We start from the raw sequence: 72,089 nt of genomic DNA on the forward strand, positions 1-72,089 counted from the left end.
TTGGTAGTGTATAAGGCCAATAGGATATACTAAGCTCAACTGTTTTTGCACCTAAGAAGCTTTCATCTTCTAAATGACTTCTGCTTTTAAAGCTGTTAACCTCTTGTAGACCTTACCAACTGTCTTAGGAAAAGATTGCTCACTTGTTGCCTCTGATTAGTGAGGCAATCTTAGGTTATAACTCCCTTACGTGCTCCATTTATTAATTAAACTCTCATGCTCCATCCTCCACATTTCTTTTAAATGTATTTTAGTTTGCTCTGAAGCTAACCAATGATTTCAACTCTGTGGCTGTTCCATGAGTATTATTTTTGTTTTCCTCTGTTACAAAATTTACAACCCAAACTCCTTATGACCCCTTCCTTCATATATTCTACATATATTCTGTGCCACTCAACCACAGCCCATAAGGCATAACAATGAACCCAACACTTTAGTCATAGGTGTCTCTATAGTCAGGCACACTGATATTCCACTCACCAGGCTAAACAAGGAGAAGGTTACTGTCAGCTGCCTGTCAGGTGCCAGGATCCAGCACGTAATGCACACACTCAGGTCACTTCACAAGTACAAATATGACTCTGTCATTATCTATGTTGGTGTGAATGACCTGAGATGTACCTCCCTGGACTACATGAAAAGAGACAGGGAGGAGCTCTCCGATCTTGTATCCCAGGCAGGTATGACCCTAACCCTGAGTAGCATCCTGCCATCACCCAGAATTATACCACAGTACAAGGACAAAATGATTGACTTCAACAATTGGCTAAGCTTCTGGTGTCATTCTAAGGAGATCCAGTATTTGTCTGCCTGGGATGACATGATCGACAGACCACGATGCTTTGCCAGAGATGGCCTGCACCTGTTGCCCTTAGGATTCTGGATATTGGCTAAGGCTCTTGCCACCCCTATAGTGCCTTTTTTAGGCAAGGTTCAAATGATGAATTCACCACCATAACAGGTACAAGCAAGCAAAATCTGAGGGTAATGATACTCAATGCTAGAAGTCTAAACCTCAAAATGCACTCACTCGAGGCACTCCTTAAAATAGAGAACATTGACATCTGTGCAGTGACAGAGACCTGGTTCAAAGCTACAGAGAGCATCCCTGCATTAGCAGGCTACAATTCATAACACACTTTTTGGCCACCTAACCCAGAACGAAGCACTAAAGGCGGACGTGTGTCCATATTCATTAAGGATATCCACACCTCCAGGCTAGTTGCATAGCATAATGCATCCAAGATTATCCAAGTGCAACTAAATCTGGGCAAGACCGCAATCCAAATTGTAGCTTGCTACAAACCTCCCACCATGCCCCAGGATTCCCACTCCTCATTTCTTGATACACTAGAAAGTATTAGGGTACAACCCAACACCCTAATAATGGGTGATTTCAACTATCCCACCATTAACTGGGAAAACTACTCATGTACCAATTCTTTTGCTCAACGTTTTCTAGAATTCATAAATTCCAACGCCTTGGATCAACTTATTCACACCCCCACCAGGGGCAGCAATATCCTAGACCTGGTCATTACCAACATGGGAAACCGGTGTTCCACACCAGAGGTCAATTCCTTGTTGGTCAGATCCGACCACAAGCTAATCAGCCTAGACATCCACATCCCACCCCCACCCCCAATTAGGGAAACCATCGTAAATAACTTCTCCAAAGGCCAACTTCACACTTCTTAAGACAGAAGTGGCAAACTTCATGACACCCATGCAGACGGACAATAGAGGTATGACTGCTGAATCCTACACAGATGCACTTTATAAGCACTTACACGAGTGCATGGATCATGCTATCCCTAATAGAACCAAGATGTTATCCTCCAAAAAAAGGAAGCCAATCTGGTGGTCCTCTGCCATAAACAAACTCTACAACAGAAGAAAGAAACTGTTGCAAAAAAGAGTAAAATCCCATTACTGGAGGAACTCCCTGGTCAACCTCAGTAAGAAGCTGAGATCCCTCATAAAATCCTCCAAAGCTAGTTACGAAAACAAAATTGCCACTGACTCTAAAGACAACCACAAAGCATTCTATAGCTATGTCAAGAATCTCAATGGGAACACTCAGATCTGCTCTGAGTTACAGCACAATGGCACTACATATACAGAACTAACTGATATTGCCAACATCCTAGCAGATAGGTTCAGTGCTAACTTTACCACCCTCTCACCCCCTAGAGGGCCCATCTCTATACCGGAAGAATGCAAAGTTCATATAATCACGGTTGCACAGGTAAAAATCACACTCTCCAAAGCCAAGAACACAGCATCCATGGGACCTGACAATATCCCAGGCTGCGTTCTACATGAACTACAGAATGAACTGGCACCCTACCTAAGTACCATGTTCAATCATAGCCTCACCTCAGGCTTTGTACCCACTGAATGGCGCACCATGATGGTTATCCCACTCCACAAAGGGGGAGCCACGACGGACCCCGGGAACTACTGCCCCATTAGCCTGATGAGCCTGGTCTGCAAGGCCATGGAACGTATCATTGTGGAACTCATAAACAAAGACATTGGTGATCTCCAAACTCTGGACCCTACCCAGTTTGGATTTGTAAAAGGCAGATCATGTCTCCTAAACCTGACTGAAGCAGTCACCAAAGCCATAGATGAGGGTAAAATGGTTCACACAGCTTATCTAGATCTCACCAAGGCTTTCGACACCATCCCCCACTCTGGAATTATAGATAAGATCACTAAACTAGGTATAAATCCCTATGTCACAAGATGGGTTGCCAACTGGCTCATGGACAGAACCCACACTGTGAAAGTAGCGGATTCCAAATCCGACTTCAGACCAGTGACAAGTGGAGTACCACAAGGTTCAGTCCTGGGTCCTCTTCTGTTTGGTATCTACTTCTCTGAAGTGCAGGCTAACACAGAAGGTCTTTAGCTAACAAAGTTTGCAGATGACTGCAAACTAGGAGCCATAATCGAAACTCCTAACGATGTGGACAAACTACAAAAGGGCCTCACTGAGACAGAAACCTGGTGTCAAAGCCATGGCCTGAAGCTCAATGCCAAAAAATGTATTGTCATCCCTTTTGGTAAAAACTCTGTACTCATGAACTACCACATAGCTGGTAGTCTACTTAATGCCGAAAATGTGATAAGAGACCTTGGGACACAGGTGGACAGTAGTTTCTACTTTGATAATCACATCGCATCAGTGGTCCGGAAATCCTTCTACATGGCTCATCTCATCACAAAAGGATTCTCATCCAGAAAAAAAGAGGTCATTGTTCCCCTCTACTCATCACTCATTAGACCCATTATAGAGTACAACGCCCCTTTTGGTATGTACCTCACAAGACATCTACAACAACTGGAAAGACCACAGAAATACCTCACAAAGAGGATTACTGGCCTCAAACAGATGCCCTACGCAGACTGTCTCAAAAAACTACAGCTTTACTCCGTCGCATATCGCCTACTCAGGGGCGATCTCTGCCTAACATACAAAGCTATGTCAAACCCAGAGCTGTTGGACATGCTCTACTTAAAGAAATCTCAATCCCTCCGAGCTACACGCTCTAGGGACCTAAACCTTGTCACCACAATAAACAGAACATGTTGGAGGGACAGATTCCGGTCCCAGAGACTTCCCATACTCTGCAACAGACTACCTGTCTATGTCAAACAGAGCTCCTCATTAGCACTCTTCAAGAAAAATCGATGATTGGATGGGAAATGGGAAATTCACCCCGGGGATCACTTCTGTGGTTCTGCGTGACAGGGGCACAGGAAAATAATTTTCTTGGGTGGCGAAAGCCAGGGTACATTTTTTGAGCTAGGCTTATATAGGCCCTAGGGCCAATAGCCTAGTACCTACCTATGAACCTAAGTAATAAATATCCATCAGCCTTGAATATTACTCGCTGTTAAATCGCATAACGCTTGATTAAGAATATACGGTAGTAATACTACTGAGATACTCTATACAAGTCTTCAGAATTCCGAACCGAAAAAAGTGAAGGTTTTCTTCCTCACATATTTGGACATTTGATTTAAAAATAGGCTCTTAAATTAAACTTTTTCATAGTACAGTTGAGGATCAGGGTCTCCAGGTTCTCCAGTTTCTCTCACCCTAGAACCAGTTTGTCACACAATGTCCTCAGTTTGGCTTCATCCCATACAAATTCCATTGCTGTTTTCTTAACATATTTCAAGGGCCATTTGTTTGCTCTATTGAAAAAGACTAAAAGACATACGATAGGTGTAGCAGGTAAAATTCAGAGCCCGAGCACACTGATGCAGTTCTAACATGATTACGTTCAACATTCTGTCCACTCCAACTATCCTTCCCCTTCTCTCCAGGCTAACCTCTATAATCTCTCTGATCCTTCTCTAACCTTTCTTAAAATACCAAACTATTACCAACTAAAGCATCTTTACTCTTTATGCTTAAGCTACCCAGGCATACCCCCTACCCTCCTTCACCTCTTCTAAAATACTAATTGCATAAGCTTCTAACATTAAAGTTCTGAATGTCCTTCCTTCTTTTTGCCTTTTCTCTGTCTCTTTATTTAATAAGCCAATTTTGCCAAATTGAAATTGTCAATAATTTTTGCTAACTTTGCTAATTTAGCAATCTGATATTGTTTTTGTAGACTACTTTCTAGCCACCTGTTAACTTGTAATGTTCTTCTGTGTCTTAACTCTTTCTTAATTAAAAAATTGTTGTTTATGTGGAGCTTTTCTCCCCGGGCCTCCACTGAAAACGGGCCCCCAAGCCCAGTGGACTTCCCTGGTAATCAAACTGAAATAAATAAATCAATAAATAAATGTTTGATTAGAGCCAACAATTCTTCATAAATATTATTGGCTGGTAGTATTTTTTCCCTTCTTAAAAGGCAAAGGTGTTAAACATCTTCAATAATGTTTTCCCTGAAACACATAGAAATATAAAAGAGTACACCATTTCACATTTCTGAGCAATTCCACTTGCAGTGAGCACAAATTAAATGTTTTGGATCTGCAGCTGCCATTTTATGTTTTACTAAGTTGTTTGACAGGAAAAGAATTCTTGTTGGTTTCATCTGTAGCAGTTTCACAAAAGTAACAGAGGAAAACAAAAACAATACTCATTTAAATACTCTTAGGGTTTCACAGGTTTCAGTGAAAAATGAAATTGTGACATTACTTTTGATAAATGAATTATAAATTGTGAATTATTCTTTCAAATTCTGCCTGCTGAAAAATAAATAAATAAATAAATATTCCACTTTTTTGCAAGTCTCTGTAGGTTCATTTCTCTATGCTCTAGAAATGTCTCTGCGTTAAGCAATACAAACAAATAGGCTTGCCTACTTTTGACATCATATAGTATACATTGGATGTTTACCCATGATGTTTTTGTCCTGACTTCCCAATGAATAATGTGATACACATTCTCTGAAAAGTACCCTTTTCGTAAAGACATTTTACTATATACATGTAAAAATTTCCACTGTGTGATTCCTTACACATTAAAACAACAAGTAAAAAGGTCACACAGAAAAGCCAGTCTGAAACATGCATGTTCACAGCTAGTGGAATTTGGCTTTATTGACCTATGTCCATTAATAGACAAAAAGAAAAAAAAGTCATGGACATTCAGAATTGACATAGAGCTGAAACACCTGATGTCCTTAAAGGGTCATTTACATATATCCCATGTTGCCTCTAATACAAGAGGTATAAGAAATCACACAGTGGAAAGTCTAGTCTTGCTAGATTTTTCTTTTGGGTTTTATATACATGTAAAAACTCAACATGAAGGAAAGATACATTCAGGTGTCTGTAAGTAATGCACTGTAAAATATTTCTAAATAGCCCCCGCTGTACATCAGTAGAATAATCCCACACAAATATTATAAAATTTCATAACAGTATAGGTGGGCTTTGAATAAATACAGTTACATTTGGCTTGGTATATGCTACAGAAACAATCAGGTTACAAAAAAAAAAAAAAAAAAAAAAAACAAGTTCCGTGCAAGTATAGTCACCAGGTGCTCAGTCTTAATATGATATCCATCAACCAACAATTAAAGACAGCACTCCTTCTTCCTTGAAATAATTTTATTTGTGTTCACAATTTACATACCGTTTCAGATGCATAAGCCTTCGTCAGTGTAAAGAGCCATTGTAACATCAAACCATTAAATACTTTCTACTTACACCCCATTGGTTAATCACAATTATTTAGACCTGGTGGAAACAGACTCCCCCCAACCTAATAATCCACCTATTTTTTTTTTTATCATGGATATATTTAACACGACTGGCAGTTAAAACATTAACTTTAAATACTTTCATCAGGATTAATCATTATTTGGAGATATAGTTTGGTTTGGCCTTCATCTGTTGTTTTTTTGTGAGTGGTACATACCATTGCATCTGAAAATGTTTGGAGAAGACAGCGCTGGCTTTTACAAGCAAGAGGATTTATTTTTTAAAAGTTTATTTGTCTGCAGTTGATCATAATGACCAAAATGGATTTATTTCAACTACTGGATGGTTTAACATTGGACAAAGAGTATACAGATGTCTCCTTGAGGCCAGGTTCTAAGCCTGAAGAAGCAGGTACTGTTAAACATTTATTTCTTGCAATGACTTGTTTGGACAAATTTATGATAAAATGAAAGAACTACGCACAAATGTGTGGCATTTATGCCTTTTCAAAGCATATACCCCGAGAGGACTTAGGGTTCGTCTGCAACCATTTGTAAAGGGGACTAATGATGAGTTACTGCAAGGGTGGCAGGAGGCTCAACAACAGGCCTTAACGACTTTTGTGAAACCGTAAAAGATCTTTATGGCAGGAAAACTGATGCTTTTGCAAATTGTTTGAAAGTATTATTTTTGGAGGTTAAACATTTGAACATAATGTTTAATATAATAAACAAATGGAGATTTATTTATTTATTTTTATTTTTTTATTTTACATTTGTTGACCAGGCTAGTCTAACTGAATACATGTCCATTTTCAGTTGAGACCCAGGGAGATAAGCTCCGTGCAAAACAAAAAAAATAACAAAAACATTTATATTTACAATAACGTTACAGGTTAACACAGAATTATCAAAGAGGTCTGAATACCTCACATTGCAAAATGCAGGTACAATACAAAATGCAGGTACAATACATACTATAACCTGGGGAGATAAGCTCTGAGGATAAAAAAAAAAAAAAGAAATAAAAACATTTATATTTACAATGAACATTACAGATTAACACAGAAATTATCAAAGAGGGCAGAATACTTCACAGTGCAAAAAGCAGGTACAATGCAAATTACAAAGAGGGCAAAATATTTCACAGTGCAAAATGCAGGTACAATGCAAATTACAGGTAGAATACAGAATATAACAAAAAAGGCAGCTTATTGTATAATTATATTAATAAAGAGTTGTCACACTATAAGTAAGCACAGAGGATGAAAAAAGGTTAGGTATAGGAAATGGTATTGTGGTTAATAAGGAAAGTAGAACTTGCTATTGAGAAGTAAAGGGTAGGCAGTGCCTAGTTTGAAGAGAAAGATGATTAGTCAGGTTTAGTACAGGGGCATAACCTGTGTGCTCTCCGGAAACGTTTCAGTCTGTTTTTGAAAAGTGATGTAGACGAAACTGAGGAAAGTTCACTGGGGAGAAGGTTCCAGGATTTTCCAACAGTATTAGTGAAAAGAGAATCCCCAGCCCTGTTATTAGATTTAGAGGTATTTACAAGACGTTTATGTGATGAGAGCAAGGATTTCAGATTGTTATAGGGGATGATGAGGGTAGATAGTATAGGAGTACTGGAAGGTTGGTAAAGAGACTTATGGGCAATGATTAGTTGGCGGAATTTAAGCAGATTCTGAAGTTCAAGCCATTCTAGCTGCTTAAGATTATAACAATGGTGGGTTCTAAATGGGTTGCCTGTAGCAAATCTGGCAGTGTTATTGTAGGATATTTCCAGTTTGGTGAGGTTATTTTTAGATAGATTAGTATATATGGGTGAGGCATAGAGGAGTGTAGAGATTAGATGAGTGTGACCAATAGTTGTTCTGGCTGTTGGTGAAAGGAAGGGTTTGATCCTGTAGAGAGAGCCGAGTTTTTTGTTAATGGTTTTTATAGTATTGTTGATATGGATGTTAAAGTTAAGATTGTTGTCTATGGTGATACCAAGTAGTTTGTTAGTTGGGTCTGGTGATATAAGAATACCATTAGTGGCTGTAACTTAGAAATCTATTGGGTGGACTTATGAGTAGGATTAAAAAGGAGGAGTTTAGTTTTTTGGGGATTCAAGAGGAGGCAATGTTGTGTAAACCATTGTTCTACTGTATTAAATACCTTTTGGGTAAGGGAGTGAAGTTTGGAAGTGGATGTGGCTGTGCATATAAGTGTGGAATTGTCTGTGTATTGTATGCATGTAGCTTGGGGGATTGCTATATGAAGGTCATTGATAAATATGGAGAAAAGAAGGGGTCCTAATATGGACCCTTGAGGGACGCCAAGGTTAACGGGCAGGTGGGTAGATAGAATGTTGTGCCAAAGCACCGCTATTGACTGTTATCTAAATAGGACTGGAACCATTTTATAGTGCATCTAGTGACAGGGATTTGAGGATATCTATAAGTATTTGGTGATTAACCATATCAAATGCCTTGGACAGATCGATAAATTGTGCAAGGAAAGCATATTGGAATTACGGTTTCTGTTAATACAGTCAGTAAAGGAAAGGATGGCAGTAATAGTGCTGTGGGAAGGTCTGAAACCATGCTGACAGCTGGAAAGGAAGTTATTTTGGATTAGGTGGTCTAGCAATTGCCTATGTATGCATTTTTCCATAGGTTTTGCCAAAGGTGAAAGTAGGGCTATGGGACGGTAATTGGAGAATTCAGTGGAGTTTCTGCCTTTATGAAGGGGGATAATATGGGAGACTTTCCAGATGCTAGGGATGTGTCCTTCACTGATGGTTCTATTATTCAGAATGGAAATGGGATAGGCAATGGATTTGGCTGATTTCTGAAGATATTCAGCAGGTAGTTGGTCTGCTGAAGGAGAGCACGGTTTCAGTTTTTGGATAAGGGTAAGAATATATGTTGTAGGGACTGGTTGGAAGAGAAATGGAGGGAGTGGGGTTGTGTTAGAGGTGGGTAAAGTAAAGTTATTAGGTGATAGCTGACTGGCAAGTGTTTGAATGGCCTCAGTGAAAAAGGTATTGAAGGCATTGGCAGTATGCTTGGGATTCTCCTGGTCTGTGCCTTGGGCGTTAGGTGTAATGGATTGACCTGGGTGTAGTAGTTGGTTAATACTTGCCCAGAATTTTTGTGAGTTATCATGTTTAGTTTGCTGGAACTGTAGGCAGTAATTTTTTTTATCAGACAGTATAGCTTTCTTAGTGTCATTTCTCAGCTTTCTGAAGTTTTGTCGGTCTACAGGGTTTTAGTCATTCGCCATTTGGCCCAGTATTTATTTCTGAGGTGGATTTTTTGTTTGGTTTCTTTTGAAAGCCATGGGGCAGATTTAGTTCTAATTCTAATAGAGTGGTTTGGTGCATGGTCATCTAGAATGGCTAGGAATTTGGAATTAAAGTATTTAACAGCTTCCTCCAATGGGAGGTATTTTAAGGGAGACCAGTTGCATGCTCTTAGTTCACTTTGAAAGAGAACAGGGTTAAAGTTTTTCTTGGATCTAATATTCCTGAAAGTGGTTGAAATGGAAACATTGGTCTTATGCCTGATGATGTAGGTAAGTGAGTGGTCACTTACATCATCAGGGAGGATTCCAGATTCATATATATGGAGATGGTTATTTATGAGAATCCAATCCAAGGTACTTTCTTTCCTATTAGGCTTGTTTATCCTGGTAGGGGAGGTAATGGTTTGAGAAAAACCAAATAGGTTAATGTGGATGGCTGCTACTACAGCAATTCCAATCAATGTTAAAATCACCTAGGATTATGGTTTCCTGGGGCAAGTTTTGAGATAGCCAGCAGAGGATATCTTCTATGGTGGCATTGTTATTGCCAGGAGGTAGATAGATACTGATAATATAGATGGATTTGAAAGTGTTGAGCTGAAGTTTGGAAATAAGAATTTCTGCAGTAGAATCTTCAGGTGGTTTAAAGTCATATGTGGTAATCTGTAACCCTGATTTAAATAGGATAGCTATTCCCCACCCTTCTTGGCTGCACAGTTAAGTCTAAATATATTATATCTGGGTGGGATGATTTCATTGTCTTTAGTTACAGGCTTTAACAAGGTTTCTGTTAAACAAAGACTGTCAAAGGAGTAGACTTACAAGAGAGCATGGAGTTGTGAGACTTTGTTATTAATGCTATGTATATTGAGGTGAGCTATAAAGAGTGAGTTTGGTGGTTGAGTAAGGGAATGAATGTTGGATTGATTGGGATTATGGAGTTGTATGGTAGGAACTGTTGTTGGGCCTGAATTTGGGCAAATGTCTCCGTCTTTTAATGAGAGGAGTTGTATTAGAAAGGTTGGATTTGGGAATCTGCTGTATAGATGTGGAGATTTTCTGGGATTGAGAGTGTTATAGCTAATGTGGAGTATTCTGTGAAATTTTGCCAGTAGATAGCTGGGTGTAGATGTTATGTTTACATGGTTAGAGAGGATTGGTAGGGAAGAAGAGGTAGTTAGTTTATTGGGGGTAATGAAGGTGTGGATATGAGTGTTCATAGGAGGTAAGTATGTAGGCTAAAGTTAAAGGTGGTAGAATAAGTAGTAGAAGTAACAGCTGTAAGTGTAAGTGTGTTTGGGTGGATAGTTTATACATTTGGATGGATTAGTAGCTTGGTGTCTTGTTATAGGTATGGGAGTAAAGTAGGTGTGGATAGGGAGAATTGGAGGGTGTGGTTGGAGAGATAGGGAGTGGTTAGAGAAGGATGAATAGGAGTATGAGGGCCAATGGTAAGGTTCCCTGAGAGTGATGGGAAGGGGAAAGGGTGTGGTTAAGTAGTATAAGAGTAGGACCCCTGGGGTGGTTGGGAATTGGGGGTAGGGTAGGGGAGTGGACTGTGCCCGCAGAGCGAATGGAGCTGGTTGATACAGGTAGTGAAGCAGCTAGAGAAGAAACAATCAGCAAAGCTTTATACTGAAGGTAAGTTAGGTAAGTCAGGAGTGGGTAAGAGCAGAGATAAGTAAGGAGTCTATGATGTAATAGGTAGGTGTAGACAGTTGTAGTAAAGGGTGAAGAGAGAGAATTAAGAGCAGGTCTGGGACTTCAGAAATGTTAAGGTAATTAAACAAGAAAACAGAGGGTATGCAGGAGGTAGAGACTGGGATAAGGGTGCCACCTAGTGGCCAGGTCTTTTATTGCAGGTAAGTTTGAGAGGGAGCTAGCTGGTTTAGAACTGGGGAAGGGGTGACTGCAAGTAAAAGGGGTTACTACGAAGGATAGGAGGTAAGTGGGTAATAAGGTAGATAAGAGAGGGGGTAGAGGCTACTGGCTGTCCTGGCTCAGAGCGTGCTTTTGAACCCCTAAAGCAATAGTACAATGGTTTACAATTTTACTGGCAGGAATTAGACAACAACAACAACATACTTTCTTGTTTCCTTGAGAGAGGGTGCAGGGAATTAAGGCTGTGTGATGAAACTTCAGGGATTTGGATAGGGTCCTTTTCCACCAGATAGGTAGGTTCCTAGAGACTAGTGCAGGAATAGCACAAGGAGAGCAGGGTATTTATTGTTTCCTTGAGAGAAGGTGCAGGAAATTAAGGCTGTGAGATGAAACTGCAGGGATCTGGATAGGGTCCTTTTCCACCAGATAGGTAGGTTCCTAGAGACTAGTGCAGGAATAGCACAAGGAGAGCAGGGTATTTATTGTTTCCTTGAGAGAGGGTACAGGGAATTAAGGCTGTGAGATGAAACTGCAGGGATTTGGATAGGGTCCTTTTCCACCAGATAGGTAGGTTCCTAGAGACTAGTGCAGGAATAGCACAAGAAGAGCAGGATACTAAGGCAAAAGATGCTGGGACAGGAGCGGACTGCAGCCAGGGCTTTTCCAAGATATTAAATGCTTGTAGATATGCTAGCTACAGTTGAAAAAGAGCTTAAAATGCATATGATTAAAAAATTTGAAAGAGATCCGACTGATTATAAAAATGGTAAACAGTTTGATAGTAGTAAAAAGACAGTGAAGTTTATGCTTAATAAAGAACACTCGTCTTCGTCTAAACATAAGATTCTTTGTCTAAACATAAGAGGGGTAAATCTATTTAAAAAAAAAATACTCCATCTGATGTATCAGCCAGGTAATTTTCCTCAGCTAATCATACTGATGGTGAAGTATTGGTGTCTCCTGTAGCTAAAAGGAAGTCTGGTATTACCCCTTTAGGAGAGTTAGTAGGGGAGGTAGGAAACACAGACACAGGCACAGTCAATTTAGAGACAATTTTACAGCTGATGTTGACCAAATAAACAAGAACAGCAATGTACGTAATATTTCTTCTGCTGTGTTGTCACCTTCTGAAATTGAGTTGCTTAATAAAGGTTTGGGCTTTATTCCTGGTTACTTTGTATTGGAAGATGTTTTTGCAAAAGATGTGGTTGATTTTTGCTGTTTATTAAATCTTACGTTGTTCTTTGACAAACAGGAAGGAAGTGGTCAAGATACCCAGAAATTTAGATTCAGCCCATCTAAATTTACACCCCTATGAGCAACTATATGGCCAGTTTTCAGCAGAAATTTTTAAAGGCTTTGTATTTTCAGTACAGGGAATTTAAGAAAACCCCTTGTTCAAATTTGAATAAAATGTAGTGGTTAGCACTTAAAAAGTTAGCTGATAATAAGCAAACTCTGATAAATAAGACTGATAAGGGGTGGCCAGGTGGTTGTTTGGGATTTGGCCTTGTATTTTGCCGAAGCTAATGCCTAATTATCTGACCAGCAATTTTATCAAAAGATGTACTTGGACCCAACCCCCATGTTTAAGGTTGAGATTGATAATTTCTTGATAGACCCCTTTAAGGAAGGGATTATTTAAAAAGATGTTATGTATCAACTGACAGTGCAGGATCCTATTAGGTAGTATTTTATATGCTACCCAAGATCCATAAAAATGTTAGGAACCCACCAGGTAGACCAATTATAGCAGGTAATGGTTCCCTTACAGAGCCATTATCAAACTTTTTGTCATATTATCTAAAACCATTATTGAGCTATGTGAGATCTAGAATTCAAGATACAACTCAGTTTTTGTCAATTATAGAAAATATGCAGTTGGATTCAGGTTGGTTTCTTTGCATGTTGGATGTGAAAGCATTGTACACAAGCATTCCACATTGGGCAGGATTAATGGCCATAGAGTACTGGCTAAATAGAGCATCTATATAATGTGCAGGGTTCAATACTTTTATGTTATGTTTAACAGAACATGTATTAATGAAAAACATTTTATTTCAAGAAAGAATGCTATTTACAGCTTAATGGTACTGCTATGGGGGCATCCTTTGCACCTATCTATGCTGACTTCTTTATGGGGTATATGGAGGAGCAAAGTATTTATGATAATTCACATAATATATATTTGGAATCAATGGACATCTAGAGAAGGTATTTGGATGACTGCTGGTTGGTCTGGAGGTCAGATTCTAGTTATTTACTAGAATTTGTGCAGTACCTCAATGAGAATAAATGGTGTATACAATTTACTGAGCATCATGACTTGAGAAAATTTGCCTTCTTAGATGTAGAGATACGGGCGGAATTAGATGGGGCACTCACTAGCTGAGTGTTCAGGAAATTCCCAGAGGTAAATACTCTATTGCAGGCCAACAGCTGTCATCTTCGACACATGGTCAAGAATATATCGAAGGCAGAGTTCCTTAGGATAAAAATTATTTGTTCTTCAGAGACAGAATATGTTCAAGAGGCTGATGATCTGGTTCGGAGATTTGTGGAAAGGGGTATAACAGTACAGATGTCCATAAAATATTATGTTCCATCCAAAATATAGATAGAAAGCAGCTTTTAAAATATAAATCTAAAAAAGGTGGCAAGGGGGCCTCTAAGGTTAGTTACAAACTTTGTAAATAATACAAAATCGTTCATGGATCTTGTGTGAAAATATATATATATATATATATATATATATATATATATATATATATATTGCTTTTGAATGAGAATTTAAGTAATATTTTGCCAGCTGAGTGTTTATTCACATTTAAGTATGGAAAGACTTTAAGGGGTTGGGTCAATCATTATAAAAATAATACTGAGGTAGGTTCAACCATGGGTCAATTGTCTCTTGGATGGCATCCAATTAAAGGACGCCAGGCTTGTGGACATTGTAGCAGTTGTAAATATGTCAGTAAAACTAAGAAATTTTCACCTGCTAATACTTCACAGGTTTTTGATTTTTGAATGTTTGGCAACTGCAATACAGACTGGGTGATATACTTAGCTACATGTAACTGTTCAGCCTTCTATATAGGTCAGACTTCCCGACCCCTAAGCTTTAGGATAACAGAAGATATGAGTGATATCAGATGCAAAAAAACAGCTAATGCTTTACATAAACACACTTTGCAACATACTGTAGTACTGCTAAATTTATTTTACAGTTATTGAGAAAATTGGTTAGAAGAGGAATAACAAAGGTGGGTGTCATAAGCTACTGGATCAAAAAAGAAAAAAGGTGATTATTAGGTTGGGTGGGTCTGTTTCTACCAGGTCTAAATGATTGTCTGTGACTGACCAATGGGGTATAAGTAGAAAGTATTTAATGATTTGATGTTACAATGGCTCTTTACACTGATGAAGGCTTATGCAGCCGAAACTGATATGTGAATTGTGAACACAAATAAAATTATTTGAAGGAAGAAGGAGTGCTGTCTTGAATTGTTGGTTGTTGGACAAAACAAATCAGCCCACATAGCTAGCAGTACCAAGTGATTAAACGTTACTTTATGGCAGCTCATTATATAATTTTAAAGATATCTGTAGGTGCTTGTCTCTTGAAGGATATTAAATTCCACCTACTAATAAAGAATTGCAGGGTCTGGTTATCATAACGAGCTATGGCTAAACTATAGCTAGTCTGATTACGTGAACCCATTAAGTTCAGAAAATAAACTTTTAAATGAAAGTGTAACAGAAGTCTCAGAAGTAAAATTATGGAAATATTGTTATGCACTACAGCACAGATAATATCAATCTGATATTATTCAATGATCATAGGTGAAAATAAGCCTTCTTTGTGTGTGTTGAACAACAATTGGAAGTTGCAGTAATGCAGCAATGCATGAAAGTGGTGCTTTAGCCAGTTTCCTGGAAGTATGTGCACTTAACATTCTGGTATTGGAAGTCCATCAGTGTTTTCTGGAATGATTACAAAAAATGAATGTGGAATAGTCCAAAGCGCAATCCAAAACACTTTATTCACCGCAGTACAAAAAAAACCTGTTGGTTAAGCGCTTTCATCACAAAATGACATCATCAGAACAATGTTTTGGATTGCTCTTTGGTCTCTTCCATGTATGTTTTTATTTTACTTACAGTTTGCGTTCATTACCTTTTCCTGTGTATTTTGGTATATTTTTTTGGAATGATGGTAGAGTTTTATTGTTTTTAATTTCATTTGATAGGTTGTTCCAGAGGGCTGGGCCTAATCTGGAGAAAACTTTTTCTCTGATGGCAAGTTTAAACCAAGATCTAGCTAGAGTGAGGCTATACTCTTCACTGCCTCTCAAGAAGTAGTTTTGCTCAATGCATGGTAATTTTATTTTTAAAAAACAAGTAATCTCCGTGGTATCCCCAAAGTCTCAAAAAACCAATAAACAAGTATAGTGGGTCCAAAAACAAAACAGTGTAAGAAACGTCTCTGTGTGGAAGATTTTCAATCCATATATATCTAGTAAAATCTTCCACACAGAGAACTTTTTTACACTGTTTTGTAATTTTATTTTCAGGGATGGGCAGTAATCCATATGAAGTATTTTAAATAATGGGGTGCCTAGGAGCAGTGTGGCTCTGCCTGTCATAGGGAGCCAGTGGAATTTATGAAATATGTCACAGTGATGACAACTGATACCTTTCGGCAGAGCAAATTTACATTTTTTAACTCAGTAGTTTAGGGCTTTTAGATGTTTTGGGCAGATTGAAGTCCAATCAGTGGTAGGGCATCTTCAGCTTTAGGAATTAAAATATTTCCATGGAGAAGGGGAGAAGAGGTGAGAGATCTAATAGCATAATTTTAGTTGAGAGAGTACATTGGGCTTCATGTTCTTTGTATGTGTTATAAAGAGTCCAAGATGACTTCCCTGCTCACTTTAGCAAAAGCATATCGGTGTCAAGCTGGAATAGAAATCAAACCAGAAACAGGTAAAAATCAGGCAGCAACCGAATGTACCAAAAAAAAAAAACAAATGAATAGAAGGAGACTGTAAAAAATGTGGAAAAGTCATAAATATAGTTGCAAATACAGAATACTGCTGGAACAACCTGATGATGATCAGGACCTGAAACAGGAATGTTTAAGGAGAGGCAAATTTAAGCCAAAAGATGAATGGTTAATATTGGCGTTCCTGATAGTGGAATACACACATGTTGGTTTCCAAAGTCCATTGAACATGTGGTAGAAACAGACAAATGCAGGTTTTGTAAAACAGAACTAGAAACAGTCACACATCTTGTTGCTGGTTGTAACGTACTAATGTCAGGACTTTATACCAAAAGACATAATAATGTGGCGAGACCGTTGCACTGGGGATTGTGCAAACATTACAATACTGAAGTAGCTAAGAAGCAGTGGAAACATAATTCACAAAGCATTATAGAGAATGATGAAGCTTATGTCACATGGGGTCACCTCCTGCCAACAGTTCAAAAATTGATGGGAAAGAAACAGATATAGTAGTCCATGAAATGAAGACAAAGGTATAGCATTGAGCATTAAAACTGCTACACCCAGTGTTTATAGTGTCTTACATACAGAGAGACATAAAGTTATAAAATACCAGGATTTTCAGGCAGAAATGAGAGTGATGTGGAAGGAGAATACCAAAATAGTTCTAATGGTAGAAGGAGCAACGGGTATTAAAAAATACAGTTATATTTCGATATGCTACTGATACATGTAGCTCCATATGAATTACAGAAGGACTCATTACTGGGCACATTGTGGGTGCTATGACGAGCACTACTGGCTAACATCAAAGATTGAAACAATACTAATTTCATGAACTTTAATCATACTTTGACGTAGGAATGGCGTCCATTCCTGGGATTGTACTAGAGACTCAAAGGACTTGGAGAAATTAATAAGCAAGAAACAATGACTGTACATTTTGCCCACATAATAGCTACAATGCCTTATTGAACTATAATGGGGGAAACAGAAAGGAACATTATGATGTGGCTTAACAGAAAAAAAAAATCATATCAGTTAGGTGTTGACACGCCACCATTTCCCATGACATCCATAATTAATCATTGTGTCAGGTGATCGTATCTTATCTTTTTATTGCTGTTGGCATTAGCAGTTAGCACTACACTCTAGAGTCGAGACCTGGGTTTTGGAATCCCACAGGGCTAGTCTTAGGGATTTATTTATTTACATATTATTTATTTAATTTTGTTTAGTGGGGAACAGCACTGATCCATGTAGACTAATTTTCGTTTCAGCCTCGAAAAGTAAAGAAGCGTGACAACAAAATACAAATATTGGAATATGAGGCAGAGGATAAAGTTCTGCACTAAGTTACACTGTAGAAAATAACTGAAAAGCAGAGGAATTATTTAAAAGCTACGATGTCGATACTCATGTATTGTAGTATGGGTGCAGAGAATGTCATTGTGGTTTATAGAATAGTTTGTTTTTTCACTATATACAAAACCTAGAGCTATTTATATTTTTTACATGCGAGAATGAGTTAATTGTTTTTTTATAGTTGGAAAGTAGTCTTGAAGTTAGGTTTGATTAGTGGGTATATTTATTATGTAATGCCAGCTGAACTGAAGCATTTATACCAAGCCTTTTAAATGTCGTTACTGAAGGTTAACCTTATTCAAGGGTGGGGGTTTGAAGTAGGGCTGTTTCATGTAATGGACTGAAGTAGGGCTGTTTCATGTAACAGACTTCTGAAGAAGGAAATGCTGTGGGTTAGTCTGCTAGCAAAATATAGGAGAACGTTTTCTAGTTTTGGAAGTCTGAAAAAACAGACATCCCAGGAGAAGATACACTCTTTGTGCGACTGACAATCATTTTGCATTTTATAGAATGGTATGATGGTTTTCTGTTTCTGGGGCAAGTGTGATGAATCTACACATTTCATTGGGAAAACTTCCTGGGACCTTGTTTTTATTTGCTACATATGTAAATAACCTTATTTATTTTGTTTGTTTATATACATTAATGTAAATAATTTTATTTATTTCATTTGTTTATATACATTAATGTAAATAATTTTATTTTTCTGTAAATTGGAGCTTTTCACCTCCAGTGTCCACTGAAAGCATGCCATATAGGCTCAGTTCAACTAATCCAGTTAACAAATGTCAAATAAAATACTAAATAAAGAGGCAAGCCAGATTCAAATTGAGCATGTAGACCACCTTTGCCAATTGCAGTTCTAGTTTCTGAAGATAGAAAATGAGACATTTCTATGCCCAGAAGTATGAGGTGTTTATTTTGGCTCTGCTCCTTCAGTATATTACAAGAAGTTTAGACTTTGATTGAATCAAATGTCTAGATATTTAAAATAAGTTGTTGTCTCCATTATTTGATTATAGCCTTTGATCTGCCATGAGGGAGATAGTGAGATTAACGTCTGAGTGGTACTACACATCGCTGTAGTTTTTTGAGTTTTAAGAAGCAACTCATATCCATCAGATATTGGTTGAGCAAGTCAAGATCAGTTTCTCTTTGCGATTTGATATGTGAGTGGGGGTGAATGGGCCAATAAGTGACCATGTCATCTGCATATAGAAAAAGTGGGTACTGTGATAGGCCGCCGAGGTGCATATTAATGAATATGCAAAAGTGAACATGGGCTTAAATGAAAGTCAGTGGGAATCTTTGGTTAGTGGAAAGGAATTAGAAAGTAAGGAATCAAATTTAAGTTTGAATGACCTGTTAGAAAGATAATTCATGTACAGTGCCATCTGGATGTAGTGGGGTTACTGCTTATTGCTAAAAGGCGGTTATACAGTAAATGGTGATCTACAAGGTTAAAGGGTTACACCAATATCAAAACTGCAAAAAAAATGTTACAACTTACAATTTCACATTTTTGCAGGAGGGCTGCAGCCCCCACCCCCTACTACTTAAATATACCACTTCCAAGATCAGACTACATTGAAGAGAATGGTAAACTTCCTGTTCCTCACTATAAGTGATCTCCATTGACAAGTTTCGATATTTCAAAACCTCGAGCCTCTGGGCTTCAGTAATCAGAGGTTCGATGTTTTGAAATTTCGAAATTTGGTAGTGGACCCATACATACATACATATATATATATATATATATATATATATATATATATATATATATATATATATATATATATATATATATATATATATATATATATATATATATATATATATATATATATATATATATATATAGTCTATATTATGTGAGCGAATGCATAGCTTGTCGAACACCTAAATGTCGACAGCTAAAGAGCGAAAGTGTAAAGCTACAAACGGCCACTTCAGCGAATTTTTTTTCAGGAAAAAAATTAGCTTGGCCGTTATCAGGAAGTTGGCCTTTTCCGAAATGTAGGTCGATCTCGGAGTTGGTATATTTAGTTAGGGGGTGGGTGAAGCCCTCCACTTAATTAGAGTTTAAGGTTTGTTTAAGTTTCCGATGGCCAAGCAAATTTTTTTCCTAAGAAAAAATCTGCGGTACTGACCATTCACGATTTTAAGGTTTTAATGTTTAGCTGTTCGACAAGATAAACATTTGATTTTGTAATATAGACCCATATATATATATATATATATATATATATATATATATATATATATATATATATATATTTTTTTTTTTTTTTTTTCTTCAATTATCCTTTGAATGCTTCTCAAATTGTATTAATTAAATCCAAATAAATAAACATATCTGAATTTCAAGACAAATACATAACTATATTTTATGCAGTAGTAGACCCGTGCACAATATCAGGATAAACAAGTGACGTCTACTTTATGGAATGTCTTTCAATATTATGGAGTAAATGCCTCCTTATAGTCAGAGCAGGACATCATAACTAATCTTGACATGGCTGTATATTGCTTGTACTAATGAATTTTTTGAATGACAGACGGCCGAATACAAATGCCTGGAACTTTATTTCATCAAGACTGATTTGTCTAAAACACAGTTTTATTGGCACTATGACAGTTTCAAATATTATTTATTAATTTGCTTTTGTTTACCGGGAAAGTTCGATGCTGAATTTGACTGAAATACTGTTGTGTTGGTGGTATGACATTTTGAAATATTATTTATTCATTTGCTTTTGTTTACTGGGAAAAATTGTCTGGCTATAATCCACATTTTCAGCAGAAGTACAAAGAGAGAGAGAGAAAAGGTACAAGAAATAGTAGATGTACAATATAATGAAGTCTAAACAAGCTCTAAAGAAAAGTGTACAAAATACCAAAATTCATTAACATTGAATAAACAGGAAACATCATACAAAGATATGGAGCTGTAAATTCTAATAAGTGATATTGGCGAGCATTACAAAACACCAACAAAGCAGGAAATTAGCAGGATACATGTAATCACGTCACTATTCTAAAATTTGAGAGCTAAAGTAATGTGATGTGGATACATTTTCAAATTTATTTATAAGCTGACTAAAAAAAACAGTGCCTATTTTTCTCAAAGAGAGCAATGAAGTCTTGAGTATTTCTGTATTTTCATCTTGCAGATTCAGAACATTTGCAAATTCTAGTATGATTTAGGTAAAATCTGAGGATGATCTTCAAAGCCAGGAGGTTATTATTTGTCTGACTGTGAAGGTACTGCTGTTCCATAGTTTAGCTATGCTTACTGAATATAAGGAGTCCCCATGAGTTTTTGGATTTTTGGGATTCTGTTAGGTGTTGGTCCTTCCACTAAAGGTTCTTTTTGGCTTTGTACCATTTTATTGTGTCACAAAAGGAAATACTGCCAGCCAAGCTATCTGGAATTTTGTAAATAATTATGTCATTTGTGAATATTAATATGATTTGTATAGAAGTGTGATACATGGATTCACTTCAGAAGACTGAAAACCCACAATCTTGAATCTCATAAGACTAACACTCAAAATCCTGAAAATTCAAAATTCTGAATCCCAAAACACTGAAAACACACAGGATACAAATACTGACTATATTCCAGTACAAGAACACAGAGAAACAAAGACAAGAAAAAGCATATTACTTTCCACCAAGTATGAGCAGAGAGGCAAGCCCTCCTGCACCCCTCATGTGGGGGGCTGCACCCCCACACCCCCTGCTACTTAAATATATCAACTCCGAGATTGCACTTCACTACACTAACATGAGTTATGTTGTAGTATAGCAAGTAAGACTAAGGTTACAACAGAAAATCATGAAACATATAATGGTATGTTCACCATTTTTTTCTGTGTAGTGTGATCTCAGAGGTGATATATTTAAGTAGTAGGGGGTGTGGGTGGCACAACCCCCCCCCCCACATGAGGAGTGCATGGGTGCTTGCCCCCCTGCTAATATTTGGCAGAAAGTTGGAAAGTAATATGCTTTGTCTTGTCTATAGTCAGTGTTTGTATTCTGTGTGTTTTCAGTCCTTTGGGATTCAGGATTTTGAGTTTTCAGGATTTTGGGTGTCAGTCTTATGGGATTCGAGATTATGGGTTTTCAGTCTTCTGAAGTGAATCCGACACAAGGAGATACTGTCAGCACAGCTATCTGGAATTTTGTAAATAGTTATGTGTCATTTGTGAATATCAACATGATTCATATGCCTGTCTTACAAATGTATTAGAACTGTATGTTATATGTATGGTAAACTGCTGGTACAGAAGTGTGTTGAACAGAGTTTGTACAGTCCTGAGCCTAGGTGTGTGATCATAACATACCCTGCTGGATTAGAACAGAAATGTATATAAACTACTGTAGCTGTGTGTGTGAATGTATATATTTTTAACAATGGAAAATGGAACATAGAAGGTTAACTTGCAAAACTTTAGGAAAATAGTTGAAATTAAATTGTTTTATAAGCACATAATAAAATAGATCATTTCAATGCAGCAAGGAGACAAGATGTCTAAAACTAAGGAGCCTTCTGCATTGTTTTGTAAGTGTTTTATTGTTTTATGTCTTCCAGCAGTTGCAAACAACTGAAGATATGTATTTTTCACAGGGAGATGCTAAAATGCTGGCAGTTTTCAACAATGGGGGTTTTCACCAGGGATAGTCAGATGACAAAAGTGATGTCATGTTGCAAGTATTCCAGTAGGCATGAATATAGTAAAATATAGCTTAGGTGTTTTCTTTATTTATTTGAGACTGCCCTGCAATGTTGTTTTAAATATTTCCTGTGATTTTGAACTCTGGTGTAACTGATTACTATCGGAGTCTTGTCTTGTTCTTTAATTATTTATTATTAAATATATTTAAACCTATCATTATGGCTGATATCTGTGAGACATATTTTAGCTCTTAAAGTACTTGCATATCTATTTTTGACACTGTATAGGCCACTCCTAATTGCATGGCTCTTGGTCAACCTACTATTTGGATTAAAAGTAACATTACACAGTAGGATTGAACACCCTTTGTTAAGGGCCTTAAAGCAGCTGATAAGGGGTTCTGGTGGCAGTGATAACTACCTTATAGTCTGGACGGAAGGGGCATAGCTAGTAAACCTGTGCCAGCCTTTCCCATGTGTGTATGTGTGTAAAACAACTCTCCAATAGTGTGTGTGTTAGATACCTGGGCAGGAACACGAAGCACTGGCTGGACAGAGAGAGTGTTGGAGGGCCTGGCTTGGAACCCTGGCTAAGGACTCAACTCTATAGCTGTGCCAGTGGGCACTCTTACTGGGGATCTGGAGAAAGAGGGAAAAAACAGTCCCTGACTGACTTTGGTCTCTGTGTGCTCTTAAGGGGAAATTGCATTTTACTGTGTGTGTACTTGTCATCCTCCCAGTGTGTACATTCCCCACTGCTGCCAGTGGAGAGGACTGAGGCTCTTGATTACTGGGCCAGTATTGGGGCATCACATATTGTATTACTGATGGCTGGAGTATTTGAGGGAGGTGCATTTTATGTGCCATTATGAACTGTATATATATTATGTGGTCCGGTAGTTCTAACCATTTCAGGTTCTGCAGTAGAAGACAGTGTTGGGCTCAGTTTAGTAGGATTGGATGCAAATTTACTCATTTTATTATAACACTGTTCAAGCATCTTCATTACTGTAGCTTGAAAAGAACTGGAAATTGTAAATGCATACAGCAGGCTAGGAAGTAAGAGTGATGTTGCAGTTCCTTTCCTGCTGTGGTCAGTGAGATATTGCCTGGCTTTGTAAAGTAGACATAACTGGTAATTATATCACAGATATATAGAACAAATTAGTGTGGATAAAAGTTTAAGTATTTTTGCTGGTGGTCTATTTCTGGTTTGCTTTCTAGTACGAGGGGCTGCATCTTCAAATCCCTGCTTACTATATTTACTAAATCTAAGGATTCAATACTTAGCTAAAGGGAGTATTTGTTATTTCAACTTAATTACAGTTTGCCCACTCCTCCGAAGTAGTATGACTTTAGTCGTAGTATACAGAGAGTTGGGGAGTTATGAGGGCAGAGGATGCACATTTGGTGGTTTGTCTTCTGCAAAAATGTTGTTTAAAAATACTGTGAACTTTATAATACTTCAAGCAAATGTACAGTTGATGAAATATGTATCAACCCTATGTATTCAATTATTTATTTATTTATTTATTCCAGTTTGATGACCGGGGAGGTCCACTGGGCCTGGGGAGCCCATTTTCAGTGGAGGCCCGGGGAGAAAAGCTCCATAAAAGTTACAAAAATACAATAATACAATAATAATTAATAAGTAAATTAAGGATTACAAAAGGTAGCATTCAAAAGTAGAAAATAGAAAATAGAAACCATATTTACAATTCAGTACACTGGGCTAAGTGAGCCTACATTCTGTGGAGGCTTGGGGAGAAAATAACATAGTACAAAGTTTAATTACATGAATACATTTGGAGAGAGCTTGGGCAGTCGAGCTCCGTATTTAAAGTTTAAATAGCATGCTTAATAATATAGGAAGTTAGGAATGCAAGCAACAGGAGGCATTTGCAGGAGTGAGAAACAAATAACTGTAAAGGTTCAGGAGTAGACAGGAGTATAGTATCCTGGCAGGATTTTGTAGAATGGTTACAATAAAAAATTGAAGTGAGGCTAGGAAGGTATAGAGGTTAATCAGGGGAGAAAGGAGAGGAGAGCTTGAGAGGAATGGGGGGAAGAGTACAATTGCATTTCCTGTTAAGATAAAGATAGGAATGAAGTTGAGTTTTGAAATTTTTAAGGTTGACACAGGTCCTCAGTGTGGAGGGAAGAGCATTCCATTTTTTAGCTAGGGAATAAGATAGCAGAAGCTGGCCTTATCTATCTATTATCTATCTTTCAACAAAATACCATTAGTGTACATGACATCAAACCATTAGATACTTGTATGAAAATAGAACATATTAACTTGAATTTATAGAAATACAAATTCTTGCAGGCCAGATGGCTAAAAAGTTGATAAATGTAGCTATGAACCTATAATAATTGGATGGCATGTGATATATGAAAACTTTGCTTGATGGAGTTTAGCCTTAAGATGCACACATTCCAAGCTGTTCCAGGCTTGGTGACTGCCCATCTTACAATCCGTATTCACCTGTTGTCATGGTGAACCCCATTTCACCAAAAGCACTCGTATCCTGCCTACAGACTCCTGGATTATCCTCAGACCCTGTCATCATGGCAGGAAGAAAACAGGCGTTCTCCCATCATTCATGTCCAACTGTCATTGGTTCCTTAAGTACTCTGAGTAGCTAATCAAACCCTGGTCATTTGAATCACAATCAGAGTTGCATTTGTATGTGCCATGATGCTGACCAGACAGAAAACATATGTGCAGTACTGTCCAGCCCATCTCACATGCAGTTTGTTAAACTGCATTAGTTTGTAAATAACTCAGTGTTACAACATATAAACTAAATGAGCATGCAGCAGACCGTACACCCATGCGAGAAAATGTGGCAGAGCCACAGCAAGTAAACATTGCTCTATAAAGTAAGCACCTCTGCTTCAAATGTAAATAAAAATATTAAATATGCCATTTTATCCATAATATACCAGAAATAAAATAGAAAGTGTAGATTTTCAATGAAAACAGGTTCTTAAAACAAATCTCCATCTTATTTCCTTATTTCTCCACAATGCAGCATAATATATAAAATTATGAAAAGACGACTGCCAGTAACTTACAGCTTATTTATTTTATTTTTCATTTAACATTTATTAACCAGGAAAGTCCGACTTGGAAGGAGTCCGATTTTTAGTAGAGGCACGGAGAAAAACGATCTAGCTGCATGTCTTTGTATCATGGAAGGAAACCAAAGCAAACCCACAAGAATGCAGGAAGGGCACACTGACTCTGCACAGAAAGCACTCCAGCCAAGAATCAAACTGGATAACGTCTTGCTATTGCGAGGCAGCAACGCTACCACTGCACCATCCAACAGTTCTTGTACTAATATGTGTGCAAATAATTACATCCACCTGAACTTTACCGTCAATGTATTACTTATTTGTACACACCTTCTGAAGTATAATTTCCTGATAAACATTTTTATACTAGGTAAGATGCTTTATATAAAAAGAGTTTTTGTGGTTATTAGAAATTCAGTGAGAACACTAAAATGATAGAATCTAACTCTTTTTCTGAGTGAACCTAAGTCAAAGTACTTTGCATGGTCAGTACTTCTGGGCCCTAGTCTGGATTTAGACAGTTGTAACTAACAGTGTTACAAAGTGATTCTCAATAATTCAAGATGGCTATGATTAATAGACTAAAATATATTAAAGGTTTGTGGAGACTGGAACTCCGACAAATAATCTGATTTTCCACGATATGAAATTGTACATTTTCTGTGGGAGAATTGGAACAACAGTATGGCTGATGTATTCAGTCACAAATCTGGGCATTTAGAAGTTGATCTTCCACAGTTTACTTGCTTGGTTTATTGCTGATGTGAATGCCATTTGATTAGACTGCACAAACCCATTGACTTGCTAAGCAAGCTATTGCTAAAATGATGTGCATGGCATTTTTGGAAGCATAATGAAATATACAAAAAAAGATACATGTGTGAAAATAACACTCAGAATTCTGGTGACAGACTCTTAATTGTGTTTTGAATAAAAATAATGGACTTAATACTAAACCAGAAAACTGCACTGTTTTAACCCTGCATTCACTTTATGTGCTCGTATACTAATGTGCCACTAGATGTCAGCATAGCACAAGAAACACAAGAGTATGACACCCGCTATGAGATTCATCTTAGAATGTGATATACAGAAGTTAACAATTCCAGTTTTCCCTTGCAGCTGCTTGAAATTTCCTGGTTATCCATCACTGTGTGCATGACGGGTCATATACCCTCCTCCCTTATACACACACAACCTTTCTCCTCTTCATTTTTAAAAGTACATTCTTGCTGTTTAACTCCTGATATTTTGTTTTCTGGTGCATAGCAGTGATCTCCATGGACCCTCAGCCCGGTGGTGGTGGTGTCTGGTTAAGTGAATGGCTCAGAGTCACACAGTTAGACAATGCAGGCTGAGGGAATCAAACCTTGCACAACTGGAAACAGCTCCATAACCCTCTAAGCCAACTGCCAGTCTCTTAACTTTGTACTGTGCCATATATTAGCAAGCAGCTAAAAAATAAAACTCTGAGCAATCAAGTTTATTCTAAGGAATAGTGTAGTAGATAAACAACACTGTATCAGACTTTTCCTTTTGGCTTGTGGACTATTGCGTTAGGAATGCAGAGCTTTCTTTGTATTAATGCACTAACTATTGAGATAAATGATTCCGGCAGAAGTTTCCCCTCTAGGAAAAGTGAAACATAATACCACATTATAGTTAATGTAGTTGTACTGTACACTGGAAACAAGTGGTAAAGCATGTATTAATATAAAATACAGTAGAGCATTCAATTGGGCAGGTGAAGATATTAATGCAATGAAGTGTACAGTCCTGGTTTAAATTCTACTGATGTTATCATCAGGTCAATCACGCCCATTTCTCTGTACGCGTATCTAACATGATCAGACATACTGTGCTTCATCTAGCAAGGCTGCTCTGAGCTCTTCCTTATTTGCAGTGGTGATGGAAAGGTTGAAAGATGGGATCAGCAGGAGGCCCCATAGACTATGATGTTTGCAGATGACATTGTGATCTGTAGTGAGAGTAGGGACCAGGTTGAGGAGACCCTGGAGAGGTGGAGATATGCTCTAGAGAGGAGAGGAATGAAGGTCAGCAGGACTAAGACAGAATATATGTGTGTGAATGACAGGCAGGATAGAGGAATGGTGAGGATGCAGGGAGTAGAGTTGGTAAATGTGGATGAGTTTAAGCACATGGGATCAACAGTTAGAGTAATGGTGAGTGTGGAAGGGAGGTGAAGAAGAGAGTACAGGCAGGGTGGAGAAGAATGTCAGTAGTGATTTGTGACAGACAGGTACCAGTAAGAGTGAAAGGGAAGGTCTGCAAGAGGGTAGTGAGACCAGCTATGTTATATGGGTTGGAGACGGTGGCATTGACAAGAAGGCAGGAGTCAGAGCTGGATGTGGCAGAGTTAAAGATGTTAAGATTTGCACTGGGCGTGACGAGGATGGACAGGATTAGGAATCGGTATATTAGAGGGTCAGCTCAGGTTAGACAGTTTGGAGACAAAATCAGAGAGGCGAGATTGCATTGGTTTGGACATGTGCAGAGGAGGGATGCTGGGTATATTGAGAAAAGGACACTAAGGATGGAGCTGCCAGGTAAGAGGAAAAGAAGAAGGCCTAAGATAAGGTTTATGGATGTGGTGAGAGAGGACATGCAGGTGGTTGGTGTGACAGAGTAGATGCAAAGGACAGGAAGAAAAGGAAACAGATGATCCTTCAAGGCGACCCCTAATGGGAACAACCAAAAAAGAAGATCTAGCAGGGCTGCAGTAGTTTAGCAACCTTGAGTTAATATCAACAATGAAAAAACGTATAATTTTAATAATTGTTTGCCTTGGTGTCATATCCCTTTATACACATGCACTCCTATACAGAGCACACTGAATATGGAAGGCAGGAAAGGCTCCTCTGTGTGTCATATCCATTTATACACATGCACTCCTATACAGAGCACACTGGATATGGAAGCCAGGAAAGGCACCTCTATGACAGTCATATCCCTTTATACACATGCACTCCTATACAGAACTCATATCCCTTTATACACATGCACTCCTATACAGAGCACACTGAATATGGAAGGCAGGAAAGGCTCCTCTGTGAGAGTCATATCCCTTTATACACATGCAATCCTACACAGAGTGCACTGAATATGGAAGGCAGGAGAGGCTCCTCTGTGAAAGTCATATCCCTTTATACACATGCACTCCTATACAGAGCACACTGAATATGGAAGGCAGGAAAGGCTCCTCTGAGAGAGTCATATCCCTTTAAACACCTGCACTCCTATACAGAGCACACTGAATATGGAAGGCAGGAAAGGCATCAGTCTGTGAGAGTCATGTCCCTTTATACACATGCAGTCCTATACAGCGAGCACTGAATATGGAAGGCAGGAAAGGCATCAGTCTGTGATAGTCATATCCCTTTACACACATGCAGTCCTATACAGAGCGCACTGAATGTGGAAGGCAGGAAAGGCTCCTCAGTAAGAGTCACATCCCTTTAAACACCTGCACTCCTATACAGAGCACACTGAATATGGAAGGCAGGAAAGGCATCAGTCTGTGAGAGTCATGTCCCTTTATACACATGCAGTCCTATACAGCGAGCACTGAATATGGAAGGCAGGAAAGGCTCCTAAGTGAGAGTCATATCCCTTTAAACACATGCACTCCTATACAGAGCGCACTGAATATGGAAGGCAGGAAAGGCTCCTCTGTGAAAGTCATATCCCTTTATAGACATGCAGTCCTATACAGAGAGCACTGAATATGGAAGGCAGGAAAGGCTCCTAAGTGAGAGTCATATCGCTTTAAACACATGCACTCCTTTACAGAGTGCACTGAATATAGAAGGCAGGAAAGGCTCCTCTGTGAAATTCATATCCCTTTAAACACATGCAATCCTATACAGAGCGCACTGAAGATGGAAGGCAGGAAAGATTCCTCTGTGAGAGTCATATCATTTTATGCAGAAGCACTCCTATAGAGAGAGCACTGAATGTGGAATGCAGGAAAGGCTCCTCTGTGAGAGTCATATCCCTTTATACACACGCACTTCTATACAGACTGACTGAATATGGAAGGCAAGAAAGGCTCCTATGTCAGAGTCATATCGTTTTATACACATGCAGTCCTATACAGAGCGCACTGAATATGGAAACCAGGAAAGACTCCTCTGTGAGAGTCATATCCCTTTATACACATGCACTGTTATACAGATTGCGCTGAATATGGAAGGCAGGAATGGCTCCTCTGTGAAAGTCATATCCCTTTAAACACATGCACTCCTATACAGAGCAGACTGAGTATGGAAACCAGGAAAGGCTCCTCTGTGAGAGTCATATCCCTTTATACACATGCACTCCTATACAAAGCACACTGAATATGGAAGGCAGGAAAGGCTCCTCTGTGAGAGTCATATCCCTTTATACACATGCACTCCTATACAGAGTACACTGAATATGGAAGGCAGGAAAGGCTCCTCTGTGAGAGTCAAATCTCTTTATACATATGCACTCCAATACAGAGTGCACTGCATATGGAAACCAGGAAAGGCTTTTCTGTGAGAGTCATATCCCTTTATACACATGCAATCCTATACAGAGCACACTGAATATGGAAGGCAGGAAAGGCTCTTCTTTGAGAGTCATATCCCTTTATACACATGCACTCCTATACAGAACACACTGAATATGGAAGGCCGAAAAGGCTCCTCTTTGAGATTCATATCCCTTTATACACATGCACTCCTATACAGAGCACACTGAATATGGAAGGCTGAAAAGGCTCCTCTGTGAGAGTCATATCCCCTTATACACATGCACTCCTATACAGAGCGCACTGAATATGGAAGGCAGGAAAGACTCCTCTGTGAGAGTCATATCCCTTTATACACATGCACTCCCATACAGAGCGCACTGAATGTGGAAGGCAGGAAAGGCAGCAGTCTGTGAGAGTCATATCCCTTTATACACATGCACTCCTACACAGAGTGCACTGAATATGGAAACCAGGAAAGACCCCTCTGAGAGAGTCATATCCCTTTATACACATGCACTCCTATACAGAGTGCACTGAATATGGAAACTAGGAAAGACTCCTCTGACAGAGTCATAGCCCTTTATACACATGCACTCCTATACAGAGCGCACTGAATATGGAAGGCAGGAAAGGCATATGTCTGTGAGAGTCATATCCCTTTATACACATGCACTCCTATACAGAGTGCACTGAATATGGAAACCAGGAAAGACTCCTCTGACAGAGTCATAGCCCTTTATACACATGCACTCCTATACAGAGCGCACTGAATATGGAAGGCAGGAAAGGCAGCAGTTTGTGTGAGTCATATCCCTTTATACACATGCACTCCTATACAGAGTGCATTGAATATGGAAACCAGGAAAGACTCCTCTGAGGGAGTCATATCCCTTTATACACATGCACTCCCATACAGAGCGCACTGAATGTGGAAGGCAGGAAAGGCAGCAGTCTGTGAGAGTCATATCCCTTTATACACATGCACTCCTACACAGAGTGCACTGAATATGGAAACCAGGAAAGACCCCTCTGAGAGAGTCATATCCCTTTATACACATGCACTCCTATACAGAGCGCACTGAATATGGAAGGCAGGAAAGGCATATGTCTGTGAGAGTCATATCTCTTTATACACATGCACTCCTATACAGAGCACCCTGAATATGGAAACTAGGAAAGGCTCCTCTTTTAGAGTCATATCCCTTTATGCACATGCACTCCTATACAGAGCGCACTGAATATGGAAGGCAAGAAAAGGCATCAGTCTGTGACAGTCAAATCCCTTTATACACATGCACTCGTATAAAGAGTGCACTGAATATGGAAGGCAAGAAAGGATCCTCTGTAAGAGTCATATCCCTTTATACACATGCACTCCTACACAGAGTGCACTGAATATGGAAACCAGGAAAGACTCCTCTGAGAGAGTCATATCCCTTTATACACATGCACTCCTATACAGAGCACACTGAATATGGAAACTAGGAAAGGCTTCTCTTTTAGAGTCATATCCCTTTATGCACATGCACTCCTATACAGAGTGCATTGAATATGGAAGGCAGGAAAGGCTCCTTTGTGAGTGTCATATCCTGTTATACTCATCCACTCCTATACAGAACATACTGAACATGGAAACCAGGAAAGGCATCAGTCTGTGATAGTCATATCCCTTTACACACATGCAGTCCTATACAGAGCGCACTGAATGTGGAAGGCAGGAAAGGCTCCTCAGTAAGAGTCATATCCCTTTAAACACCTGCACTCCTATACAGAGCACATTGAATATGGAAGGCAGGAAAGGCATCAGCCTGTGAGAGTCATCTCCCTTTATACACATGCAGTCCTATACAGAGAGCATTGAATATGGAAGGCAGGAAAGGCTCCAGAGTGAGAGTCATATCCCTTTAAACAAATGCACGCCCCTCCGATAAGGAGCGCACTGAATATGGAAGGCAGGAAAGGCTCCTAAGTGAGACTCATATCGCTTTAAACACATGCACTCCTTTACAGAGTGCACTGAATATAGAAGGCAGGAAAGGCGCCTCTGTGAGAGTCATATCCCTTTATACACATGCACTCCTATACAGAGCGCACTGAATATGGAAGGCAGGAAAGGCTCCTCTGTGAGAGTCATATCCCTTTATACACATGCACTCCTATACAGAGCGCACTGAATATGGAAGGCAGGAAAGGCTCCTCTGTGAGAGTCATATCCCTTTATACACATGCACTCTTATACAGATTGCGCTGAATATGGAAGGCAGGAATGGCTCCTCTGTGAAAGTCATATCCCTTTATACACATGCACTCCTATACAGAGCGCACTGAATATGGAAGGCAGGAAAGGCCCCACTGGGAGAGTCATATCCCTTTATACACATTCACTGCCATAAAGAGCACACTGAATATGGTAGGCAGGAAAGGCTCCTCTGTTAGAGTCATATCCATTTATACACATCCACTCCTATACAGAACACATTGGATATGAAAACCAGGAAAGGCTCCTCTGTGAAAGTCATATCCCTTTATACACATGCACTCCTATACAGAGCTGACTATGTAAACCAGGAAAGGCTCCTCTGTGAGAGTCATTTCCCTTTATACACATGCACTCCTATACAAAGCGCACTGAATATGAAAGGCAGGAAAGGCCCCGCTGTGAGAGTCATATCCCTTTATACACATTCACTGCCATAAAGTGCACACTGAATATGGAAGGCAGGAAAGCTCCTCTGTGAGTGTCATATCCATTTATACACATCCACTCCTATACAGAACACATTGGATATGAAAACCAGGAAAGGCTCCTCTGTGAAAGTCATATCCCTTTATACACATGCACTCCTATACAGAGTACACTGAATATGGAAGGCAGGAAAGGCAGCAGTCTGTGAGAGTCATATCCCTTTATACACATGCACTCCTATACAGAGTGCACTGAATATGAAAACCAGGAAAGACTCCTCTGAGAGAGTCATATCCCTTTATACACATGCATTCCTATACAGAGCGCACTGAATATGGAAGGCAGGAAAGGCAGCAGTCTGTGAGAGTCATATCCCTTTACACTTGCACTCCTATACAGAGTGCACTGAATATGGAAACCAGGAAAGACTCCGCTGAGAGAGTCATATCCCTTTATACACATGCACTCCTATACAGAGCACACTGAATATGGAAACTAGGAAAGGCTCCTCTTTTAGAGTCACATCCCTTTATGCACATGCACTCCTATATAGAGCACACTGAATATGGAAGGCAGGAAAGGCATCAGTCTGTGATAGTCATATCCCTTTATATACATGCAGTCCTATACAGAGCGCACTGAATGTGGAAGGCAGGAAAGGCTCCTCAGTAAGAGTCATATCCCTTTAAACACCTGCACTCCTATACAGAGCACATTGAATATGGAAGGCAGGAAATGCATCAGTCTGTGAGAGTCATATCCCTTTATACCTGGAAATTGGCATGCGTTTAAACGCAGCTGCCATAAAAGCTCACGTTCCTCTAGTCTCAGTGATTCGGGGCCACCCCTGTCGTCGCTATGTAGTTGATGAATTACTCTAAATTTAAAACTGTGGCCTTCATGCTCTTTAACATGCCTAGCTAAAGCATTTTCTACTTTCAACCTATCGATACAATATTGGTGTTCATATATCCTTTCACATAATTTTCTATCAGTTTTACCTATGTAAAACGCATAACATAGGTTACACCTAGCTAAGTAGAGCACTTGTTTACTCTGACAATTAAATCTGCCCTTAGTTTTAAATTGCATATTTCTGACGGAAAATGACACCCCTTCATCAATGAAATTACACCATCTACACATATTACATTTGTGCATCCCTGCTCGGGGATGTGTATTCACATATTCCCTCTCTAAGATTGCCTTCAGATTACTACCTCTCCTATAAACTACCTTAGGGCTAGATGGAATCAACTTTCTCAACTGGTTATCTCCAGTCAATATAGACCAGTTTTTATTAATAATATTTACAATGTTACTAGCATCTAGTGTGTATGTACAAATGAAACAAAGAGTATTAGAGGTATCTGCTCTCTTCCTCATCATAACTTGTTGGTCCGAACAGTTGTTAATGATAGGTGTATAGGAACCCACTTCCCTTTTATATCTTCCTTCCCCAATCAGATCGTGGATTAATTGGGCTGGATAACCCCTTTGAGTAAAAAATGTGAACAATGTATCACATTCATCTTCAAAATCTCTGTCCCTTGAAACCATTCTTGCAGCTCTTACCAGTTGCCCCTTCACTACAGAACATTTCTGGTGTGAAGGATGACAACTGGAATACTGCAAAAAGGAGTTAGAATATGTTGCTTTACGATAAATTTTCATCACATACGATCTGGTCCCATAATCCTTACTTAGTGGTTTTTGTACTTTTCTCTAGTTGTTCATGCTATAATATTAGACTGAGCTGGCTAGTTGTAAGGGCACAGGTACACATTTGGTATGAGTAAGCATTGCATGCTATGATATCAGACTGAGCTGGCTAGATGTGAGGGCAGAGGTACACATTTGCTATGACTAAGCATTGCCTGCTATGATATCAGACTGAGATGGCTTGATGTAGGAGCACAGGTACACATTCGGTATGATTAAGCATTGCATGCTATGGTATCAGACTGAGCTTGCTAGATCTGAGGGTACAGGTACACATTCAGTATGACTAAGCATTGCATGATAAGATATCAGACTGAGCTGGCTAGATGTAAGGGTACGGGTACAGATTCGGTAAGGCTGGTCATTGCATGCTATGATATCAGACTGAGCTGGCTAGATGTAAGGGCACAGATACACTTTTTCGGTATCACTAAGCATTGCATGCTATAATATCAGACTGAGCTGTCTGGATGTAAGGGCACAGGTCCACATTCGGTATGACTAAACGTTGCATACAATAATATCGGACTGTGCTGGCTAGATGTAAAGGCACAGGTACACTTTTTCGGTATGACTAAGCATTGCATGCTACGATATCAGACTGATATGGCTAGATGTAACGGCACAGCTACACATTACACATTCGGTATGACTAAGCATTGCATGCTATGATATCAAACTGAGCTGGCTAGATGTAAGGGCACATGTGCACATATCAGACTGAGCTGGTTAGATGTAATGTCACTGGAACACATTCGCTATGACTAAGGATTGCATGCTATGATATCAGACTGATCTGACTAGATGTAAGGGCACAGGTACATATTCGGTATGATTAAGCATTGCATGATATGATATCAGACTGAGCTGGCTAGATGTGAGGGCACAGGTACATATTCTATGAGACTAAGCATTACATGCTATGATATCAGACTGAGCTGGCTAGATGTAAGGGCACAGGTACACTTTTTCAGTATGACTAAGCATTGCATGGTATTATAGATTGAGTTGGCTAGATGTAAGGGCAAAAGTACATGTTTGGTATGACTAAACCCTGCATGCTATGATATCAGACTGATCTGGCTAGATGTAAGGGCACAGGTACACATTTGGTATGACTAAATATTGCATGCTATGATATCAGACTGAGCTGGCTAGATGTAAAGGCACAGGTACACATTTGGTATTACTAAGTATTGCATGCTATGATATCAGACTGACTTGGCTAGATGTAAGGGCACAGGTACACATTCGGTATGACTAAGCATAGCATGCTGTGATATCAGACTGAGATGGGTAGTTGCAAGGGCAGAGGTACACGTTATGTATGACTAAGCATTGCATGCTATGATATCATACTGTGCTGGCTAGATGTAAGGGCACATGTAAACGCTCGGTGTGACTAAGCATTGCATTCTATGATATCAAACTGAGCTGGCCAGATGTAAGGACACAGATACACGTTCGGTATGGCTAAGGATTGCATGCAATGATATCAGACTGAACTGGTTAGAAGTAAGGGCACATGAATACGTGTGGTATGACTAAGCATTGAATGCTATGATATCAGACTGAGCTGGCTAGATGTAAGGGATCAGGAACACATTCGGTATGACTAAGCATTGCATGCTGTGATATCAGACTGAGCTGGGTAGTTGCAAGGGCACAGGTACACGTTATGTATGACTAAGCATTGCATGCTATGATATCAGACTGAGCTGGCTAGATGTAAGGGCACAGGTACACATTCAGTATGACTAAGCATTGCATGCTATCATATCAGACTGAGCTGTCTAGATGTAAGGGCAGAGGTACACATTCAGTATGACTAAGCATTGCATGCTATGATATCAGACTGAGCTGGCTAGATGTCAGGGCACATGTACACTTTTTCAGAATGACTAAGCATTTCATGCTATGATATCAGACTGATCTGACTAGATGTAAAGGCACAGGTACATATTCGGTATGACTAAGCATTGCATGCGTTGATATCAGATTGAGCTGGCTAGATGAGAGGGCACAGGTACACATTCTATGTGACAAGCATTACATGCTAAGATATGAGATTGAGCTGGCTTGATGTAAGGGCACAGATACACTTTTTCAATATGAATAAGCATTGCACGCTATTATATCAGACTGAGCTGTGTGGATGTAAGGGCACAGGTCCACATTCTGTATGACTAAATGTTGCATACGATGATATCAGACCAAGCTGGCTAGATGTAAAGGCACAGGTACACTTTTTTGGTATGAGTAAGCATTGCATGCTATGATATCAGACTGAGATTGCTACATGTAAAGGCACAGCTACACATTCGGTATGACTAAGCATCACATGCTATGATATCAGACTGAGCTGGTTAGATGTAAGGGCTCAGGTACACATTCGGTATGACTAAACATAGCATGCTATAATATCAGACTGAGCTGGCTAGATGTAAGGTCACAGGTACACATTCGGTATGACTAAGTATTGCATGCTATGATATCAGACTGATCTGGCTAGATGTAATTGCACACATAGCAATTCGGTATGAGTAAGCATTGCATGCTATGATATCCGACTGAGCTGGCTAGATGTGAGGGCATAGGTACACATTTGCTATGACTAAGCATTGCATGCTATGATATCAGACTGAGATGGCTAGATGTAAGGGCACAGGTACACATTCGCTATGACTAAGCATCGCATGCTATGATATCAGACTGAGCAGGCTAGATCTGAGGGTACAGGTACACATTCGGTATGACTAAGCATTGCATGCTATGATATTAGACTGAGCTGGCTAGATGTAAGGGCACAGGTACAAATTCGGTAAGACTGGTCATTGCATGCTATATCAGACTGAGCAGGCTAGATGAGAGAGAGCACAGGTACATAGTCCTTATGACTTAGCATCGCTTGTTATGGTATAAGACTGACCTGGCTAGATGTGAGAGCACAGGTACATATTCGGAATGACTAAGCATCGCATGCTATAATATCAGACTGAGCTGGCTAGATGTGAGGGCACAGGTACACACTCGGTATGACTAAGCATTGCATACTATGATATCTGACTGAGTGGGCTTGATGTAAGGGCAAACGTACATGTCTGGTATGATTAAGCTCTGCATGCTGTGATATCAGACTGAGCTGGCAAAATGTAAGGGCACAGGTACACATTTGGTATGACTAAATCTTGCATACTATGATATCAGACTGAGCTGGCTAGATGTAAGGGCACAGGAACACGTTCTGTATGACTAAGCATTGCATGCTATGATATCAGACTGATCTGACTAGATGTAAAGGCACAGGTACATATTCGGTATGACTAAGCATTGCATGCGTTGATATCAGATTGAGCTGGCTAGATGAGAGGGCACAGGTACACATTCTATGTGATAAGCATTACATGCTAAGATATGAGATTGAGCTGGCTTGCTGTAAGGGCACAGATACACTTTTTCAGTATGACTAAGCATTGCATGCTATTATATCATACTGAGCTGTGTGGATGTAAGGGCACAGGTCCACATTCTGTATGACTAAATGTTGCATACGATGATATCAGACTGAGCTGGCTAGATGTAAAGGCACAGGTACACTTTTTTGGTATGAGTAAGCATTGCATGCTATGATATCAGACTGAGATTGCTACATGTAAAGGCACAGCTACACATTCGGTATGACTAAGCATCGCATGCTATGATATCAGACTGAGCTGGTTAGATGTAAGGGCTCAGGTACACATTCGGTATGACTAAACATAGCATGCTATAATATCAGACTGAGCTGGCTAGATGTAAGGTCACAGGTACACATTCGGTATGACTAAGTATTGCATGCTATGATATCAGTCTGATCTGGCTAGATGTAGTAGCAATTCGGTATGAGTAAGCATTGCATGCTATGATATCAGACTGAACTGGCTAGATGTAAGGGATCAGGTACACATTCGGTATGACTAAACATAGCATACTATAATATCAGACTGAGCTGGCTAGATGTAAGGTCACAGGAACACGTTCTGTATGACTAAGCATTGCATGCTATGATATCAGACGGATCTGACTAGATGTAAAGGCACAGGTACATATTCGGTATGACTAAGCATTGCATGCGTTGATATCAGATTGAGCTGGCTAGATGAGAGGGCACAGGTACACATTCTATGTGACAAGCATTACATGCTAAGATATGAGATTGAGCTGGCTTGATGTAAGGGCACAGATACACTTTTTCAGTATGACTAAGCATTGCATGCTATTATATCATACTGAGCTGTGTGGATGTAAGGGCACAGGTCCACATTCTGTATGACTAAATGTTGCATACGATGATATCAGACTGAGCTGGCTAGATGTAAAGGCACAGGTACACTTTTTTGGTATGAGTAAGCATTGCATGCTATGATATCAGACTGAGATTGCTACATGTAAAGGCATAGCTACACATTCGGTATGACTAAGCATCGCATGCTATGATATCAGACTGAGCTGGTTAGATGTAAGGGCTCAGGTACACATTCGGTATGACTAAACATAGCATGCTATAATATCAGACTGAGCTGGCTAGATGTAAGGTCACAGGTACACATTCGGTATGACTAAGTATTGCATGCTATGATATCAGACTGATCTGGCTAGATGTAGTAGCAATTCGGTATGAGTAAGCATTGCATGCTATGATATCAGACTGAACTGGCTAGATGTAAGGGATCAGGTACACATTCGGTATGACTAAACATAGCATGCTATAATATCAGACTGAGCTGGCTAGATGTAAGGTCACAGGTACACATTCGGTATGACTAAGTATTGCATGCTATGATATCAGACTGATCTGGCTAGATGTAGTAGCAATTCGGTATGAGTAAGCATTGCATGCTATGATATCAGACTGAACTGGCTAGATGTAAGGGATCAGGTACACATTCGGTATGACTAAACATAGCATGCTATAATATCAGACTGAGCTGGCTAGTTGTAAGGGCACAGGTACACATTTGGCATGAGTAAGCATTGCATGCTATGATATCTGACTGAGCTGGGTAGATGTAAGGCATCAGGTACACATTCGGTATGACTAAGTATTGCATGCTATAATATCACACTTAGGTGGCTAGTTGTAAGGGCACAGCTAAATGTTATGTATAACTAAGCATTGCATGCTATAATATCAGACTTAGGTGGCTAGTTGTAAGGGCACAGCTAAATGTTATGTATAACTAAGCATTGCATGCTATGATATCTGACTGAGCTGTCTAGATGTAAGGGCACAGGTACTCATTCAGTATGACGAAGCAATGCATGTAATGATATCAGACTGAGCTTGCTAGATGTAAAGGCATAGGTACACCTTTTCGGTATGACTTAGCATTGCATGCTATGTTATCAACCTGAGCTGGATAGATGTAAGGGCACATGTATACGTTCGGTTTGACTAAGCATTGCATGCTATGATATCAGACTGAGCTGGTTAGATGTAATGGCACAGATACACATTCGGTATGACTAAGGATTGCATGCTATGATATCAGACTGAGCTGGCTAGAAGTAAGGGCACAGGTACACATTTTAGGTATGACTAAGCATTGCATGCTATAATATCAGATTGAGAAGGCTAGATGTAAGGGCACAGGTACACATTCGGTATGAGTAAGCATTGCATGCTATGATATCAGACTGAGCTGGCTAGATGTGAGGGCAGAGGTACACATTTGGTATGAATAAGCATTGCCTGCTATGATATCAGACTGAGATGGCTTGATGTAGGGGCACAGGTACACATTCGGTATGATTAAGCATCGAATGCTATGGTATCAGACTGCGCTTGCTAAATCTGAGGGTGCAGGTACACATTCGGTATGACTAAGCATTGCATGATAAGATATCAGACTGAGCTGGCTAGATGTAAGGGTACAGGTACAGATTCGGTAAGGCTGGTCATTGCATGCTATGATATCAGACTGAGCTGGCTAGATGTAAGGGCACAGATACACTTTTATGGTATCACTAAGCATTGCATGCTATTATATCAGACTGAGCTGTCTGGATGTAAGGGCACAAGTCCACATTCGGTATGACTAAACGTTGCATACAATAATATCAGACTGAGCTGGCTAGATGTAAAGGCACAGGTACACTTTTTCGGTATGACTAAGCATTGCATGCTACAATATCAGACTGATATGGATAGATGTAAGGGCACAGCTACACATTACACATTCGGTATGACTAAGCATTGCATGCTATGATATCAAACTGAGCTGGCTAGATGTAAGGGCACATGTGCACATATCAGACTGAGCTGGTTAGATGTAATGTCACTGGTACACATTCGCTATGACTAAGGATTGCATGCTATGATATCAGACTGAGCTGACTAGATGTATGGGCACCGGTACATTTTTTCGGTATGACTAAGCATTGCATGCAATGATATCAGACTGAGCTGGCTTGATGTAAGGGCACAGGTAGATTTTCAGTATGACTAAGCATTGCATGGTATGATAGACTTGGTTGGCTAGATGTAAGGGCACAGGTACACATTCAGTATCACTTAGCATTGCATGCTATGATATTAGACTGAGCTGGCTAGATGTAAGGGCACAGGTACACATTCGGTATGGCTAAGCATTGCATGCTATAATATCATGAAGCAATGAAAACCTCCCGAACTCACTGCCGGACACTCCGGATACAATGAAAGCACGTAACCGATGGTGTAAAAATTTATTTAAGCGTACTTTTAAAATCCACTTTTCATCGAGCTACTCTAGCTCAACTTCCTCAGAATAAAAACAAACTCCAAGTTGTACCGCAATTATATCAATGGGCTAACATTTGAATGAACTAACATTTAAATCTCGTATCCTTCCCCCACGTGACTAAACTGTTAACCACGTCCATCCACAATGGACCAATAATAGTAGGACAAAACATAAAACATGGATTCATTAATAAAATTAATAAATTAATAAATTAATAAATTATTGCACCAAACAACTGACCAAAAATTACAGAGGTATAACAATGTAGCTATACTACGTTAAAATCTCCCCTTAACACAAAACATGTGTCATTGACATTTTCATATGAGATACCAAGAATGTTTTCTTAACTATAAAGCTTAAAAGTGTTAAGTGAAAAACTATTCCCTCACAATACTCTACCGAAACCTTTACTTCAGCTCTATAACCATTCATAACACATACTAAAGCAAATTTAAATTTAAAATAACAATAGAATAACAGTAAAGTGACCTACTGTTAAAACAGAATAAGGACAAGAATCGAACGCACCAAGAAAAATAAAAGAAATAAAATTAAGTAAACATAATAATTCAGGTTAAAACATGATAATAGTAGTAATTAACCCCTTTAATGTTTTAAATATTTTAAATACTTTCAATGGGTTTTGGTCGTAAAGATACACCCCCAAATTTCACCTACAAGTTGAAACGCTTACACCTTTGATGCTTTACCAAAAACCTAATTACCTAAGCAAGTTCCTGAGATGGAGGATGCACATAATAGAGTTACATTCACTGATCCCTGGAAATTGGCATGCGTTTAAATGCAGCTGCCATAAAAGCTCACTTTTCTCTAATCTCAGTGATTCGGGGCCACCCCTGTCGTCACTATGTAGTTGATGAATTACTCTAAATTTAAAACTGTGGCCTTCATGCTCTTTAACATGCCTAGCTAAAGCATTTTCTACTTTCAACCTACCGATACAATATTGGTGTTCATATATCCTTTCACATAATTTTCTATCGGTTTTACCTATGTAAAACGCATAACATAGGTTACACCTAGCTAAGTAGACCACTTGTTTACTCTGACAATTAAATCTGCCCTTAGTTTTAAATTGCATATTTCTGACGGAAAATGACACCCCTTCATCAATGAACTTACACCATCTACACATATTACATTTGTGCATCCCTGCTCGGGGATGTGTATTCACATATTCCCTCTCTAAGATTGCCTTCAGATTACTATCTCTCCTATAAACTACCTTAGGGCTAGATGGAATCAACTTTCTCAACTGGTTATCTCCAGTCAATATAGACCAGTTTTTATTAATAATATTTACAATGTTACTAGCATCTAGGGTGTATGTACAAATGAAACAAAGAGTATTAGAGGTATCTGCTCTCTTCCTTGTCATAACTTGTTGGTCCGAACAGTTGTTAATGATAGGTGTATAGGAACCCACTTCCCTTTTATATCTTCCTTCCCCAATCAGATCGTGGATTAATTGGGCTGGATTACCCCCTTGAGTAAAAAATGTGAACAATGTACCACATTCATCTTCAAAGTCTCTGTCCCTTGAAACCATTCTTGCAGCTCTTACCAGTTGCCCCTTCACTACAGAACATTTCTGGTGTGAAGGATGACAACTGGAATACTGCAAAAAAGAGTTAGAATACGTTGCTTTATGATAAATTTTCATCACATACGATCTGGTCCCATAATCCTTACTTAGTGGTTTTTGTACTTTTCTCTAATTGTTTGTGTAGTGGTTTTTGTACTTTTCTCTAGTTATTCGTGCTATAATATCAGACTGAGCTGGCCAGTTGTAAGGGCACAGGTACACATTCGGTATGAGTAAGCATTGCATGCTATGATATCATACTGAGCTGGCTAGATGTGAGGGCAGAGGTACACATTTGCTATGACTAAGCATTGCCTGCTATGATATCAGACTTAGATGGCTTGATGTAAGGGCACAGGTAAACATTCGGTATGATTAAGCATCGCATGCTATGGTATCAGACTGAGCTTGCTAGATCTGAGGGTACAGGTACACATTCGGTATGACTAAGCATTGCATGATAAAATATCAGACTGAGCTGGCTAGATGTAAGGGTACAGGTACAGATTCGGTAAGGCTGGTCATTGCATGCTATGATATCAGACTGAGCTGGCTAGGTTTAAGGGCACAGATACACTTTTTCGGTATCACTAAGCATTGCATGCTATTATATCAGACTGAGCTGTCTGGATGTAAGGGCACAGGTCCACATTCGGTATAACTAAACGTTGCATACAATAATATCGGACTGTGCTGGCTAGATGTAAAGGCACAGGTACACTTTTTCGGTATGACTAAGCATTGCATGCTACGATATCAGACCGATATGGCTAGATGTAAGGGCACAGCTACACATTACACATTCGGTATGACTAAGCATTGCATGCTATGATATCAAACTGAGCTGGTTAGATGTAAGGCACATGTGCACATATCAGACTGAGCTGGTTAGATGTAATGTCACTGGTATACATTCGCTATGACTAAGGATTGCATGCTATGATATCAGACTGAGCTGACTAGATGTAAGGGCACTGTTACACTTTTTCGGTATGACTAAGCATTGCATGCTATGGTATCAGACTGAGCTGGCTTGATGTAAGGGCACAGGTACACTTTCAGTATGACTAAGCATTGCATGGTATGATAGACTGAGTTAGCTAGATGTAAGGGCACAGGTACACATTCAGTATCACTTAGCACTGCATGCTATGATATCAGACTGAGCTGGCTAGATGTAAGGGCACAGGTACACATTCGGTTTGGCTAAGCATTGCATGTTATAATATCAGACTGAGCTGGCTAGTTGTAAGGGCACAGGTACACATTCGGTAAGGCTGGTCATTGCATGCTATGATATCAGACTGAACTGGCTAGATGAGAGAGCACAGGTATTTATTCATTATGACTAAACATTGCATGTTATGATATCCGACTGAGCTGGCTAGATGTGAGTGCACAGATACATATTCGGGATGACTAAGCATCACATGCTATAATATCAGACTGAGTGGGCTAGATGTAAGGGCAAAAGTACACATTTGGTATGACTAATCCTGCATGCTATGATATCAAACTGAGCTGGCTTGATGTAAGGGCACAGGTACACATTCGGTATGACTAAATATTGCATGCTATGATATCAGACTGAGCTAGCTAGATGTAAGGGCATAGGAACACATTCTATATGACTAAACATTACATGCTATGATATCAGATTGATCTGACTAGATGTAAGGGCACAGGTACATATTCAGTATGACTAAGCATTGCATGCTATGATATCAGACTGAGCTGGTTAGATATGAGGGCACAGGTACATATTCTATGAGACTAAGCATTACATGCTATGATACCAGACTGAGTTGGCTAGATGTAAGGGCACAGGTACACCTTTTCAGTATGACTAAGCATTACATGGTATGATAGACTGAGTTGGCTAGATGTAAGGGCAAAAGTACACGTTTGGTATGACTAAACCCTGCATGCTATGATATCAGACAGAGCTGGCTAGATGTAAGGGCACAGGTGCACATTCGGTATGACTAAACATTGCATGCTATGATATCAGAATGAGCTAGCTAGATGTAAGGGCACAGGTACACATTCGGTATGACTAAGCATTGCATGCTGTGGTATCAGACTGAGCTGACTACATGTGAGGGCAGAGGTACACATTCGGTATTGCTAAGCATTGCATGCTATGATATCAGACTGAGCTGGCTAGATGAGAGAGCACAAGTACTTATTCATTATGACTAAACGTTGCATGTTATGATATATGACTGAGCTGGCTAGATGTGAGGGCACAGGTACACGCTTGGTATGACTAAGCATTGCATACTATGATATCAGACTGAGTGGGCTAGATGTAAGGGTAAAGGTACACATTCGGTATGACTAAGCATTGCATGCTGTGATAAACTGAGCTGGGTAGTTGCAAGGGCACATGCACATGTTATATTTGACAAAGCATTGCATGCTATGATATCATACTGTGTTGGCTAGATGTAAGGGCACATGTAAATGCTCGGTGTGACTAAGCATTGCATGCTCTGATATCAAACTGAGCTGGCCAGATGTAAGGACACAGATACACATTCGGTATGGCTAAGGATTGCATGCAATGATATCAGTCTGAACTGGTTAGAAGTAAGGGCACATGAATACGCGTGGTATGACTAAGCATTGAATGCTATGATATCAGACTGAGCTGGCTAGATGTAAGGGGTCAGGAACACATTCAGTATGACTAAGCATTGCATGCTGTGATAGCAGACTGAGCTGGGTAGATGCAAGGGCACAGGTACATGTTATGTATGACTAAGCATTGCATGCTATGATATCAGACTGATCTGACTAGATGTAAGGGCACAGGTACATATTCAGTATGACTAAGCATTGCATGCTATGATATCAGACTGAGCTGGCTAGGTGTGAGTGCACAGGTGCATATTCTATGAGAGTAAGCATTACATGCTATGATATCAGACTGAGCTGGCTAGATGTGAGTGCACAGGTACATATTCTATGAGACTAAGCATTGCATGGTATGATAGACTGAGTTGGCTAGATGGAAGGCCAAAAGTACACATTTGGTATGACTAAACCTTGCATGCTATGATATCAGACAGAGCTGGCTAGATGTAAGGGCACATGTGCACATTTGGTATGACTAAATATTGCATGCTATGATATTAGACTGAGCTGGCTAGATGTAAAGGCACAGGTATACATTCTGTATTACTAAGTATTGCATGCTATGATATCAGACTGAGCTGGCTAGATGTAAGGGCGCAGGTACACATTTGATATGACTAAGCATTTTTTGCTTTGATATCATACTGAGCTGGCTAGATGTAAGAGTATATGCTTGGTGTGACTAAGCATTGCATGCTATGATATCAAATTGAGGTGGCCAGATGTAAGGACACAGATACACGTTTGGTATGGCTAAGGATTGCATGCAACGATATCAGACTGAACTGGTTAGAAGTAAGGGCACATGAAAACGCACGGTTTGACTAAGCATTGCATGCTATGATATCAGACTGAGCTGGCAAGATGTAACGGCACAAGTACAAATTTGGTAAGGCTGGTCATTGCATGCTATGATATCAGACTGAGCTGGCTAGATGAGAGAGCACATGTACATATTCGTTATGACTAAGCATCACTTGTTATGGTATAAGACTGAGCTAGCTAGATGTGAATGCAAAGGTACATATTCGGTATGACTAAACATTGCATGCTATAATATCATAGTGAGCTGGCTAGATGTGAGGGCACAGGTACACACTCGGTATGACTAAGCATTGCATACTATGATATCAGACTGAGTGGGCTAGATGTAAGGGCAAACGTACACATCTGGTATGACTAAGCCCTGCACACTATGATATCAGACTGAGCTGGCTAGATGTAAGGGCACAGGTACACTTTTTAGGTATGACTAAGCATTGCATGCTATGATATCAGACTGAGCTGGCTAGATGTAAGGGCACAGGTACACATTCGGTATGACTAAGCATTGCATGCTATGATAGAATGAGCTGGCTATATGTAAGGGCAGAGGTACACGTTTGGTATGACTAAGCATTGCATGCTATGATATCAGACTGAGCTGGCTAGATGTAAGGGCACAGGTACACATTCGGTATGACTAAGCATTGCATGCTATGATATCAGACTGAGCTGGCTAGATGTAAGGGCACAGGTACACATTCGGTATGACTAAGCATTGCATGCTATGATATCAGACTGAGCTGGCTAGATGTAAGGGCACAGGTAAACATTCGGTATGACTAAGCATGCATGCTATTATATCAGACTGAAATGGCTAGATGTAAGGGCACAGGTACACCTTATCAGTATGACTAAGCATTGCATGCATGCTATGATATCAGACTGAGCTGGTTAGATGTAAAGGCACAGGTACACATTCGGTATGATTAAGCATTGCATGCTATGATATCAGACTGAGCTGGTTAGATGTAAAGGCACAGGTACACTTTTTCGGAATGACTAAGCATTGCATGCTATGATATCAGACTGAGCTGGCTAGATGTAAGGGCACAGCTACACATTCAGTATGAGTAAGCATTGCATGCTATGATATCAGACTGAGCTTGCTAGATGTAAGGGCACAGGTGCACATATCAGACTGAGCTGGTTAGATGTAATGTCACTGGCACACATTCGCTATGACTAAGGATTGCATGCGATGATATCAGACTGAGCTGACCAGATGTAAGGGCATCGGTACACTTTTTTTATATGAGTAAGCATTGCATGCTATGATATCAGACTGAGCTTGCTAGATGTAAGGGCACAGGTGCACTTTCAGTATGACTAAACATTGCATGGTATGATAGACAGAGTTAGCTAGATGTAAGGGCACAGGTACACATTCGGTATGACTAAGCATTGCATGCTATGATATCAGACTGAGCTGGCTAGATGTAAGGGCACAGGTACACATTCGGTATGACTAAGCATTGCATGCTATGATATCAGACTGAGCTGGCTAGATGTAAGGGCACAGGTACACATTCGGTATGACTAAGCATTGCATGCTATGATATCAGACTGAGCTGGCTAGATGAGAGAGCACAGGTACTTATTCATTATGACTAAACATCGCATGTTATGATATCCGACTGAGCTGATTAGATGTGAGTGCACAGATACCTATTCGGTATGACTAAGCATCACATGCTATGATATCAGACTGAGCTGGCTAGATGTAAGGGCACAGGTACACATTTGGTATGACTAAGCATTGCATGCTATGATATCAGACTGAGCTGGCTAGATGTAAGGGCACAGGTACACATTCGATATGACTAAGCATTGCATGCTATGATATCAGACTGAGCTGGCTAGATGTAAGGGCACAGGTACACATTCAGTATGACTAAGCATTGCATGCTATGATATCAGACTGAGCTTGCTAGATGTAAGGGCACAGGTACTGATTCGGTATGACTAAGCATTTCATGCTATGATATCAGACTATGCTGACTAGGTGTAAGGGCACAGGTACACTTTCAGTATGACTAAGCATTGCATGGTATGATATCAGACTGAGTTGGCTAGATGTAAGGGCACAGGTACACATTCGGTATGACAAAGCATTGCATGCTATGATATCAGACTGAGTTGGCTTGATGTAAGGGCACAGCTGCACATTCGGTATGACTAAGCATTGCATGCTATGATATCAGACTGAGCTGGCTAGATGTAAGGGCACAGGTACACATTCGGTATGACTAAGCATTGCATGCTATGATATCAGACTGAGCTGGCTAGATGTAAGGGCACAGGTACACATTTGGTATGACTAAGCATTGCATGCTATGATATCAGACTGAGCTGGCTAGATGTAAGGGCACAGGTACACATTCGGTATGACTAAGCATTGCATGCTATGATTTTAGACTGAGCTGGCTAGAAGCAAGGGCACATGTACATTTTTTCAATATGACTAAGCATTGCACGCTATTGTATCAGATTGAGCTTGCTAGATGTAAGGGCACAGGTACACATTTGGTATGACTAAGCATTGCATGCTATGATATCAGACTGAGCTGGCTAGATGTAAGGGCACAGGTACACATTTGGTATGACTAAGCATTGCATGCTATGATATCAGACTTAGCTGATAAGATGTAAGGCCACTGGAACACGTTCTATATGACTAAGAATTGCATTCTATAATATCAGACTGATCTGACTAGATATAAGGGCACAGGTACATATTCGGTATGACTAAGCATTGCATGCTATGATATCAGACTGAGCTGGGTAGTTGTAAAGGCACATGTACACGTTATGTATGACTAAGCATTGCATGCTATGATATCAGACTGAGCTGGCTAGATGTAAGGGCACAGATACACATTCGATATGACTAAGCATTGCATGCTATCATATCAGACTCAGCTGGCTAGATGTAAGGGCACATGAATATGCGTGGTATGACTAAGCATTGCATGCTATGATATCAGACTGAGCTGGCTAGATGTAAGGGCACAGGTACACATTTGGTATGACTAAGCATTGCATGCTATGATATCAGACTGAGCTGGCTAGATGTAAGGGCACAGGTACACATTCGGTATGACTAAGCATTGCATGCTATGATATCAGACTGAGCTGGCTAGATGTAAGGGCACAGGTACACATTCAGTATGACTAAGCATTGCATGCTATGATATCAGACTGAGCTGGCTAGATGTAAGGGCACAGGTACAAATTCTATGAGACTAAGCATTGCATGCTATGATATCAGACTGTGCTGGCTAGATGTAAGGGCACAGGTACACTTTCAGTATGACTAAGCATTGCATGGTATGATAGACTGAGTTAGCTAGATGTAAGGGCACAGGTACACATTTGGTATGAATAAGCATTGCATGCTATTATATCAGACTGAGCTGGCTAGATGTAAGGGCACAGGTACACATTCTGTATGACTAAGCATTGCATGCTATGATATCAGACTGAGCTGGCTAGATGTAAGGGCACAGGTACACATTCGGTATGACTAAGCATTGCATGCTATGATATCAGACTGAGCTGGCTAGATGTAAGGGCACAGGTACACATTTGATATGACTAAGCATCGCATGCTATGATATCAGACTGAGTTGGCTAGATGTAAGAGTATACGCTTGGTGTGAATAAGCATTGCATGCTATGATATCAAACTGAGGTAGCCAGATATAAGGACACAGATACACGTTCGGTATGACTAAGCATTGCATGCTATGATATCAGACTGAACTGGCTAGATGTAAGGGCACATGTACACATTCAGTATGACTAAGCATTGCATGCTATGATATCAGACTGAGCTGGCTAGATGTAAGGGCACAGGTACACATTCAGTATGACTAAGCATTGCATGCTATGATATCAGACTGTGCTGGCTTGATGTAAAGGGACAAGTACACTTTAAGTATGACTAAGCATTGCATGCTATGATATCAGACTGAGCTGGCTAGATGTAAGGGCACAGGTACACATTCAGTATGACTAAGCATTGCATGCTATGATATCAGACTGAGCTGGCTAGATGTAAGGGCACAGGTACACATTCGGTATGACTAAGCATTGCATGCTATGATATCAGACTGAGCTGGCTAGATGTAAGGGCACAGGTACACATTCGGTATGACTAAGCATTGCATGCTATGATATCAGACTGAGCTGGCTAGATGTAAGGGCACAGGTACAAATTCGGTATGACTAAGCATTGCATGCTATGATATCAAACTGAGCTGGCCAGACGTAAGAGCACAGGTACACATTCGGTATGACTAAGCATCGCATGCTATGATATCAGACTGAGATGGCTAGATGTAAGGGCACAGGTACATATTCGGTATGACTAAACATTGCATGCTATGATATCAGACTGAGCTGGCTAGATGTAAGGGCACAGGTACACATTCGGTATGACAAAGCATTGCATGCTATGATATCAGACTGAGTTTGCTAGATGTAAGGGCAAACGTACACATCTGGTATGACTAAGCATTGCATGCTATGATATCAGACTGAGCTGGCTAGATGTAAGGGCACAGGTACACATTCAGTATGACTAAGCATTGCATGCTATGATATCAGACTGAGCTGGCTAGATGTAAGGGCACAGGTACACGTTCTATATGACTAAGCATTGCATGCTATGATATCAGACTGATCTGATGAGATGTAAGGGCACAGATTCATATTCGGTATGACTAAGCATTGCATGCTATGATATCAGACTGAGCTGGCTAGATGTAAGGGCACAGGTACACATTTGGTATGACTAAGCATTGCATGCTATGATATCAGACTGAGCTGGCTAGAAGTAAGGGCACAGGTACACTTTTTCAGTATGACTAAGCATTGCATGCTATTATCTCAGACTGAGCTTGCTAGATGTAAGGGCACAGGTCCACATTCGGTATGATTAAGCATTGCATGCGATGATATCAGACTGAGCTGGCTAGATGTAATGGCACAAGTACACTTTTTCGGTATGACTAAGCATTGCATGCTATGATATCAGACTGAGTTGGCTTGATGTAAGGGCACAGCTGCACATTCGGTATGACTAAGCATTGCATGCTATGATATCAGACTGAGCTGGCTAGATGTAAGGGCACAGGTACACATTTGGTATGACTAAGCATTGCATGCTGTGATATCAGACTGAGCTGGCTAGATGTAAGGGCACAGGTACACATTCAGTATGACTAAGCATTGCATGCTATGATATCAGACTGAGCTGGCTAGATGTAAGGGCACAGGTACACATTCGGTATGACTAAGCATTGCATGCTATGATATCAGACTGAGCTGGCTAGATGTAAGGGCACAGATACACATTCGGTATGATTAGTCATCGCATGTTATGGTATCAGACTGAGCTGGCTAGTTGTGAGGGCACAGGTACACGCTCGGTATGCAAAAGCATTGCATGCTATGATATCAGGCTGAGTGTGCTAGATGTAAGTGCAAAAGTACAATTTCGATATGACTAAGCACTGCATGCTATGATATCAGACTGAGCTGGCTAGATTTAATGGCACAGGTACACATTCAGTATGACTAAGCATTGCCTGCTATGATATCAGACTGAGCTGGCTATTTGTAAGGGCACTGGTTCATGTTCTGTATGACTTAGCATTGCATGCTATGATATCAGACTGAGCTGGCTAGATGTAAGGGCACAGGTACACATTTGTTATGACTAAGCATTGCATGCTATGATATCAGACTGAGCTGGCTAGATGTAAGGGCACAGGTACATATTCGGTATGACTAAGCATTGCATGCTATGATATCAGACTGAGCTGGCTAGATGTAAGGGCACAGGTACACATTCGGTATGACGAAGCATTGCATGCGATAATATCAGGCTGAGCTGGTTAGATGTAAAGGAACAGGTACACTTTTTCGGTATGACTAAGAATTGCATGTATGATATCAGACTGAGCTGGTTAGATGTAAGGGCACATGTACATGTTCGGTTTGATTAAGCGTTGCATGCTATGTTATCAGACTCAGCTGGTTAGATGTATTGGCACAAGTACACATTCGGTATGACTAAGGATTGCATGCTATGATATCAGACTGAGCTGGCTAGATGTAAGGGCACAGGTACACTTTTAGGTATGACTAAGCATTGCATGCTATGATATCAGACTGAGCTGGCTAGATGTAAGGGCACAGGTACACATTCGGTATGACTAAGCATTGCATGCTATGATATCAGACTGAGCTGGCTAGATGTAAGGGCACAGGTACACATTTGGTATGACTAAGCATTGCATGCTATGATATCAGACTGAGCTGGCTTGATGTAAGGGCACAGCTGCAAATTATGTATGACTAAGCATTGCATGCTATGATATCAAACTGAGCTGGCTAGATGTAAGGGCACAGGTACACATTCAGTATGACTAAGCATTGCATGCTATGATATCAGACTGAGCTGGCTAGATGTAAGGGCAGAGGTACACATTTGATATGACTAAGCATTGCATGCTATGATATCAGACTGAGCTGGCTAGATGTAAGGGCACAGGTACACATTTGGTATGACTAAGCATTGCATGCTATGATATCAGACTGAGCTGGCTAGATGTAAGGGCACAGGTACACATTCGGTATGACTAAGCATTGCATGCTATGATATCAAACAGAGGTGGCCAGATGTAATGACACAGATACACATTCGGTATGACTAAGCATTGCATGCTATGATATCAGACTGAGCTGGCTAGATGTAAGGGCACAGGTACACATTTGGTATGACTAAGCATTGCATGCTATGATATCAGACTGAGCTGGCTAGATGTAAGGGCACAGGTACACATTCGGTATGACTAAACATTGCATGCTATGATATCAGACTGAGCTGGCTAGATGTAAGGGCACAGGTACACATTAGTATGACTAAGCATTGCATGCTATGATATCAGACTGAGCTGGCTAGATGTAAGGGCACAGGTACACATTCAGTATGACTAAGCATTGCATGCTATGATATCAGACTGAGCTGGCTAGATGTAAGGGCACAGGTATACTTTTTCAGTATGACTAAGCATTGTATGCATGCTATGATATCAGACTGAGCTGGCTAGATGTAAGGGCACAGGTACACATTTGGTATGACTAAGCATTGCATGCTATGATATCAGACTGAGCTGGCTAGATGTAAGGGCACAGGTACACATTCAGTATGACTAAGCATTGCATGCTATGATATCAGACTGAACTGGCTAGATCTGAGGGTACAGGTACACATTCGGTATGACTAAGCATTGCATGCTATGATATCAAACTGAGCTGGCTAGACGTAAGAGCACAGGTACACATTCGGTATGACTAAGCATCGCATGCTATGATATCAGACTGAGTCGGCTAGATGTAAGGGCATAGCTACATATTCGTATGACTAAGCATTGCATGTATGATATTGGACTGAGCTGGCTAGATGTAAGGGCACAGGTACACATTTGGTATGACTAAGCATTGCATGCTATGATATCAGACTGAGCTGGCTAGATGTAAGGGCACAGGTACAAATTCGGTATGACTAAGCATTGCATGCTATGATATCAGACTGAGCTGGCTAGATGTAAGGGCACAGCTACACTTTCAGTATGACTAAGCATTGCATGCTATGATATCAGACTGAGCTGGCTAGATGTAAGGGCACAGGTACACATTCGGTATGATTAAGCATTGCATGCGATGATATCAGACTGAGCTGGCTAGATGTAAAGGCACAGGTACACTTTTTCGGTATGACTAAGCATTGCATGCTATGATATCAGACTGAGTTGGCTAGATGTAAGGGCACAGCTACATATTCATATGACTAAGCATTGCATGCTATGATATCAGACTGAGCTGGCTAGATGTAAGGGCACAGGTACACATTTGGTATGACTAAGCATTGCATGTATGATATCAGACTGAGCTGGTTAGATGTAAGGGCACAGCTACACAATCAGTATGACTAAGCATTGCATGCTATGATATCAGACTGAGCTTGCTAGATGTAAGGGCACAGGTACACATTTGGTATGACTAAGCATTGCATGCTATGATATCAGACTGAGCTGGCTAGATGTAAGAGCACAGATACATATTTGGTATGACTAAGCATTGCATGCTATGATATCAGACTGAGCTGGCTAGATGTAAGGGCACAGGTACACATTCGGTATGACTAAGCATTGCATGCTATGATATCAAACTGAGCTGGCTAGATGTAAGGGCACAGGTACACTTTCGGTATGACTAAGCATTGCATGCTATGATATCAGACTGAGCTGGCTAGATGTAAGGGCACAGGTACACATTCGGTATGACTAAGCATTGCATGCTATGATATCAGACTGAGCTGGCTAGATGTGAGGGCACAGGTACACATTCGGTATGATTAAGCATTGCATGCGATGATATCAGACTGAGCTGGCTAGATGTAATGGCACAGGTACACTTTTTCGGTATGACTAAGCATTGCATGCTATGATATCAGACTGAGTTGGCTTGATGTAAGGGCACAGCTGCACATTCGGTATGACTAAGCATTGCATGCTATGATATCAAACTGAGCTGGCTAGATGTAAGGGCACAGGTACACATTCGGTATGACTAAGCATTGCATGCTATGATATCAGACTTAGCTGGCTAGATGTAAGGGCACAGGTACACATTCGGTATGACTAAGCATTGCATGCTATGATATCAGACTGAGCTGGCTAGATGTAAGGGCACAGGTACACTTTCGGTATGACTAAGCATTGCATGCTATAATATCAGACTTAGAAGGCTAGATGTAAGGGAACATGTACACATTCAGTATGAGTAAGCATTGCATGCTATGATATCAGACTGAGCTGGCTAGATGTAAGGGCACAGGTACACATTTGGTATGACTAAGCATTGCATGCTATGATATTAGACTGAGCTGGCTAGATGTAAGGGCACAGGTACACATTTGGTATGACTAAGCATTGCATGCTATGATATCAGACTGAGCTGGCTAGATGTAAGGGCACAGGTACACATTCAGTATGACTAAGCACTGCATGCTATGATATCAGACTGAGATGGCTAGATGTAAGAACACAGGTACACATTCGGTATGACTAAGCATCGCATGCTATGATACCAGACTGAGCAGGCTAGATCTGAGGGTACAGGTACACATTTGGTATGACTAAGCATTTCATGCTATGATATTAGACTGAGCTGGCTAGATGTAAGGGCACAGGTACAAATTCGGTAAGGCTGATCATTGCATGCTATGATATCAGACTGAGCTGGCTAGATGAGAGAGCACAGGTACATATTTGTTATGACTTAGCATCGCTTGTTGTGGTATAAGACTGAGCTGGCTAGATGTAAGTGCACAGGTACATATTCGGTATGACTAAGCATCGCATGCTATAATATCAGACTGAGCTGGCTAGATGTGAGGGCACAGGTACACGCTCGGTATGACTAAGCATTGCATATTATGATATCAGACTGAGTGGGCTAGATGTAAGGGCAAAAATACACGTCTGGTATGACTAAGTCCTGCATGCGTGGTCTACACTCTTGTGGGAGGAGAGGCTGGACTCTGCCCTTTTGAGCTGGGAATTTCTGGTTAAAGGCTTATAGTGCCTGCATATTTGAACTGCTTCTTACTGAAATTGGTACACCTTGTTTGCTGTAGCATAGACTAGATCCAGGCCTGCTGAATATAGTTTTGTTTGTATAACTTGAGCACTAATCCAGGCATTCTTTAAAGTATTCAATTGTATTTATTACTGCTTGGTGGTAACTTGATTAAGTGTAGCTATCATTCTAAGTCTTTTGGATTAAGCACTTGGACTTCAGACCAGTTGTTTTACATTAGGAAGGTCTGTGGCCTGCACTGTGGTGGCAGGACAGGTAGCATACATCCTTCTAAGTTGAGAACTGCTGATTGAGGGCTCAGTGTCTGTTATTCTAAAAGTGTATTAGTTCTGGTTTAAGCACTTGGGCTTCAGGCCAGTTATTTTACATTAAGAAGGTTCGTGGTCTGCACTCTTGTGGGAGGAGAGGCTGGACTCTGACCCTCTGAGCTGGGAATTTCTGGTTAAAGGCTTATAGTGCCTGCATATTTGAACTGTTTCTTACTGAAATTGGTACACCTTGTTTGCTGTAGCATAGACTAGATCCAGGCCTGCTGAATCTATCTTTGTTTGTATGCTTGTTGTTTGTTTGCTTGTTATTTCCCTGAAATGCTAATTCCACCTAAAACGCGGCTTTTCAGAGCTTCTGTGGATCCCTAGTGATATCTGCAGTGCTTACTGTACTTATTTCCTTGTTTCCTTGTTTCACTTGAAAAAAAGTTACTGTTTGTCATTTTTGCATTTAAGTTACCTGGCACTTGCTCACTAAGTCAGCACTAAAAAATTAAAAGCACTACACCCTCACAAACTCCCATTGAGTACCTTGTTCCCCATTGGCCCTTTTTTTCAATTATAAAGGAATTCCCAGTACTATTCTAGCATGTCCAAAGGTCAGTTGTCAATCTCCTCTCCGGTCCAGCTGGTGAATCTAGGAATCTTGAGGCAATGTTACAACTGCCTCATGTACACAGACAACCCTCTCCTCCTCCCAACAAATTCTAACACAAGTGAGAGATGCAACCATATAGCCAAACTGGAGGCTAAGCTCTCTCAACTCAGTACTGGTGTAACCAGTCAGGAGGAGAAGGAAACCACAGTCACTATAATTCCAGTCTCACATAGACCTACCACGACAGCAAACCAAACACATAAACATACAAAAACATACTCAGAGGCTCTAAATAAAAATCTGCCTAAGCAGCAGAGACCTCCAAAGCAGACACCCAAGCAACCCCAAAACAAAACATGTGCAACACATAGCTCACAAAGCCAGTGTGCCGAATAGTCACAGCCCTTAAGGCTAAACAACACACCTGATACACTTGTAATAGGTGACACTATCATCAGGCACACTGATGTCCCGCTCGCCAGGCTGAGCAAGGAGAAGGTCATGGTGAGCTGCCTGTCAGGCGCTAGGATCCACCACATAACACACTCACTCAGGTCACTCCAAGGCAAGTACAACTATGACTCAGTCATTGTCCATGCTGGTGTGAATGACCTGAGACATACCTCCCTGGACTACATGAAAAGAGACATAGAGGAGCTCTCTGAGCATGTAGCCCAGGCCAATATGACCCTGACCTTGAGTAGCATCTTACCCTCACCAAGAATGATGCCACAATATGAAGACAAGATGATCAATTTCAACAATTGGCTTAAGTATTGGTGTCATTCAAAGGGGATCCAATGCCTGTCAGCCTGGGATGACATGCTCAACAAACCACGATGCTTCGCTAGGGACAGCTTGCACATGTCACCCCTGGGCTTTCGGATATTGGAAAAGGCTCTTGCTACCCTCATAGTGCCTTTTTTAGGCAAGGCTCAAAAGACAAACCCACCTCCATAGGTATCACAAGGGATAAGAAACTAAGAGTAATGCTACTCAATGCCAGAAGTCAAAACCTCAAGATGCATGCACTCAAAACTCTCCTTAGCATGGAGAACATCGATATCTTTGCAGTAACAGAAACCTGGTTCAAGGCTCCCGAGAGCACCCCAGCACTACCAGGTTATACCTCATACCATGCTTTTCAGCCCCAAAATGTGAACCGAACCACAAAAGGAGGGGGAGTATCAATATTCGTCAAAGATACCCACACCTCCAGGTTGGTGGCACAGCACAAAGCATCAGAGACTATCCATGTGCAAGTAACAGTGGGTAAAACTGCCTTCCAGTTTATAGTCTGCTACAGACCACCCTCCCAAACCCAGGAACTCCACTCGGCCTTCTTGAGAACACTGGAAAATATGAAGGTCTCTCCAAACACCATTATATTGGGTGACTTCAACTACCCAAACATAGACTGGGAGCATTACTCTAGCTCCAACACCCTAGCCCAAAGGTTCCTAGAATTTATAAACTCAAATGCTATGGAACAACTTGTTACCACTCCCACAAGAGGGGAAAACATACTGGACCTGATCATCACCAACATGGGGACTCTATGCTCCAGACCAGAAGTGTATCCCTCACTGGTAAGATCAGACCATAAACTAATCTCACTGGATATTCACATCCCGACCCCACCCCCTGCCCAGAAAACCACAGTGAAAAACTTCTCTAAAGCAAATTTCACACTCCTCAAAACTGAGGTGGAATCCTTCAAAGCCCCCGGGCCTGTGGAAAATACAGCCCAGACTGCAGAATCCTTTATAAACACATTCTATGAACACCTTCAGGAATGCATGGATCATGCAATCCCAAATAAAACCAAGACCCAATCCCCCAAAGGCAGACGCCCTGTCTGGTGGACCCCAGCCATAAACAAACTATACAATAGAAGGAGGAAGCTACTACATGATAGAGCAAAATCCCAAAAAGGGAAGGCATCTCTGATCAGTATTAGCAAAAAACTATGGGCACTCATAAAATCGTCTAAGGCCAGCTTTGAGAAAAATTGCACAGGACACTAAGGATAATCACAAGGCTTTCTTTAGTTATGTTAGGAACCTGGGTAGGAATTCCCAGATATGCTCACAATTAGTCCAAAATGACAAAAATACACCAAACCCACAGACATTGCCAACATCCTAGCTGACAGGTTCAGCACAAACTCCCCACCAAAAGGGCAAATATCTATCCCAGCAGAGTGCTGCCCCCCTGACATCTCAGATGCTCATGTAAGAGCTGCCCTCTCCAAAGCAAAAAACACAGCATCAATGGGACCAGACGGTGTCCCGGGCTGCGTCCTACGTGAACTCCAAGAAGAGTTAAACCCAAACATAAAACTACTGTTCAGTCTCAGCCTTACTACAGGATATGTACCCAAAGAGTGGCGTACAGCAACAGTTGTCCCTCTCCACAAAGGTGGTGCCTCAATGGATCCTGGAAACTATCGCCCCATAAGCCTGACTAGCTTGGTCTGCAAAGCTATGGAAAGGATCATCATGGACCTCATAAAGATATTGGGGACCTACAGACACTGGATCCTACCCAGTTCGGCTTTGTTAAGGGCAGATCCTGCCTCTTAAACCTGGTCGATTTCTTTGAAACAGTCACCAAGTCCATTGACGAGGGGAAGGTGGTCCACACAGCCTACCTGGACCTTGCAAAAGCCTTCGATACAATACCTCACTCGGGCATTATAGATAAGCTCACCAGCTTAAATATAAACCCCTATGTCACTAGATGGGTTGCAAACTGGCTCAAGGACAGTACCCACATTGTTAGAATTACTGGTGCCATGTCAGACTCCAAACCAGTTACAAGTGGCGTTCCACAAGGCTCAGTCCTGGGACCTCTCTTGTTCGGTATATATTTCTCGGGGGTACAGGCAAACACGGAAGGACTGTGGCTGATCAAGTTTGTAGATGACTGCAAACTGGGTGCCATAATCTACTCTCCAGCCAACACAAGCATCGTCCAAAAGGGCCTCATAGAAACAGACAACTGGTGCCAGAGCCATGGCCTTAAGCTAAACGCCAAAAAGGGTATAGTCATCCCCTTTGGCAAAAACAAAGTGCCCACAAATTACCACATAGGTGGTAATCCATTAAGTACAGAAGAAGTAATTAGGGACCTGGGGACCCAAGTTGATAGCAATCTCTCATTTGACAACTACATGGCCAAAGTGGTTAGAAAAACATTTTATATAGCCCACCTAATCATGAAGGGATTCACATCTAGATCAGGGGAGGTCATCGTGCCTCTTTACCCATCCCTCATCAGGCCCATAATTGAGTACAATGCCCCTTTTTGGATGTACCTTACCAGACACCTGCAGCAACTGGAAAGACCCCAAAAGTACCTCACCAAGAGGATCAAAGGGCTCAAACAGATGCCATATGCTGCCCGGTTAAAGAAACTCCAGCTCTACTCAGTGGCATACTGCCTGCTCAGAGGCAATCTGTGCCTGACGTATAAAGCCATGTCCAACCTGGAATTAATGGACATGCTGCACCTCAGAAAATCCAAATCCCATCGAGCTACGCCCTCGAGAGACTTGAACCTCAGCACTGAAATAAGTAGGACATGCTGGAGGGACAGATTCATAACTCAGAGGCTCCCTTCACTCTGGAATAAAATCCCAGTCCAGGTTAGGCAGAATCCCTCATCGACTCTCTTCAAGAGGAATCTTGATTAGTGGATGGGAGATCATAGGTTTACCCCGGGTATCACTTCTGTGTCACTGTTAGACAGAGGCATAGTATACTAACCTTGAAAAAGGGCATTGCGAAATTAATTTAAAATGGGTGGCGAAAGCCAAACACACTCTGGCTAGGCTTATAAATGCCCTAGGGCAGATAGCCTAGTATGAACCTATGAACCTACGAACCTATGCTATGATATCAGACTGAGCTGGCTAAATGTAAGGGCACAGGTACACATTTGGTATGACTAAATCTTGCATACTATGATATTAGACTCAGCTGGCTAGATGTAAGGGCACAGGAACATGTTCTGTATGACTAAGCATTGCATGCTATGATATCAGACTTATCTGACTAGATGTAAGGGCACAGGTGCATATTCGGTATGACTAAGCATTACATGCATTGATATCAGATTGATCTGGCTAGATGTGAGAGCACAGGTACACATTCTATGTGACAAGCATTACATGCTAAGATATCAGATTGAGCTGGCTAGATGTTAGGGCACAGATACACTTTTTCAGTATGACTAAGCATTGCATGCTATTATATCAGACTGAGCTGTCTGGATGTAAGGGCAGAGGTCCACATTCGGTATGACTAAACGTTGCATACAATGATATCAGACTGAGCTGGCTAGATGTAAAGGCACAGGTACACTTTTTCAGTATGACTAAGCATTGCATGCTATGATATTAGACTGAGATTACTAGATGTAAGGGCACAGCTTCACATTCGGTATGACTAAGCATCGCATGCTATATATCAGACTAAGCTGTCTAGATGTAAGGGCACAGGTCCACATTCGGCATGATTAAATGATATCAGACTGAGCTGGCTAGATGTAAAGGCACAGGTACACTTTTTCAGTATGACTAAGCATTGCATGCTATGATATTAGACTGAGATTGCTAGATGTAAGGGCACAGCTACAAATTTGGTATGACTAAGCATTGCATGCTATGGTATAAAACTGAGCTGGCTAGATGTAATTGCACATGTGCACATATCAGACTGAGCTGCTTAGATGTAATGGCACTGGTACACATTTGGTAAGACTAAGGATTGCATGCTATGATATTAGACTGAGCTGACTAGATGTAAGGGCACAGGTACACTTTTTTGGTATGACTAAGCATTGCATGCTATGATATCAGACTGAGCTGGCTTGATGTATGGGCACTGGTACACTTTCAGTATAACTAAGCATTGCATGGTATGATAGACTGAGTAGGCTAAATGTAGGGGCACGGATACACATTCAGTATCACTAAGCATTGCATGCTATGATATCAGACTGAGCTGGCTAGATGTAAGGGCACAGGTATACATTCGGTATGAATAAGCATTACTTGCTACAATATCAAACTGAGCTGGCAAGATGTAAAGGCACAGGTACACAATCAGTATGACTAAGCATTGCATGCTATGATATCAGACTGAGCTGGCTAGATCTGAGGGTACAGGTACACATTCGGTATGACTAAGCATTGCATACAATGATATCAGACTGAGCTGGCTGGATGTAAGGGCACAGGTACAAATTCATTAAGGCTGGTTATTGCATGCTATGATATCAGACTGAGCTGGCTAGATTAGCGAGCACAGGTACATGTTCGTTATGACTAAGCATTGCTTGTTATTGTATAAGTCTGAGCTGGCTAGATGTGACTGCACAGGTACATATTTGGTATTACTAAGCATCGCATGCTATAATATCAGACTGAGCTGGCTAGATATGAGGGCACAGGTACACGATCGGTATGACTAAGCATTGCATACTATGATATCAGACTAAGTGGGGTAGATGTAAGGGCAAAAGTACATGCTTGGTATGACTAAGCTCTGCATGCTATGATATCAGACCTAGCTGGCTAGATGTAAGTGCACAGGAACATATTCGGTATGACTAAACATTGCGTGCTATGATATCAGACTGATCCGACTAGATATATGGGCACAGGTACATATTTGGTATGACTAAGCATTGCATGTTATGATATCCGATTAAGCTGGCTAGATGTGAGGGCACAGCTACACATTCTATGTGACTAAGCATTACATGCTAAGATATCAGACAGAGCTGGCAAGATGTAAGGGCACAGATACACTTTTTCAGTATGACTAAGCATTGCATGCTATTATATCAGACTGAGCTGTCTAGATGTAAGGGCACAGGTCCACATTCGGTATGACTGAACATTGCATACAATGATATCAGACTGAGCTGGCTAGATGTAAAGGCACAGGTACACTTATCCGGTATGACTAAGCATTGCATGCTATGATATCAGTCTGAGATGGCTAGATGTAAGGGCACAGCTACACATTCAGTATGACTAAACATTGCATGCTATGATATCATACTGAGCTGGCTAGATGTAAAGGCACATGTGCATATATCAGACTGAGATGGTTAGATGTAATGGCACTGGTACACATTCGGTATGACTAAGGATTGCATGCTATGATATCAGACTGAGCTGACTAGATGTAAGGGCACAGGTACACTTTTTCGTTATGACTAAGCATTGCATGCTATGATATCAGACTGAGCTGGCTTGATGTAAGGGCACAGGTACACTTTCAGTATGAGGAAGCATTGCATCGTATGATAGACTGAGTTGGCTAGATGTAAGGGCACAGGTACACATTCAGTATCACTAAGCATTGCATGCCATGATATCAGACTGAGATGGCTAGATGTAAAGGCACAGGTATACATTCGGTATGGCTAAGCATTGCATGCTATGATATCAGACTGAGCTGGCTAGATGTGAGGGCACAGATACAAATTCTTTGAAACTAAGCATTACATGCTATGACATCAGACTGAGCTGGCTAGATGTATGGGCACAGTAACACGTTCTATATGACTAAGCATTGCATGCTATGATATCAGACTGATCTGACTAGATGTAAGGGCACAGATACATATTTGGTATGACTAAGCATTGCATGCTATGATATCAGACTGAGCTTGCTAGATGTGAGGGCAGAGTTACGCATTATATGAGACAAAGCATTACATGCTATATCAGACTGAGCTTGCTAGATGTAAGGGCACAGGTACACTTTTTCAGTATGACTAAGCATTGTGTGGTATGATAGAATGAGTTGTCTAGATGTAAGGCCAAAAGCACATTTTTGGTATGACTAAGCCCTGCATGCTATGATATCAGACTGATCTGACTAGATGTAAGGGCACAGGTACACTTTTTCAGTATGACTAAGCATTGCGTGGTATGATAGAATGAGTTGTCTAGATGTAAGGCCAAAAGCACATTTTTGGTATGACTAAGCCCTGCATGCTATGATATCAGACTGATCTGACTAGATGTAAGGGCACAGGTACACATTCGGTATTACTAAGTATTGCATGCTATGATATCAGACTGAGCTGACTAGATGTAAACGCACAGTTACACATTCAATATGACTAAGCATTGCATGCTATGATATCAGACTGAGCTGGCTTGATGTAAGGGCACAGGTGCACATTTGATATGACTAAGCATTTCATGCTATGATATCATACTGAGCTGGCTAGATGTAAGGGCACATGTATACACTCGGTGTGACTAAGCATTGTATGCTATATCAAACTGAGCTGGCTAGATGTAAGGACACAGATAGACCCTCGGTATGGCTAAGTATTGCATGCAATGATATCAGACTGAGCTGGCTAGATGTAAGGGAAAATGTACATGTTCAGTATGACTAAGCATAACATGCTATGATATCAGACTGAGCGGGCTAGATGAAAGGGCACACGTACATGTTCATATGACTAAGCATTGCATGGAATGATAGACTGAGCTGGCTAGATGTAAGGGTACAGATACACATTTGGTATGGCTAAGCATTGCATACTATGATATCAGACTGAGCTGGCTAGAAGTAAGGGCACAGATACACGGTATGTATGACTAAGCATCGTATGCTATGGTATCAGATTGAGCTGGCTAGATGTGAGGGCACAGGTACACTTTTGGTATGACTAAGAATCGCATTCGATGACATCAGCCTGAGTTGGCTAGATGTAAGGGCACAGGTACACATTCAGTATGACTGAGCATTGAATGCTATGATATCAGACTGGGATGGCTAGATGGAAGGGCAGAGCTACAACTTCAGTATGACTAAGCATTGCATGCTATGATATCATACTGAGCTGGCTAGATGTAAAGGATCATGTACACATTTGGTATGACTAAGCATTGCATGCTATGAGATCAGACTGAGCTGGCAAGATGTAAGGGCACAAGGACACATTCTATATGACTTAGCATCGCATGATATGATATCAGACTGACTTGTGTAGCTGTAATGGCACAGGTACACATTCAGTATGACTAAGCATCGCATGCTATGATATCAGACTGAGCTGGCCAGATGTAATGGCAGAGGTACACATTCAGTATGACTAAGCATCGCATGCTATGATATCAGACTGAGATGGCCAGATGTAAGGGTACAGGTACACATTCGGTATGAGTAAGCATTGCATGGTATGATATCAGACTGAGCTGGCAAAATGTAAAGGCACAAATACATGTTTGGTATGACTAATCAGTGTATAGTAAAATATCAGACTGAGCTGGCTAGATGTAAGGGCACAAGTGCATATTCGGTATGACTAAGCATCGCATGTTATGATATCCGACTGAGCTGGCTAGATGTAAGGGCACAGGTACATATTCAGCATGACTAAGCATCGCATGCTATGATATCAGACTGAGCTGGATAGATGTGAGGGCACCGGTACATGCTCAGTATGACTAACTAAGCATTGCATGCTATGATAAAAAGTACACATTCGGTATGATTAAGCCTTGCATGCTACGATATCAGACTGAGCTGGCTAAATGTAAGGGCACAGGTACACATTTGGTATGACTAAGAATTGCATGCTATGATATCAGACTGAGCTGGCTAGATATAATGGCAAAGTACACATTTGGTATGGCTAAGCATTTCATGCTATGATATCAGACTGAGCTGGCTAGTTGTAAGGGCACAGGTACACATTTGGTAAGGCTGGTCATTGCATGCTATTATATCAGACTGAGCTGGCTAGATGAGAGAGCACAGGTACATATTCATTATGACTAAGCATCGCATGTTATGATATTAGACTGAGCTGGCTAGATGTGAGGGCACAGGTACATATTCGGTATGACTAAGCATTGCATACTATGATATCAGACAGAGTGGGCTAGATGTAACAGCAAAAGTACACGTTTGGTATGACTAAGCCCTGCATGCTATGATATCAGACTGAGCTGGCTAGATGTAAGGGCACAGGAACACATTCTGTATGACTAAGCATTGCATGCTATGATATCAGACTGATCTGACTAGATGAAAGGGCACAGGTACATATTCGGTATGACTAAGCATTGCATGCTATGATATCAGATTCAGCTGGCTATATGTGAGGGCACAGGTACACATTCTATGTGACTAAGCATTACATGCTAAGATATCAGACAGAGCTAGCTAGATGTAAGGGCACAGATACACTTTTTCAGTATGACTAAGCATTACATGCTATGATATCATACTGAGCTGGATAGATGTAAGGGCACATGTATACGCTTGGTGTGACTAATCATTGCATTCTAGGACATAAAACTGAGCTGGATAGATGTAAGGACACAGATACATGTTCAGTAAGGTTAAGCATTGCATGCTTTGATATCAGACTGAACTGGTTAGAAGTAAGGGCACATGTATACAGCCGGTATAACTAAGCATCGCATGCTATGATATCAGACTGAGCTGGCTAGATGTAAGGGGACATGTACATGTTCAGTATGACTAGGCATAGCATGCTATGATATCAGACTGAGCTGGCTAGATGTAACGGCACAGGTACACATTTGACATGGCTAAGCATTGCATGCTATGATATCAGACTGAGCTGGCTAGAAGTAAGGGCAGATGTACACGTTCGGTATGACTAAGCATTGCATGGAATGATAGACTGATCTGGCTAGATGTAAGGGCACAGGTACACATTTGACATGGCTAAGCATTGCATGCTATGATATCAGACTGAGCTGGCTAGAAGTAAGGGCAGATGTACACGTTCGGTATGACTAAGCATCATATGCTATGATATCAGACTGAGGTGGCTAGATGTAAGGGCACAGGTACACATTCGGTATGACTAAGAATGGCATGCTATGGTATCAGACTGAGCTGGCTAGATGTAAGGGCATAGGTACAAATTCGGTATGACTAAGCATAGCATGCTGTGATATTAGACTGAGCTGGCTAGATGTAATGAATCAGGTACACATTCTGTATGGCTAAGCATTGCATGCTCTGATATCAGACTGAGCTGGCTAGTTGTAAGGGCACAGGTACATGTTCTCTATGACTAAGCATTGCATACTATGATATCAGACTGAGCTGTCTAGATGTAAGGGCACAGGTACATATTCACTATGATTAAGAATCGCATGCTATGATATCAGACTGAGCTGGGTAGATGTAAGGGCTCACGTACACATTCCGTATGACGAAGCATTGCATGCTATGATATTAGACTGAGCTGGCTAGATGTAAAGGCACAGGTATACGTTCGGTATGCCTAATCATTTCATGCTATAATATCAGACTGAGCTGGCTAGATGTAAGAGCACAGGTATATATTCAGTATGACTAAGCATCGCTTCTAATGATATCAGACTGAGCTGGCTAGATGTGAGGGCACAGGTGCATATTCGGTATGACTAAGCATCACATGCTATATCAGACTGAGCTGGCTAGATGTGAGGGCACAGGTGACGTTCGGTATGACTAAACATTGCATGCTATGATATCAGACTGAGCTGGCTAGGTGTAAGGGCACAAGTTCATGTTCTGTATGACAAAGCATTGCATGCTCTGATATCAGTGAGCAGGCTAGATGTAAAGGCACAGGAACACATTCATTATGACTAAGCTTTGTATGCTATGATATCAGACTGAGCTGGCTATATGTAAGGGCACAGGTATATATTCGGTATGACTAAGCATTGAATGCTATGATATCAGACTGAGCTGGCTACTTGTAAGGGCACAGGTACACTTTTTCAGTATGACTAAGCATTGCATGCTGTTACATCAGACTGAGCTGGCTAGATGTAAGGGCACAGGTCCACATTCGGTATGACTAAGCGGTGCATGCAATGATATCAGACTGAGCTGCCTTGATGTAAAGGCAGAGGTGCACTTTTTTGGTATGACTAATCATTGCATGCTATGATATCAGCCTGAGTTTCAGGTTTCAACTTTGTTACTTAAGAAGTTAACTTGTGACTGTTTTTGCCATTTCACACTGAGCTAACTGGAGGAAGTCGGAGGAAGTGCTCTGAGCTAACGAATCTGAGATATATAAGTATCCTGTTTTTTACTTATTTCTGAGTTATTTATAGCACTTTTATTTTACTCACTGTGTGTGAGGTATTAAGTAGAATTTTCTACATTTCTTAAGCATCTGGTTGGGTTTGTTTGTTCTGATTTTTGTTTCCCACCCTCTATCCCTCTTGGTATCCTGTTTTTATACTTGGTGGCTTTGCAATTGCCCACCCCTACTGTAAATTTGATCTGGGACACTCCTCCCAGTCTAGTGTCATTACCTCATACTACCTATTCCAGGGAGAACATTTGAGAAGGCCAACCCGGTTAGCTTCTGCTCCTGCTTTCCCCTTTTCACTTTACAATATATATATATATATATATATATATTATATATATATATATATATATATATATATATATATATATATATTCTAAGCTTGTTTCCTACCTTTCTTATAAGTTGTCTAGTCCAGATACAGATTTGCTGTATCCAGGACTGTTTGTAAGCTTCTGAGCCCCCAAGCCTTTTTGTGTTGGAGGGAAGTTTTGTAGCTTAATTTTGTTTATTAGAACTAGACAGTTTTCTAGTTTCACCACTCGAATGTTTCTTTGAGCTTAGCACTTGTTCAGAACTCATAGGTACTAAATAAGCAACAAATTACTACAGCACTCAACTTTCCTCACTTGTCTAGAGGAAAACAGTTTTTAGTACTTAATAAAAAAGCACCTATCTTGGCATGTCTAAGGGTCAGCTCCCTATGTTTTCTCCTGTCTACCTGATGAATCTGGGCATCTTGGGACAATGCAGTAATTGCCTCTTGTACACAGACAACCCTCTCCTCCTACCACCCAACACTAAAACCTGTGAGAGATGCACTTATATAACCTAACTGGAAGCAAAGCTCTCTTCACCCAAGACTGGACTAGACAGTCAAGAGGAGAAGGTAAACACTTGCACCACGCCACACTCATTGCATAGTCCCTCAAAACCTACACCACCAAAACACACACATAGAAACACAAAACACACACCTACATTCATGGAGGCTCTCAAAAAAAATCTACCCAAGCAACAGGGATCTCCAAAGCAGAAACGTAAGCAACCTCCACCCCTCAACACAACCCAAATGACACATAGCCCACAAACTCAGTGTGCCACTCAACCACAGCCCATAAGGCATAACAACGTACCTAACACTCTAGTCATAGGTGACTCTATAATCAGGCACACTGATGTTCCACTCACCAGGCTAAACAAGGAGAAAGTCACTGTCAGCTGCCTGCCAGGTGCCAGGATCTGCCTCATAATGCATGCACTAAGGTCACTCCACAGCAAGTACAAATACGACTGTCATTGTCCATGTTGGTGTGAATGACCTGAGATGTACCTCCCTGGACTACATGAAAAGAGACATAGAGGAGCTTTCTGATCTTGTAGCCCAGGCAGGTATGACCCTAGCCCTGAGTAGCATCCTGCAATCACCCAGAATGATACCACAGTACAAGGAGAAAATGATTGACTTCAACAATTGGCTAAGCTTCTGGTGTCATTCTAAGGGGATCCAGTATCTATCTGCCTGGGATGACATGATCGACAAACCACGATGCTTTGCCAGAGATGGCCTGCACCTGTCGCCCTTGGGATTCCGGATACTGGCTAAGGCTCTTGCCACCCCTATATTGCCTTTTTTAGGCAAGATTCAAATGACAAATTCACCACCGTAACAGGTACAAGCAAGCAAAATCTGAGGGTAATGCTACTCAATGCTATAAGTGTAAATGTCAAAATGCACTCACTGGAGGCACTCCTTAAAATGGAGAATATCGACATCTGTGCAGTGACAGAGACCTGATTTAAGGCTCCACAGAGCATTCCTGCATTACCAGGCTATAATTCATACCACATCTTTCGGCCACCTAACTTGGACCGAAGCACTAAAGGTGGAGGTGTGTCAATATTCATTAAGGATATCCACACCTCCAGTCTAGTTGCTCAGCATAATGCTTCTGAGATTATCCAAGTGCAACTAACTCTGGGCAAGACTGCAGTGCAAATTGTAGCTTGCTACACATCCCCCACCATGCCCCAGGATTCCCACTCCTCATTTCTTGATACACTGGAAAATATTAGGGTGCAACCTAACACCCTAATAATGGATGATTTCAACTACCCCATCATTAACTGGGAAAACTACTCATGTACCAACTCTTGTGCTGAACGTTTTCTGGAATTCATAAATTCTAATGCCTTGGATCAACTTTTCCACGCCATCACCAGGGGCAGCAATATCCTAGACCTGGTCATTACCAGCATGGGCAACCGGTGTTCCACACCAGAGGTTAATTCCTTGTTGGTCAGATCCGACCACAAGCAAATCACCCTAGACATCCACATCCCAGCCCCACCCCCCATTAGGGAAACCACCGTAACAAAATTCTCCAAAGCCAACTTCACACTTATTAAGACAGAAGTGGTAAACTTCACGACACCCCTGCTGATGGACAGTAGAGATAAGACTGCTGAATCCTATACAATTGCACTTTATAAGAACTTACACGAGTGCATGGATCATGCAATCCCTAACAGAACCAAGATGCTATCCTCCAAATAAAAGTAGCCAATATGGTGGTCCCCTGCTATAAACAAACTCTATAACAAAAGAAAGAAACTGTTGCACAAAAGAGTAAAATCCCATGATTGGAGGAACTCCGTGGTCATCCTCAGTAAGAAGCTGAAATCCCACATAAAATCTTCCAAAGCTAGTTATAAAAACAAAATTGCCACTGATTCTAAAGACAATCACAAAGCATGCTATAGCTATGTTAAGAATCTCAATGGCAACATTCAGATCTGCTCTGAGTTACAGCACAATGGCACTAAATATACAGAACCAACTGATATTGCCAACATCCTGGCAGATAGGTTCAGTGCTAACTTTACCCCTCTCTCACCCCCTAAAAGGCCCATTTCTATACCGGAAGAATGCAAAGTACCTGTAATCATGGCTGCACAGGTAAAAAACACACTAGCCAAAGCCAAGAACACAGCATCCATGGGACCTGACAACATCCCAGGCTGCGTTCTACATGAACTACAGAACGAACTGGCACCCCACCTAAGTACCATGTTCAATCATAACCTCAGGCTTTGTGCCCACTGAATGGCAAACAAAAATGGTTATCCCACTCCACAAAGAGGGAGCCTCCATGGTCCCCAAGCACTACCGCCCCATTAACCTGACGAGCCTGGTCTGCAAGGCTATGGAGCATATCATCATGGAACTTATAAACAAAGACATTGGTAATCTCCAAACTCTGGACTCTACCCAGGTTGGGTTTGTAAAAGGCAGATCATGTCTCCTAAATCTGATAGACTTTTTTGAAGCGGTCGCCAAAGCTGTAGATGAGGGTAAGGTGGTACACACAGCCTATCTAGATCTTGCCAAGGCTTTCAAAACCAACCCCCACTCCGGAATTATAGACAAACTCACTAAAATAGGTATAAATCCCTATGTCACCAGATGGGTTGCCAACTGGCTCACTGACTGAACTCACACTGTGAAAGTAGTGGACTAAATCCAACTTCAGACCAGTGACAAGTGGAGTACCACAGGGTTCATTACTAGGTCCTCTCCTGTTTGTTATCTACTTCTCTGAAGTACAGGCTAACACAGAAGGTCTTTGGCTAACAAAGCTTACAGATGACTGCAAACTAGGAGCCATAATCAAATCTCCTAATGATGTGGACATTCTACAAAAGGGCCTCACTGAGACAGATGCCTGGTGTCAAAACCATGGCCTCAAGCTCAATGCCAAAACGTGCATTGTCATTCCTTTTGGAAAAAACTCTGTACCCATGAACTACCACATAGGCAGTAGTCTACTTAACACCAAAAGTGTGCTAAGAGACCTTCGAACACAGGTGGACAGTATGGACAGCAGTCTCTCCTTTGATAATCACATTGCCACAGTAGTCAGGAAATCCTTCTACGTGACACACCTCATCACAAAAGGTTTCTCATCCAGAAAAAAAGAGGTCATTGTTCCCTTCTACTCATCACTCATTAGACCCATTATAGAGTACAATACCCCTTTTGGTATGTACCTCACAAGACATCTACAACAACTGGAAAGGCCACAGAAATACCTCACAAAGAGGATTACTGGCCACAAACAGATACCCTACACAGACCGTCTCAAAAAACTCCAGCTTTACTCTGTCGCATATCGCCTACTCAGAGG

This window comes from Protopterus annectens, chromosome 4.part0, assembly GCF_019279795.1.
Source record: "Protopterus annectens isolate FY-2018-M chromosome 4.part0, PAN1.0, whole genome shotgun sequence".
NCBI classification, from domain to species: domain Eukaryota; kingdom Metazoa; phylum Chordata; order Ceratodontiformes; family Protopteridae; genus Protopterus; species Protopterus annectens.